Genomic DNA, 72,089 nt, shown 5'->3' on the forward strand with positions numbered 1-72,089 from the left:
ATTTCCCCTTTAATCACGGATCTATCTCCAAGCAGGCTACTCAGCCTCTGGGGTTGTAGAGAAACTGACCTAATACACACAGTCCTTCTATCCCATCCTGTTTTCTAGAGTGGTAGTAAAGAGAGAGCCAGCAGGTTGGAGGTAGAAGATTTAAAAATAAAAAATTAAAAAAAAAATAAGACTTGGAGAAGCTTTCTTTAACTTCCCAGCAGCATCTCCAAAGAGTGGTACCCTTCTGTGGTCCTGTGCTCAGTGGAAGCAGTGTCTGTCTTTAGACCTGGTTGGTTGACTTTCATGAGTTCACAGAACTGGAAGTGCCCAGCACACAATGCTGAAAAATTTTTATGAAGCTCTCAGCTGCTATAGTGTAGCCCTTGATGGAAATGGGGTTTTGTTGGGTATATGGAAAACTCATCAGTCTTACCATCCCAGCACTGCCAGTTCTTACCGTCTAACATATGTGAAGGAGAAGGAAAATGGTACTTCTCAAAACAACTAAAATTATAGGGGGAAATTAAGCACTGTGTTTAAAAGGCCATGAGATTTCATTTCCAGGGAAAAGGAGTAACTCTGCCTTTTCTGTCTCCTGAGGCTTTTCTGTTTTCATAGTTTCTCCTAGTTTTTTTACACGTATTGTCCCCTCAGGGTTATCAGATAGTGCTTCTAAAACCTGACCTATCCTATGATCAGCGTCCTTCAGTTTCCAGCAAAGTGGTGATGGTTAAGACAGGTACACAGGGCAGATCACTAGGGTACAGGTTAGAGGGAAATGACCTTGGAGACTGCATTCCACATTATTTTGGCACTACTGGCCATAGTTCTGTACTTGTCCACTAAAAAGTACTCAAAATTCAAGTCTTATTTCCTCCCTGAGAGACGATGTTGATTGAAATACTAAGTGAATAAATGAGCAAATGGAAGGAAGATGTTAGCTAAAGCTGCAGTGAAGAGAAAGGTAGGATATGAGCCTGACTTTGGAAGGGGGAGAGTCTTCATTCAGTGGCCATTTGTATGTTGGCCTTGCACTGCACTGTCAGGCCAACACCCTGAAGACCTATTCCAAACGTTCCACCTTCCTGCAAATGTTAACTATGGTCATTTCTGTCCACTACCTAATAAATGAGTAACAAGAATTCTTCTGCCCCATCTCACAATACCAAATAATAATGTTTACTAAAATAATAACAATTTGGCCTAATAAAAGAGCCTCCAACAAAGCCACTTGGTGATCACTCTGTCACCCAAGTTTCTGCCCTGGCATTCTGACAATAGTAGGGATGATAATACACTTAGTCAAAACATATATGGAGCCGGGCACAGTGGCTCACGCCTGTAATCCCAGCACTTTGGGAGGCTGAGGTGGGTGGATCACTTGAGGTCAGGAGTTCGAGACCAGCCTGGCAAACATAGTGAAACTCCAGCTCTACTAAAAATACAAAAAGCCAGGTGTGGTGGTGCATGCCTGTAATCCCAACTACTCTGGAGGCTAAGGCAGGAGAATTGCTTGAACCCAGGGATGGAGGCTGCAGTGAGCCAAGATCGTGCCACTCAGACTGGGTGAGAGAGCTAGACTCTGTCTAAAAAAAAAAAAAAAAAAAAAAAAACACCATACATGGACACTCATTAGGATGGCTATAATAATGTTGACAAGGACATGGGGAAATTGGAACACTTGTGCATTGCTGGTAGGTGTGTAAAATGATAGGGAATCCATATGGCAGTTCTTTAAAATTAAACAGAATTACCATATGATCTAGCAATTCCCTTTCTAGGTATATATCCAGAAAGGAAAGCAGGTACTCAAACATACTTGTACCCCACTTGCCCAGCAGCATCATTCACAATAGCCACAAGGTGGAAGCAACCCAAGTGTCCACTGATGGATGAATGGATAACCAAAATGTGGTATATACATACAATGGAATATTATTTGATCTTTAAGAGAAAGGAAATTTTGACGCTTGCTACAACATGGATAAACCTGGATGCCATTATGCTAAGTGAAATACGCCAATCACAATAGGACCAATACTGTATGATTACACAAACATGAGATTCCTAGAGCAGTCAGGTTCATACACACAGAAAGTAAAATGGTGGCTGCCAGGGGTTGTGGGGAAGGGGGAAAGTGGGGATTTAGTGTTTAATGAGTACAGAATTTCAGTCTGGGAAAAATGAGAAAGTTCTGGTGTTGAATCGTGGTGATGGTTGCATAACAATGTGAATGTACTGAATGCCACTTAACTGTACACTTAGAGACAGTTAAAATGGCATATTTATGTTATGTATTATGGTTTTTTTTTTTAACCACAATTTTTAAAAAAATGTGGGGGACAGGTGCGGTGGCTCACGCCTGTAAATCCCAGCACTTTGGGAGGCCGAGGCAGGCAGATCACTTGAGGGCAAGAGTTCGAGACCAGCCTGGCCAACATGGTGAAATCCTGTCTTCACAAAAAAATACAAAAATTAGCCGGACATCGTGGCACACACCTGTAATTGCAGCTACTTGGGAGGCTGCGGCAGGAGAATCGCTTGAACCCGGGAGGTGGAAGTTTCAGTGCGCAGAGATTGTGCCACTGCACTCCAGCCTGGGCAGCACAGTGAGTGACACTCCATCTCAAAAAAATAAAAATTAAAAATATGGGTGACAGAGGGTGGAATGACATGGAAGAGACAAAAGATATTAACTTGTTTAATACTTCACTGGTGGACTGTGCTATTCTCTTCTTTTTGAGAAGCCAGATTTTACAAAGGGAGACTTTCAGGAGGCAGATGTGGTGTGTTTTTTTTGCTGTTTGGTAAGTGTATCTTCAGTTGGTTATTAACTGACTGCTCATTGGAGACTTCTGCCAGATGCGCCCAGATCATTAGTCCGTTTGAATCATCACGTCTTCCAGGCCCCGCCCTGCTCTCTGATAGGCTCCACCTTAACCGTGGGATCCTGTTAGTCAAGATGCTCTAAGAGCTCATGGTCACAAAACAAAAATGGTAGGTTTGACTGTGGCAGGGATTGACGTCTATTTTCGATGGCAGACTCAGTCTTAGCCATTCATATAGGAATCCTGAGCTCTGCCTTTGAGAGTGTTAGGCATCCAACAAATGCTTACGGATTTAAGTGAAATGATGTGCATTACTTTCAGTTATATGACTTCAAAGAGTCTTTGTTTTGTTTTGCCTTTCAAAGTACAAGGGTAAATCAATAGAACTGAAAGGGTCTTGAGCCAGCTCCACCCATCTCTACCCAGGGATGGAATCATCTTTTAAAACTTGAATTTAACAGTTACATAGCACTTACTGTGAGCCAGAGACTATCCTAAAGGCTTTTGATAGATATGTCAACGCATTTAATACTAATAAGCCTATGCGGTTAGGTACCCTTGTTTCCCATTTTACAGATGAGGAAACTGAGGCACAGAGAAGGAAAGTTATACCACTATTAAGTAATGGACCTGGGATTCCAACTGAAATACCTTGTAGCCCCTGAGCTCATGCTTTTAGTTATTGTACACCTGACTCTTAAAATAGTAATGTACCAGACTGGGACTTTAATGACCCTGAAGTGGATCTCAAGGTCCAGAATGGAGAATGGAAATTGGGGGTGAAGATATTCATTTTTTATGATCCTGCCTCTTTACTCCAGCAGCCTGATTAGGTCCCTGAGGGCTAATGCTGAAGCCAGGGTAAGGGGCTTGCAGGTTTAAGGTCAAATTTTTTGAACCTAAGGAATTTCCCTCCAATTCTGTAGCAGCCCCTTAGTGACGAATCTGCTACCTACCCCACAGGTTTTGCTATTAGAGGATTTTCTAGGTTATCAAGGCGGACGAGATGAAACACCATCAAACTAACACTGAGCAACGCTGAACTCTATACAAATCTTTTTTTCTAGTCTTTCTAAGATACGACCCCAGACGAATCTGCAACTCTGGAGTGGAAGCCAGGGGGCGGGCTAAGCAGCGACCATTTTTGTTTTGCGGCCCTGCGCTCTCAGAGCATCTTGACTAACAGGACCCCACGGTGAAGGTGGAGCCTGTCAGAGAGTAGGGCGGGGCCTGGAAGACGTGATGATTCAAACGGACTAATGATCTGGGCGCATCTGGCAGAAGTCTCCAATGAGCAGGCGTGTTGGGGAGGAGCGCACAAACCCTAGTGGGTTTGGTTGCACGGCGGCTTTGGCGCATTTTCGGCTGGTTTGATTCATCCATTTTGAAGAGACGGGGGAGCGGGGGGCTCGTCTGTTCCAGGAGCCCTGAACCAAAAAGCAGCGGAGTTTGAGGAGCTAGCAGCTCGGGGTTCGGCAGCAGCGGTCCCATCGGCTGAAGTTCGGGGGGGGTGGGGCGCCGAGCGCGCGGGGTGGGGGGGGGTCCTGGTCTTTGGCTTCTCGACTCGGTCCTGTTTCGACAGCGAACATGTCGCGGCCTGTCAGGTCAGTGCGGAGTCTGAGGCCTGGAGCGGGTTGGAGGGGGCTGGGGGTGAGTGGTGAAAAGAGTGGGGGACAGAAGGCTAGAGTCGGTCATCCCGGGTGCCACGCGCGGCCTCCTCCCTTTCGGGGCCCGCGCGCACCCTTGCGCGTGGGGGGCCCTGCTGGCGCGCGGGGGTGGCGGCTGCGCGCCCGTGCGCGCGCCCCTCCCCGCCCCGCGCCGCTGCAGGGCTCTGGTCTGCTCAGCTGCCTCCCCCACCCACCGCACTGGAGCGGGCGGGGTGTCCCTGAACCGCCAGCGGCCGCAGGGGGAGGGGTGTGAAGTCAGCGCCCCCAAGAGGCCCCACCTCCTCGGGGCCGTCCCCTTGGAGCCAGTGCTGGGAGGCGGGCGGACTCGAGCTCCACTCCCCACCTTCAGCGAGGAGGGGCGGAGGCACCCGTATTGCCCCTTCCCCCCCGCGACTGGCGCGGGGGTGGGGGCCCTGAGCCCTTTTTCTCTAGCGGACGGGGGTGTTCCAGGCAAAGGGGGAGGGGCAGCACACCCAACCGGCCCCGCGTCTGTCCTTCGGGGTCGCTGCAGGCCCCGCCTCCCGGATCGGGCCGAGCGTGGGCGGGACCCGTTTTTTTCCCCACGGGCAGAAGTGAGAGTTCGGGACTGGATCCTGGAAAATAATGGGCTGCTGCCTCTCTCCCCACCTCGGAGTTTTGAGAGAGTTAACCCTAAAGTTCGCTCGCTCTCTCCGACTAGAAATGTCCTTCCTCGGGGAAATGTCCGTACTCAGGGAGGTGCGGGTTAACAGCACAGCCCAAATCCCGTGTGGTTCTCGTTCCACTCTCACCCGCGTACGCGTCTCGGGATATTTTTGTAACCCTCTTGTCCCCGAGTGACTTTAGTAATAAAAGGGCTAGGTTCGGGTAACCATCAGACTCCATTCTCGGAATTTCAACAAGTTTGCTATTCCCCCAGCGGTCGGTGGAATCGTCCTATGCCATCCTCCAGGCTATTGTATGGAATGTGCCATTTATGGAGGGGTGTGGTTTAGTCCAATCTGTTGAGGCCTTGAAAAGGAGAGCTGTTGCAAATAAATATTTTTAATGTAAGGAATTGGCTTCTTTGCATAGTGTGTTTTCTAAATAAATAGATAAAGGCTTAGTTTTTTAATGTTTTTAACAGTTGTTGCTTCCTCTTCATTCCAAGTTGTGTGAGAAACGGAAGTATCTTTAATTAGAGTTCTAAAGAGAGGTTTGGGACCGTGGAAAGGGTTTTGTTCTACACCGTTCTGTCTCCAGACTAGATCATCCTCCAACTGGTGGTGGCATGGGACTGCATACTCCTACACACGGGGTGGGAATGAGGAGAAAGAGCTGCTGTTAGCTCTGTTTCAGTCAGCATCTGTGGTAACTCACGGTCTCTACTCTGAAAGTTATGCTGGCCTTTTGGTAAGGAGTCTAGATAGCTCTTTCAGAGTTATAGTATGCATAATTTTTTGGCATAAAACTTGATCGATGTATCTCATCAACTCACGTAGAATATTTTCTTTAGGATCAGGTAAAATATACAATACAATAAAGATTTATTTTACCTGGATTGGATCTTTTGTCTTCTGGAAGTAATTACTGTGTGGTCAAATTAGGTTATTTTTCTCTACCTTTTAAACTTTAATCCACTAAGTTTTGATGACTTTATTTTATTGTGGTGACATTCTTATCTCATCTGCCTGAATTTGTTTTCCCAGATTTAGGTATTGGAACATGAACAGAACATTTTTACTGGAAAACTTGGATTTTTTATGTTACCATGTGGGGATATATATATTAAGCACATTCTATCAGTTTTTTGGGGGACTTCACAACTTTTTTCTTACTCAGTATGTTGTTTAAACTAATTTTGACCTTGTTTATTGCCCCTAATTGAAGAGTGAAGTTAATATGTGTGGGCTGTTACTTTTTTTTTTTTTTTTTTGCCATTTTCAAATTATTAATTTCAGAGCACGTTGGTTACCAAGTATATTTTAGTCATAAATTCTCTTTGTAATTATTTTTTAAAAGAAGTCTTTATTCATGACCAATAATAAAGCAGAAATAATTAAACTTGAGTTTGGTGGTTTGTTAAATTTTGCAATAAAAAAGTCCTGACTTAGGGAAATGCTGTTGTTTCAAAGTATAATTGAAGAATCTGTGTTAGTGCATTTAACATCAACAAAAAAAAGTGATAGACTTGACCTGATTTCAGAATCATCAGCTTTGTTTTAAAAACAAAAAAGCAAAAGTTGGAAAATATTGTCACTGTGTAGTCTTTTGGGGTATTTTTGCCCTTAGGCCTGTGTATAATTTTGGAGCTTTTCTGGTTCTCATTTTACAATTAATATCCATTTTTATTTTAATATGAACCTAAACATTTTAAGAGCATTCGGAAGTGTACCAGTGGCACCTTAACATCAGTTTCCAAATGAAGGGTGGTATGGTGGACCTTTTGGCTACTGCATGGCTTAGCATAGACCTCTGTCTAGCACGTTATGTTTAACTTTGTTCATACAAGATTGCTGTCTTTACCCTTTGCAGTGGCTGACTTCTAAATGAGAGCTCAAATATTTTAGACCTTGGATTCAAATTAATACCTTAAAATTAGTCTTGGAGCTAGGAAGAGGTTTAGGCAAACTCACTTTATTAAACCTAGTTTAATGGGGACCTGAATAAGTGAGGTGCCTTGCATCACGAACTAGTAGGTGCAAATGTTGGGCCGAGAACCTAGATTTCCCAACTCCCAGTTCTGCTGCTCCCCACCCGCATGATCACCGTACCTTCTGCCCGATCAATATTAATGTTATTAGTGCTGATTAAAGAACATAGTGTATAACATTTTTAACTTTAAAGTACTTTCATGAGTCAGCTTTGTGAGGAAGGAAGGAAAATGTCGTTACTTCTAAGGGGTGAGAAAGAAAGATTTACTGACTTGCCCAAACTAGAAACCAGATTTCTTGAAATTCAGCTTTGTTACATTCTCCAGAGATCCTCCTCCCTTACTGAAAGTGATCCAGGTTGCTCAAATCAATCTTTTTGCTTCTCCTTAAGTGTGCTTGATACCTTGTCTTTTAACACTTGAGATTGTAAGGAACCTTACCATTGAAAATTTAGATGTGAAAACATAAGCTCTTACAAGTTGTTATAAAATTTATTTTATTGTTTGTCATGTTTACAAGTAATGTTGAGAATTAACTGCTTTGCCAGGATTCCAGTTTGCTTTCTATTCAGAGAGAATTGTTTGGGCCATGCCTGGATTCTAAAAATTAATATTCTCTTCCCTAAAACAGTTAGTTTCGCCGGGCGCGGTGGCTCAAGCCTGTAATCCCAGCACTTTGGGAGGCCGAGACGGGCGGATCACGAGGTCAGAAGATCGAGACCATCCTGGCTAACACGGTGAAACCCCGTCTCTACTAAAACTACAAAAAAAAACTAGCCGGGCGAGGTGGCGGGCGCCTGTAGTCCCAGCTACTCGGGAGGCTGAGGCAGGAGAATGGCATGAACCCGGGAGGCGGAGCTTGCAGTGAGCTGAGATCCGGCCACTGCACTCCAGCCCCAGCGACAGAGCGAGACTCTGTCTCAAAAAAAAAAAAAAAAAAAAAAAAAAAACAGTTAGTTTCAAGAAGTCCTCAGCTAAAGAGAAAAACTAGAAACTTGAAAATTCAAGGTAATTCAAAATTTGTTATCAAATGTGCACACGAAGACACAAGTTTAATATGGTTGTAGATGAGACTGGCTCATTCTCTTCTGTAGTTTGTGTGTGTGTGAAGTGTGAGTTTTTTTTTTTTTTTTTTTTGAGACGGAGTCTCGCTCTGCCACCCAGACTGGAGTGCAGTGGCCGGATCTCAGCTCACTGCAAGCTCCGCCTCCCGGGTTCACGCCATTCTCCTGCCTCAGCCTCCCGAGTAGCTGGGACTACAGGCGCCCGCCACCTCGCCCGGCTAGTTTTTTCATATATTTTAGTAGAGACGGGGTTTCACCGTGTCAGCCAGGATGGTCTCGATCTCCTGACCTCGTGATCCGCCCATCTCGGCCTCCCAAAGTGCTGGGATTACAGGCTTGAGCCACCGCGCCCGGCCGTCAGTGTGAGTTTATTAACCTTGGACCTATACTTCTTAAAATTACATGTCACTTTCCTCTAAAAAGACATAATTCCTTCAAAGATACGCCATCAAAGATACCTTACATAATTTACAACACCTGAATAATGGAGGAGTTATTTATTTATTTGAGATAGGATTTCCCTCTTGTTGCCCAGGCTGGACTGTAATGGTGCTATCTCGGCTCCCTGGAACCTCTGCCTCCCAGATTCAAGTGATTCTCCTGCCTCAGCCTACAGAGTAGCTGGGATTACAGGCACCCACTACCACATTCAGCTAATTTTTGTTATTTTTAGGAGAGACAGGGTTTCACCATGTTGGTCAGGCTGGTCTCGAACTCCTGACCTCAAGTGATCCACCCACCTCAGCCTCCCAAAGTGCTGGGATTATAGATATGAGCTACAGCACCGGCCCAGCTGGGAAGTTAATTTTATAAGAAAAGTATTCACTTTTGCTCAACATACATGTAATTAATTATCTGAAAATTACAATGTTTAAAATGTTTTCAGTGTAATTAAACATTGAGAAAAAGTGCAGAGTCAGGAACTGTGCTAGAGGTTTTCACTTTGTTTTATCCTTACTACAACCCTGTAACAAGTATTTTTCTTTATCACCATGTAACGTGACAAAACAAGCTTAAAGAATATGTTACAGAGCTATAATAGCAGAGCTAAGGTTTGAGCCCAGATCCGAATACAAAACTAGCATTTTTTTCCATGGTACTAATCTTTCTTGCCTAGTATTCAGTGTGAAGATGGTCAAGTTTTTTTATTTAGTATCTCCTCAATGGTGAATACATTCTATATACATTGATTTTTAGCTCTCTGTATAAAACATTTTAGGAAAAACAGCCAAAATGTGTTAACATGAGCATTTTTGCTCAACTCAATATTTAAAATAATTTTCAGAGGTACTTTTTGTTTTGTTTTGATTTTTGGTTTTTTTTGAGACAGGGTCTCACTGTCGCCCAGGCAGTAGTGCTGTGGTGTGATGACAGACTCACTGCATCCTCCCACCTCAGACTTTCCGGTAGCTGGGACTATAGGTGTGGCCCACCATGCCTGGCTAGTTTTTTGTAGACAGGGTTTCACCATGTTGTCCAGGCTGAGAGAGAGAATTAAAAGTACTAAATTTAAAAAATAAATAAGCTAGAAAGAACTTAAGTCCAGTTCCTTCAGTTTACTAGTGATGACTTTGAACCCAAGGAGTTAGTGTAGAGATAATAGGCCAGATTTAGATGGCATAAATATCCTTTTTACTCTTTGTATTTACAGTATTTGATTCTACAGAGAATGTTTCGAAGTCCACATTCCTGGTTTGAAACCATTGGGGCCATATGTGGTTTTAAATTATTGAAAAATTTGGAATTCCCAAAAGGTAATAGGATGCGTGTACTGTATAGTAATGTACCATCACTAGTTTAGAATAGTACTCCTATAAACAATCACATTAGTATCTCTAGTGAGGGCCGGGCGCGGTGGCTCACGCCTGTAATCCTAGAACTTTGGGAGGCTGAGGCGGGTGGATCACATGAGGAGTTTGAGACCAGCCTGGCCAACATGGAGAAACCCTGTCTCTACTAAAAATACAAAATGAGTCGGGCGTGGTGGCAGGCGCCTGTAATCCCAGCTACTTGGGAGGCTGAGGCAGGAAAATTGCTTGAACCCGGGAGGCAGAGGTTGCAGTGAGCTTGCACCATTGCACTCGAGCCTAGGCCACAAGAGCTCCATCTCAAAAAACAAAACAAAACAAAAAAATCTCTAGTGAATTTAAGAATTTTCACACAGATATGAAAGGCCTCACATTTAGGTCGTCATGTTTTGCCACCATGTAAGTTATGAAAATACTTAATTTTCAGAACTTTTTGGATTTCGAAATTGTGGGTTGGTGATTGAGGACATTTAACAGCATGAGCTGAAAAAAAATCACTTCTTCGCTTAATAGAATTATCAATTACTGAGCAACTCTTAGGTGCCAAATAATTCCACCAGATACTTTATACATATTTCAAAATCATGCACAACTCTTCAAGGCATATGTTATCCTCATTTCGTATGTTAGGCCTGAGGCTAGGATAAATAAAGTAACTGACACAGTTCACCTAACTATTAAGAGATGAAGCAGGAATTTGAATCCTACTGTGAACAACCCAAAGCCAGTTCGTGATCTTTTCAATGTGACATTGTCACAGGGTACACTTTGTCACGGTGTTAGCACATTTTGTCGTCTTTGGAGCAAGTTACAGTTCATAATAGAACTTTTGTGGAGAGGCCTAATTTTCTGGGGAGGAAGAGAAGAAAATGTGAAGAGATTAACGGGAGATACACCTGACAGGAGGAAAAACCTGTGAGCCTTTGCCTAGAAAAAGGTGGCATTGTTTTAAGTTTATACATTTCAAAATATGAGGGCATTTCCCCTTGACTAGGTGATTCCAAAGCCACCTAAAGGACAAAAAGGAAATGAGGGACTCATTTTACATAAAAATATGGATGCAAAAAATGCTAAACAGACTATAAGCTAACTGAAACCAATGCGTACAATAACTCACTGTCATCAGTAGGCTCTTGGAAACTTCTAACTTTAAGCAAAAGGATATACAGTAGGCAGGTTCTTGAATAATGTTTTGTTACAAGGTTGATGAGAAAGAACGGTCTTGTGCAACATTTCGCTTAAGGCCTGGGTTTCCAAGAGCCTGTCGGTGACATTAAGTGAGAACTTAACTGTATTAAAAATATATGTGATCAAGTAGGGTTTGTCCCAAGAACAAAACAATCTGTTTCTGTGAGTCAACATATTGAAAGACTAAAGGAAAAACCATTGCATTTGAAAAAGGTGTAATGCCTATTGTAAAACTTAATGCAAATGGAGATGTTGAACTCCATTGGAGTAATAGTATTTTGCAGTTATAAAGCATTTTACAATTTTCAAAGCTTTTTCTCACTGGTTTCTTCTAGCCCAAAAAACACCATTAGTTAAATAAAGCTAATTTTGAATAAAGGTTTTTGCTTTTTGGGGTTTTTTGGCCTATTTTCCCCAAAAATGTAATAGTCACCATACTGTGTAACTCTAGGATACTGCACGTGTTATAATCTACATGAATGTCGTCTCTCTAGAGTTGTATGATTTACAATCTGCATAGCCAAATGCTTTACTTTGGAAACTTTGAACTTAAAAAGTATTGAGCATGCTGAAAAGTGTTTAATTTGCATTTTTAAAACAATTCCTAGCTGTAAAAGGAGAGTGACCGTATTACTCTAAATTCAGAAGTAGCTATTTGAATTGTTGAGACTGGAGACTGCATCTAGGAGACTCGCATGTTGTGGACAATAGGAGGAAAGCTTGATTTATTTGTTTGTTTATTTTTTATTTTATTTTATTTTTTGAGACAGAGTCTCGCCCTGTCGCCCAGGCTGGAGTGCAGTGGTGCGATCTCAGCTCACTGCAAGCTCCGCCTCCCGGGTTCACGCCATTCTCCGGCCTCAGCCTCCTGAGTAGCTGGAACTACAGGCGCCCACCACCACGCCCAGCTAATTTTTTTGTATTTTTAGTAGAGACGGGGTTTCACCGTGTTAACCAGGATGGTCTCGATCTCCTAACCTCGTGATCTGCCCACCTCGGCCTCCCAAAGTGCTGGAATTACAGGCTGAGCCACCACGCCCGGCCCCAGGAGGAAACCTTTTATTTTTTAGCACAAGACCACTTTGGTCAAACTGGGCATCCCTTTGTTTTGTTGGGAAAAAATTATTGCTGTCTAGATTCTAGGAAGTGAAACTAATCGTTACACAGTTATACTGCCATGTTGTAAAATAACTAAATGGTCTTAATTATAAGTCTTTGAAACACTTTAGATGAAGAGGCCACAGGCTGCTTAAGAGTGTTTCAACTAGGTATTGCAGTTTTCAGGAGCTTCTTAGGTATTATCTATTATTTGAATTGTGTATCTGTTCAGTTCTGTGCTAAGCAAGGTGATCTTCAGGGAGATTTCCTTTCCAGCTACCTTTGGTTGGAGTGTTCCAGGTCACAATAAAATAACTTAGGAAATGAACTGCTGAAGAAACTAAATATTAGCTCCACTGAAAGAGTAAAAGTCAGTCCTGCTATCTCACGCTGGGATAACATACAGCTGCTTATCTTCCAAGGACTTGCTGCAGCTCTAGAGATTCATAACAACCCCTCTTCCTTGAGTGACTACTGCTTTCTTACAGAGAAACTTGGTTCTGTAAAATCAGAGACTATCAGAAACTTTACTGTTTGGAATTCTATCAGTAAAAATGAAACATCACACTTTGTCAGGAAGATCTAAGTCATTTTAACACAGAGAACTACCTTTGATTTACAACTTCAGAGCTTTGGATAAAATTCTGCATCTACCCTAACTTCTTTCCCAGGAAATAGGACCCTAGTTCCACTCTGCAGTTCAGACCTGATATTGATCCCTTTAACACAGTTCTGTGCTTGTAGCCTATCAAGATACTGCTTCATTTATCTTAGTTCTACACTTCTCCAAACTTCTGTAACTTTTTCTGTTATGTGAGATGCTCCACACTTCTCTGATGTGCTTGTCCTTCATTGTATTCAGTTAATAAACCTAACTTTGTCAGGCTACAGGTTTGTCCCTAGCGTTTGAGTTAGACAGTTTCGAAGATACCACCGAGGTTTCCAAGATGATGGGACTCTACTCAGTAATTGCGCATCTGAGACCCCTTCAGTCTCACACATTGGAGGTTTCTCTGTCTCCAGTTGGATAGGTTTTACACTAAGCTTCCATTAGGAAAAATCTAACCTAGCTGACTTCATTTATCAAATACTTTATCTTATGCTCATTGAAATTTGTGTGTGACTTTTTTTTTTTTTTTTTTTTTGAGACGAGTCTTGCTCTGTCGCCCAGGCTGAAGTGCAGTGGCGCGATCTTGGCTCACTGCAAGCTCACTTCCCAGGTTCACGCCATTCTCCTGCCTCAGCCTGCCAAGTAGCTGGGACTACAGGTGCCCGCCACCATGCCCGGCTAATTTTTTGTATTTTTAGTAGAGACAGGGTTTCACCGTGTTAGCCAGGATGGTCTCGATCTCCTGACCTCAAGTGATCTGCCCGCCTCGGCCTCCGAAGGCAGGATTACAGGCGTGAGCCACCACGCCCAGCAATGTGTGACTTTAAAAGAAAACATTTTCCTATACGGTGAAACTGAACCTGGTAAGTTGTGAAATAAAGTAACTTGAGTCTTGGGAATAAGGAGTGCCTTATAAGAGTTAATACTTATTCATAGGGCTAACCCATTAACAAGTTGGTAAAATATATATATATATATATACTTAGTAGGAAATTGTGATCTAGTAAATGTGTCTGGCTTAGTCATTCAGAACACCTTTACCCACCTCCGTTTTCTGCAGAAATTAGAAACATCCGATTTGAAAAAATTAGGAACTCTTTTTCTATAATACTATTGGGGATTTTGTTTTTATTTTTGCTTTCTCTTGTGGCTTTGTTGTGAATTTTGTATTTGTTTTATTTTTTTGAGACAGGGTCTCAATCTGTCACTCAGACTGGAATGCAGTGGCCTGATCTCATTGCAACATCAGCTTCCTGGGCTCAAGCGATCCTCCCACCTCAGTCTCCCAAGTAGCTGGGACTACAGGCGCGTGCCATCACGACTGGCTGAATTTTTTTTTGTTTTTTTTTAGAAAAGACAGGGTATTGCCGTGTGGTTCAGGCTGGTCTCGAACTCCTGGTACTTGAGCAATCCTGCCGTGTCCGCCTCCCAGAGTGCTGCGATTACAGGTGTGAGCTACCACAACCGGAGGGAATTTGATATTTTAAATTGTGAATAGGATGGGCCGGGTGTGGTGGTTTACGCCTATAATCCCAGCACTTTGGGAGGCCGAGGTGGGTGGATTGCTTGAGTCCTGGAGTTTGAGGGCAGCCTGGCCAACATGGTGAAACCCCGTCTCTACTAAACATTTAAAAAAAAAAAAAAAAAAAAACCGTCTGTGGTGGTGCACAACTGTAATCCCAGCTACTGGGGAGGCAGAGGTTGCATTGAGCCATCATCATGCCACTGCACTGCATCCAGCCTGGACAACAGAGGGAGACACTCTCTCAAAAAAAAAAAACCTAAAGTAAATAATTGGATGATGTAAAATACAGTCAAAACAATGTATTTTAGGCCAAAAGGAACTTAAAGGTCAAGATAAGTGAAGCTATTGTAAGAAATTACCTGGAGGTGGCCAGTGCAGTGGCTCACACCTATAATCCCAACACTTTGGGAGGCTGAGGAGGGCATATCACTTGAGTCAAGGAATTCGAGACCAACCTGAGCAATAGGGAGACCTCATCTCTACAAAAAAAATAAACAAAATCAGCCAGACATGGCGTTGCACAACTATAGTCCCAGCTACTTAAGATGCTGAGGCAGGAGGATTGCTTGAGCTCAGGAGTTTGAGACTAACCTGGGCAATATGCCGAAACTCCATCTCTACAAAAAAATTTAGCCAGTGTTGTAGTCCCAGCTACTGGAGTAGGGGGTGAGGTGGGAAGATCGCTTGAGCCCAGGAGGTCCAGGCTGCTGTTAGCTGTCATTGCAGAGTGAGACCTTGTCTCAAAAAAAAAAAAAAAAAAAATTTGAGTTGTGTTCAGGCATTCTGCCCTCAAATGTTTTTACATGCTGAGAAAATCTTGCATGTGAGATTTCTTAATCTTTGAGGTGGGAAGAGTGGAAAGAGGTAAATGTTCCAAATTTTAAAGGGAAGGCAGCAGTACTTCGTGTGCAGCAACTTTAATTGCATCAGTTATTTGGAAGAGTTAGATTTGTAAAGACTTAGGAAAGGAAGGCTTGAGAAGCTGCATCAATAGTGGCATGTGTGGATTATAGGTTTGGAAGGACTTGGGTTGGAAAATTGCTTTTACCACTTAATGGCTTGCAGTAAAGTTACTTGGCCTTTTGAGCATTAGTTTCCTCAGTTAATTAGCTCCTCTTGTGACATTAGGGTGAGAATTAAATGAGAATTTAGACAAAGTAACTAGTATATTTCAAATATCTGAAGTAACTGCTGTTATAATTATTACTAAAAGTCACCGTGGATTCACACACAAAAAGAATATCTTATAGATCAGTAGTCTTCATAATGTTTGCTTTTGGAGGTAACAAACATTTGATTCAAATTTTATGTAGTTGTTTATTTGAGACAGGTTCTCTGTCACCCAGGCCAGAGTGCAGTGTGGTGATCTCGGCTCACACTGCAACCTACAGCCTCCCGGGCTCAAGCTGTTCTCCCACCTCAGCCCCTGGAATGGCTGGGACTTCACAGGTGCGTGCCACCACACCCAGCTAATTTATTTGTATTTATTTTTATAGAGATGAAGTTTCTTCATGATACCTAGGCTGATCTCTGATCTCGAATTTATGGGCTGAAGCAATCCGCCCACCTTGGCCTCCCACAGTGCTGGGATTACAGGTACGGGCTGTGGACCACCACACCTGGCTCAAATTTTAGTATATGTGCTACCGAAGTGAGCACGCCTGGCTCAAATTTTAAGTATAATTTTGGGCCAGGCGTAGTGGTTCCCGCCTGTAATCTCAGCATGGTGGGAGGATTGCATAAGCCCAGGAGTTGGAGACCAGCCTGGGCAACCTGTCGCTACAAAAAAAAAAAAAAAAAAAAAAAATTAGCTGGGCATGGTAGTGTCCACCTGTAGTCCTAGGTACTCTGGAGGCTACAGTGAGCCACAACAGTCCAGCCTGGGTGACAGTAAAAGCCTGTCTTTTAAAAATAAATAGGCTGGGCATGGTGGCTCATGCTTGTAATCCTAGCACTTTGGGAGGCCGAGGCGGGCAGATCACTTCAGGTCAGGAGTTTGAAACCAGCCTGGCTAACATGAGGGAACCCTGTCTCTACTAAAAATACAAAAAAGTTAGCCGGGCATGATGGCGGGCGCCAGTAATCTCAGCTACTGGGGAGGCTGAGGCAGGAGAATTGCTTGAACCTGGGAGGCGGAGGTTGCAGTGAGCTGAGATCACTGCATCTCAAAAAAAAAAAAAAAAAATAGATAAATACAATTTTGGAAGTAAAGTTTAGCAGTTTTCTTTAATGTGGAACTTTCAAAGTTTTTCACATTAAAATTCATTTTGAATGTTTATTGGGGAGGTAATATTGATAAAATCCAATTGATAATTACCAGTAAATTCTTAGAAAACCTATTTTGGCAGAACACAGGTTGGGCAATTCTGTAATAATTTTTAAAATATGATACTATAAGATAAATGTATACTTTTAAAATACTTTTGATTAGCTGTGTTCGATTTTATGATTCCTGGGAAGATTTTGTTCGAACAGAAGGTGTTTACTGCTCAAAAGTTTAACTGTCACTGATTTAAATGAACTAATTTCCTTTTTAAAAAATTTATTAGAGCAAAAGAATTCTGTGAAAATACCGTGGTTTTATTTCAACAAGGATTTTGACAGCTTCACGTAAGGTCCTTGTAAGATGGAGAAATATAGGCAGAATGATAGTTCAGTGTGAGGGACTTTGCCTGAGCAGCCTTACCCAGAGAGGGCTGGCAAATAAATAGATTGTTACCCTGGAAGACTTTCCACTGATGCCTGAAAGGGTTCTGTTCTTGGCATATCTTATAATTAATGATATGGATGAGGACACTGATGGTGTGCTGATTAAATTTGCAGTTGATAAGAAGTTGGGGAAGATAAATAATATGCTGAAATAGCAGGATCAGGATATCAAATGGTCTTAGATTATGGAAAAGGAGGTTTTAGTCATTGGAATTACAATATGTAGTCCACTGAATGATGGAACAGTCCAAAAGGGAACTGAAATCTTGGATTGCATTTAAGTATAGAGTAGAATAGGAAGAGGAGGGTCATAATCCTGATCTGCTCCGCTCCCCATTCCCCATCTTTTTATAACCATATTATGTTTCATCCTGGGTGCTGCTTTAATATTTACTAAATCCAAGGTGGTATGGAAGAAAGCAGCTAGAGCATGAAGAGAGTACTTGAAATATGAGGAAGTGTTAAAAAGGAACCCTAGTATTTAGCTTCAAAGAAAAAGTGGGAATAGTCATATAAATTTAAGGAATGCTCTGAAGAGGAGGGGTTAGATTTAGACCATGCTAATCCCAGGAGGTGGAACTAGATAGAACCAGTGAGTGGACATTAGAGGCAGATTCATCTCATTGTAAAGAACTATTTAATTATTGGAATTTTCTTTCTTTTTTTTGAGACAGAATTTTGCTCTGTCGCCCAGACTGGAGTGCAGTGGTGCAATCTCGGCTCGCTGCAACCTCTGTCCCTGGATTCAAGCTATTCTCCTGCCTCAGTCTCCCAGCTACCTGGGATTACAGGTGCCCACAAACACGCCTGGCTAATTTTTTAACTTTTTTTTTTTAGTAGAGATGGGGTTTCATCATGTTGGCCAGGCTGGTCTTGAACTCCTGACCTCAGGTGCTCCACACACCTCGACCTCCCAAAGTGCTGGGATTACAGGGGTGAGCCACTACACCTGGCAATTACTGAAATTTTCTTAGCAGAGGCTGCCTTGGAGATCACGAGAGGTTCTCAGTCATTCCCTTCTAGGGATATTTGTTAACAGGATACAAGCTAAAGGTTGAATTAGATTGTCCAGGAGCTCTACTACATATAATACTCTCGGCACCACCATATCTCCCACCCCATTACCATCAAGCTTTGATAGGCTTTATGAATGCTTTAAACTTAAAAAATGGTTTAAAAATTTTTAGTCTAAATGGTAACCTGAACTTTGCCATGAAGTCAGAAATAAAAATAGAGAAGGCTGGATGTGGTGGCTCATGCTTGTAATCCTAGCACTTTGAGAGGCCAAGGAGGGAGGATCACTTGAGGCCAGGAGTTCAAGACCACCAGCCTGGGAAACAGCAAAACTTGATCTCTACAAAAAAAATTTTTTAATTAACTGGCCATTGTGACACACACCTGTAATCTCAACTCCCCAGGAGGCTGATTTGGGAGAATTGCTTGAGTCCAGGAGTTTGAGGCTGTCGTGAGCTATGATCACACCACTGCACTTCATGCACTCCAGCCTGGATGACAGAGCAGACCCTGTCTCCAAAAAAAAAAAAAAAAAAAGGATATTTTGGTATTACATTTTAGTGAAATGAACAGGAAAACAAAGACAATCTTTCTGAATGATACTAGAACCGATACTTTTAAAACTTACATATTTTTCAACAAAGTGATTCATCATCATATCTAAATAAGAGTTAGTTATGTGTTCAAAATTACAGTGGTATTCTGGGTAGAATGAGTTAATACTTATAAGTAATAATAGCTATTTTTGATATTTATATACCTTGCATAAATGTTCTGAAATGTTCTCAACACTCTTGTTATTCCTATAACAGGTATTGTTATTCCTGTTTTACAGATGAGGAGACTGAAGTTCAGTGAGGGGAAGTAACTTGCTTGAGGATATACAACTAGTAAGAGTCAGGACGTAAATTCAAGAATCTGTGTTTTTAACCTCTATGCTATATTGAAATTTAATGCTATCCTCCAGTTCTAGTTATTGATACTCATTTTACATTGAAGAGTTAGTTTAGCTTGACATTTAACTTAATACATTTAACTTAATACAATCATGTGTCATATAGTGCCAGGGATACATTCTGAGGACTGCATTTTTAGGCGATTTGCATGTATTTCCACAAAACCAAATGGTATAGTCTCCTGCACACCTAGGCTGTATGGTATAGCCTATTGCTCCTAGACTATAAACGTGTCTAGCATGTTACTGTACTGAATACTGTAGGTAATTGTAACACAGTGGTAGGTATTTATATATGTAAACAGAAAAAGTACAGTAAAAATATGGAATAATAATCTTATGAGACCATTGTCATGTATGCAGTTCACCATAATGTCATGCAGCACATGATTGTATTGAAGAAATTAGAATGTTTGTTTTCACCTAGAAATAGAACCTCTCATGCCCTGGGACTTACGAAATTCTTAAGTGCTGGATTTCTGTCCTATCCTCTCATTAGGAACAAATTCATCAAAAATACATTTCAACCCTAGACAAAGCAAGCCTCTAAATGGTGGAAATAATGTTATTTATATTATTTTGAATAAACATCTTTAGAAGACAGGACATTGTTTGGGAAATGAAACTTTTTGTTGTTGTTTTTTGTTTTTGAGATGGAGTCTCACTCTATCACCCAGGCTGGAGTGCAGTGGCACAATCTTGGCGCACTGTAACCTCTGCCTCCCAGGGTCAAGCGATTCTCATGCCTCAGCTTCCCAAGTAGCTGAGATTACAGGCGACCGCCACCACACCTGGTTAATTTTTTGTATTTTTAGTAGAGATGGGGTTTCTCCATGTTAGTGAGGCTGGTCTTGAACTCCTGACCTCAGGTGATCCACCCGCCTCGGCCTCCCAAAGTGCTGGGATTACAGGTGTGAGCCACTGAGCCCGGCCTGAACCAAATTATTATGAGTCATTATGAGTCATCATGAATGGCCCTTGTTATCACAGATCTTTTATTTATTTAAGTTATTTTATCTTTTCCCTCTTTAGCATTTATGGATGACTATATTTGTTTCTGACTGGTTGTCCTTAATAAGGCAGAATTGCTTCTATATTCATAATTTGCTTTACACTGATTTTATGGTTTTTGTGATAAATGGCATTGTATGAGACAATTCTGGCTGTTTTCAGATCATTGAAAGTTAAAATATTTTGTATTTCAATGGAAGGGGGATAGTCTTTCAATTTAATTTTGAAATTTAATTTTTTATATAATGTCACTATAGTCTACATGGCATTTCTGTAGTTCTGTTTGTTGAAAAGTAGGATAGAAAAAAATGTACTAAATAAAAAGTATCCTTTTTAATGTCTTAGGTTTAAAGTAACAAGTTACAGGCCAGGCCTCACAGCTGTAATCCCAGCATTTTGGGAGATTAAGGCGAGATGATTGCTTGAGGCCAGGAGTTGGAGACCAGCCTGGGAAACATAGAAAGGCCCCATCTCTACAAAAAAAAATTGTTTTTAAATTAGCCAGGCATGGTGTCTGTGTGCTTTTCTGTAGTTCCAGAAGCTGAGGTGGGAGGATCACTTGAGCTCAGGAGTTGGAGGCTACAGTGAGCTATGACTGTGCCACTGCACTCCAGCCTGGGTGACAGAACAAGACCCTGTCTCAATGGATGGATGGATGGATGGATGGATGGATGGATGGATGGAAGGAAGGAAGATAGGTAGGTAGGTCTGTCTAGATAGATAGATAGATAAGGAGGAGATTAAGTTTTCTGTTGTGAAGGGCAGTTAATTTTTAATGACAGATACTATGAAAAACAGTATTGTGATCATAATGCAGTATGATCATTTGCAATGACCATTTTCTGTATTATATTTTAATATAATGCCAACTGTTACATTTATTAATTTAATATTTATTATTTAATTTATTATTTAAACATTTAATTGTGTAGAATATCTTTTAAATTTGTCAAGCAACTTAGGTTATCAGTTCCAACAGAGGAAGAACTAAGTAAGGCCCAGAGGAATTACATGATGTTCTTGACATTCTAGAACCAGAACCCAGGATTCCTAGTACAAAGATTCTGTACTAATACCTTTCTTGAGTGTTTCTAGTGATAGAGTAAGGAAGTAGCCATTGTTAGCAAACAGTTAAAGCTCTTTATGTCGAACCTGCACTTAATGTGGATTGCTGAAGCTCAGCTGTACCTCTACTACTACTTTCACATAAAAGCCCTAAAGTAGCTAACATGTTTTCCCATTTTACAAGTTAAATATTCTCAATTTATTCATTTGTACTTCATATATCATTTACCATTCTGATTGTCCATTCTTATATAGTTTATAGGATATATCCATTGCTACGTCGTACCCAGAAACTGGGTAATAATGTTAGTTGCCAACCCACAAGCATGGGATAAGCTAGAATTATACCTACAAGTTCAGAACCTGTATTTTAATTATTAGAGGATAAGATGTAAGAGTTCCTCTTCTAGATACCTTCCTTCCGCTATTTCCATGACCCTCTTTTTTTTTAATCCTAAATAATACAGAAAATGCATTATCATCATCATGCTATTTTTCATGGCATTTGTCATTAAAAATCACTGTTTTGCCAGAACATGGCAGGCATTTCCATATTAGACCAAAAATACTAGATTTTTTCATAGTCATATTTTTAAGAAAGAAAATATATTTTTATTGTAATAAAATATGCTTAGCAGAAAACTTACCATCCTAACCTTTTTTTTTTTTTTTTTTTTTTTTTTTTTTTTTTTTTGGAGACAGAGTCTCGCTCTGTTGCCAGACTGGAGTGCAGTGGCGCGATCCCTGCTCACTGCAACCTCTGCCTCCCGGGTTCAAGCAATTCTCCTGCGTCATGCTCCCGAGTAGATGGCACTACAGGCACGCACCACCACACCCAGCTAATTTTTGTATTTTTAGTAGAGACGGATTTTCACCATGTTGGCCAGGATGGCCTCGATCTTTTGACCTTGTAATCCGCCTACCTTGGCCTCCCAAAGTGCTGGGATTACAGGCACGAGCCACCACGCCTGGCCCATCTTAACCATTTTTAAGTATATAGTTCGGTACTGTTAAGTATTTGACATTGTTGTAAAGAACTCTTAATCTTGCAAAACTGAAACTAAACCCACTAAACAATAGCTCCTCATCCCCACTCTTCTAGTCTCTGGCAACCACCACTCTACTTTGTGTCTCTAGAATTCATCTACTCTAGGTCCCTCATGTATATGGAATTAATGGTCATATTTAAAGTTAACTTCCCTAATAATACGGTATCTTTGGTAATATAAACTCAGCTTCTTACAATAAAATATATAGTTGGAGTATATTTAATGGTTGTGATAAATTAAAGAAAAACAGAAGGTGGAACTCCGTTAAGAGCCTTGTTTTTTTCTCTTTCTAATGCTGAGTACGTAACTATATCTTCCTCTACATATAAGCCCAAGCCATTTTTTCCATAATTCACCTCCATCCATATCATCTCCACCTACTATACTAGAAGGTGGACCAGTGTTTGCATTCTGACCATCCTGTCTTTGAATTTAAGTGATGTCTTAATCTATACAACCAAGAATATCCCTCTGCTCAGGTTTAAGTATAGGTGGTAGCATATATTTCTCTTAATTTTTTAAATTCACTTGATTGATTTAGGCCTACAGTAAAAGTGCATTTTTTTATCTAAGGCTCTTTTGCCAGGTAGGCTGTTTGGGTACTAACATGGAAGCATATATATCTCTCTCTCTAGAGAAGGAGTATTAAACTTTTAGATTTAGAATGCAAAGTACAAAAATAGAAATGAAGCTTTGTTTGAGATGTTAAAGGTACCTTACTTGCTAGGGAGTACTTAAAATCATTTAGAGTCAAATAGATTGTGCAAATATTCTCACTGTTTTGATTTTATAATAGGACAGGCTAACCATTCACTTTATTAAGATCATGCATATATCCCCAGAACTAGTTCTTTCCCTAGGTCTAGTTTTATAAAATGCTGCTGATAAACCGGGTCTGTAAAATTGGAAAAGGAAAAAAAAGTTTAGAAACAAAAGAATAAAGTCAAATACATAGACATACATAAATTTGTGAGGCTTTCATAGTTTTTTAAATAAAGCATCTTTTGACTGGACCAATTAATTTGTTTCCTTCCCCTTCTGTATAAGGCTTAACATTACCATAATTTTTGTGCATTATAATATAACTGTACTATACCTAAAAATTGCCTTTGCCTTGAAAAGCTTAGTAATAACCTTGTTTATCAAGTACACATATATATGTGTGTAGCAGTAAGAGTAAGATATCATTTACAATGTTAGCTTATAAATATGGTATCTTTGTATATAATAAATATATAGGTACATGGTGATTTGATTCATTTTGCTGTTTTATATATATTTGTTTGGAGAGACGGGAGATTGTTTTGTAGAAAAGAATGGTATTTGAGGCCAGGCGCGATGGCTCATGCCTGTAATCCCAGCACTTTGGGAGGCCAACGCGGGCAGATCACGAGATCAGGGGTTCAAGACCAGCCTGGCCAACGTGGTGAAACCCTGTCTCTACTAAAGATACAAAAAATTAGCCGGGCGTGGTGGCGGTTACCTGTAATCTCAGCTACTCGGGAGACTGAGACAGGAGAATCACTTGAATTTGGGAGGCGGAGGTTGCCGTGAGCTGAGATCTTGCCATTGCACTCCAGCCTGGGCGACAGGGCAAGACTTCATCTCAAAAAAAAGAAAAAAAAAAGAGAAGAAAAGAATGGTATTGGAATTATCACTGAGATGAGCAGTATGAGAATTGTAGCTTGACACACTTGTGGTTTACACTATGCTTTCTTGTAACAGAAAGTTAAGTATTTTGGCTTGAGAAGTGGGGGCCCTTAAAAAATACTTTTTGGCTGGGTGCAGTGGCTCGTGCCTGTAATCCCAACACTTTGGGAGCTGTGGCAGGATGACTGCCTGAGCTTAGGAGTTTGAGACCAGCCTGGGCAATGCAGGGAGACCCTGTCTACAAAAAATGAAAAAAATTAGACAGCACGCGTCTGTAGTCCCAGCTACTCAGGAGGCTGAGGCAGGCGGATTACTTGGGCCCAGTAGGTCAAGGCTGCCGTGAGCCATGATTGTGCCACTGCTCTCCACCCTAGGCGACAGAGTGACACCCTGTCTCAAAAAATTAATTAAATAATTTTCTTTTTCTTTTTTTTGAGACGGAGTTTCACTCTTGTTGCCCAGGCTGGAGTGCAGTGGAACTATCTCAGCTCACCACAACCTCCGCCCCCTGGGTTCAAGCGATTCTCCTGCCTCAGCCTCCCAAGTAGCTGGCATTACAGGCATGTGCCACCACGCTTGGCTAATTTTGTGTTTTTAGTAGAGATGAGGTTTCTCTATGTTGGTCAGGCTCATCTCGAACTCCCGACCTCAGATGATCCGCCCGCCTTGGCCTCCCAAAGTGCTAGGATTACAGGTATGAGCCACCATGCCCGGCAATTAAATAGTTTTCAAAGAGCTACTTCAGTTCTGTTTATGAAAGAGAAATGTGTGTTCTGATGTCTTAGAAAAATCCTACAGTTTTATGATTTTAATTGGAGTCTCTTCTTTCTACAGAAATAGGAAGGTTGTTGATTACTCACAATTTCAGGAATCTGATGATGCAGGTAAGTTTTATGGTTTCAACAAATTGTAAGTTGAACCAGTGGAGGTTACCAGCTTATATACTTTTATTATGCTTTCGGAATAAGTTTTACTTTTTTATTTTAGAGTATTTACCAAAACTATGTCATGATCTGTGTCAACCAAAGTAAAAGTTGAACTTACGTGGATTTTAACTTTTCCATGGTAAATCATTTATAATAAACATTAAACCACTTTTTTCTTACTTGGTTTTGGAGTCCAAAGTTTAAATGTCCAGTAATTCTGATATAGTGTTCATTACTTAAAGTATCTCCTGCTGTCAGCCAGGCGCCATGGCTCACGCCTGTAATCCCAGCACTTTGGGAGGCCAAGGTGGGCGGACCAGTTGAGGTCAGGAGTTCCAGACCATCCTGGCCAACATAGTGAAACCCCATCTCTGCTAAAAATATAGAAATTAGCCGGAAGTGGTGGCATGCGCCTGTAATCCCAGCTACTCCGGAGGCTGAGGCAGGAGAATCGCTTGAACTCAGGAGGCGGAGGTTGCAGTGAGACGAGATGGCACCACTGCACTCAAGCCTGGGCAACAGAGAGACCCTGTCTGAAAAAAAAAAAAAAAACATCATTCTACAAGCCAGGCATAGTGATTCACGCCTATAATCCCAGCACTTTGCAGGGGGAAAAAAAGCTCCTGCTGTTATTACAATAAAACTTGTGCCTTGTATTATGTTTTTACATAATAAAGCAACTAAGATGAGAATCTGTTTTGTGAAACAGCTTTGATTTGTGAACTAATTCATCACAGAATGAGTGTTGTAGCTAAGTCTTAGTCGTAAGAGGTTTTTTCAGAGTTGTCTCCTTAATCTCACTACTTTCCAGATATGTTTACTTTTCTTTTTTCTTCTTATTCTAACTTTTATTTATAAAGATAATATGTGCCCTTTGGGAAGACTTAGAAAATACTGAAAGATACAAAGAAGAGTAAAAAAAGTAATGTGTAGCACTAATATTTATTAAATGCTTGCTACATGTCAGGAATTGTTTCAAATGTTTATATTTCATATTTACTTAGAATAATCCTGTTAATATGTGATATACTGTTATTTTTATTTTGAGTATTTTATGTTATTAAAAGGTATTTGGAAAATTCCTATCAATGGTTATATAATATCCCATAATGGAATTTATAATGTTTCTGACCACTTAATAATTGCTGATGCTCTGGACTGCTTCCAGCATCTCGCCATCGTGTGTGTGTGAGTGTGAATGGTGCAGTAAACAGTTTTGGAAATAATTTCCTTTTAAGGTAGAGTCATTTTCGTTAGTTTTATAGGGCTTTTGAAATTGGAAATATTTTCTTCAAATGCAAGATTATGTTGTATTTAATACTTTAGTTTAAAAGTAATTTGCTTAGTAATAGTAATTGTGTTTACTTCCTGAAATGTTGGTAATATAACCATATTACGATAATTTTCAAATAAGTGTGAAGGTGTTGAAATCAGAAGGGGAGGGTATAAAATTATAAGAGAGGCTTAGCTAAAAATAGATGAAATATATATCATAAGGACTAGAGGGTAATATGCAAAAATGAAGTTAAGGTGATAGGACTTGGTTTGGAAATAATTTAGTTTTCTAAAACTGAAAGAAACTATTTGGGAAATCCTGCTCCTCTCACCATTTAAACAGCATGAGAGATAATTATGTCAGTAAATATAGTGGTGATTTTAACATGCAAAAATCCTAGTTAATTAAGTTTGAAAAACACTGTTTAGATGAAGATTATGGAAGAGATTCGGGCCCTCCCACTAAGAAAATTCGATCATCTCCCCGAGAAGCTAAAAATAAGAGGCGATCTGGAAAGAATTCACAGGAAGATAGGTAAGAGGCATTGTTTTTCTGTTCCCGCTTACATTGTCACCACTCTGAGATGAGAGTAGTCTGATCTCTAAATTGTTGGAATCTCATACTTTTGAAAAGTACTTACTGTCCACTTAATATTTTGCATATTTCATATTATCTCAGGCTGTGCTTGAGTATGTAACTTGTTATCTAAGGTTAATATTGACACTTTCATTGTAGTGGTAACAAAAAATAAGTGATATATCCCATTCAGTCACAAATCACTGGCACAATTATAACTAAAGCTTGTAGAATCTTAAGTTGTATAGCCTGCTGCATTTTGCTGTCTCATAATCAATTCTCCTTTGTTTAAATAATTTAACCATTTTGGAGAGTTTCTTTTCCCTTCATTTTACAAATGAGTTGTGATTTTAACTATAATTTTGCCTCATAAGACCAGGATATTAGGAGGACACGGTGGCTTATGCTTGTAATCCCATGACTTTGGAAGTCCTAGGTAGCAGGATCACTTGAGGCCGGGAGTTTGAGACTAGCCTGGGCAATATAAGGAGACCACGTCTCTACACAAAAATATAAAATTTGGCCGGGAATGGTGGCACTTGCCTGTAGTCCCAGCTACTCAGGAGTCCGAGGCAGGAGGATCCTTTGAGCCCAGGAGCACTGCACTCCAGCCCAGGTGACAGAGCCAAGACTGTCTCGGGGGGAAAAAGAAAAAAACAGGATATTGTAATTTCTGTCCGCTTAGTAAAGGTGTACACACTCTCACACTCGGTATAATGTAACTTTAAGACCTTGGTGATAATGGTGATTATAGTGATGATGATGGCTACTGTTTATGATTATTATGTGACAATCTCTATTATGTGTTTTACATACACTATCATTTAATTCTCACAACATCTCTATTTGGGTAAATATTAACTTAGAGGGGTTCTGTGATTTAACCAAAGTTATCCAGCAAATGGACAAACAGGTTTTGAAACCATGTCTGTTGGACTCCAAAGTACATTTTTTAACCATTAGAGTTCTATACCACTTCCAAATAATACTATTACAAATGAGCAGTTCAAATAAATGAAATATTTCTCACTAGTTCTCCTAAGAATCTTGGAGCACCAAAATCATTATTAAATTCATATATTTACCTAGTAGTTTTATTTATGTTGACAACCTCTAATACTTTTTTTTGCTGGAGCATTTCAGAAATGTGCTTTCAAGGAAAAATAATACAGAATTATACTGTTGGGAAACAAGCCATCTAGAGCTTCTTGGTATATGTCTAACATAGTTGTTGTTTGTTTTTAATAGAGATGGGCTCTGGCCATGTTGCCCAGGCTGGTCTCAAACTCCTGGGCTCAAGCGATGCTCCCATCTCAGCGTCCCAAAGTGCAGGGATTACAAGTGTGAGCCACCATGCCTAGCCTAAAATAGTTTTTTGTTTGTTTTTTGAGACAGTCTCACTCTGTCACCCAAGCTGGAGTGCGATGGTATGGTCTCGGCTCACTGCAACCTCCGCCTCCCGGGTTCAAGTGATTCTCTTGCCTCAGCCTCCCGAGTAGCTGGGATTACAGGCGCCCGCCACCACACCCAGCTAATTTTTGTATTTTTAGTAGAGATGAGGTTTCACAGTGTTGGCCAGGCTGGTCTTGAACTCCTGACCTCATGATCCACCCACCTCAGCCTCCCAAAGTGCTGGATTCCAGGCATGAGCCACCTCACCCGGCCAAACAGTTTTATATGGCAGCCCAACTCAGAACTATTTTTCATTATGTTCATTATCTTATTTCTCCTAGGAAAGACCTGGTTTGTGGCATGTTATAATGTCTCATTTACATAATTAACTTCTAGCTTACAGTTTTTCTTGTTGCAGTCATTTGATTTTATTATTCTAAGTGCTGGAAGGATTGAAATAAATATAGGTTTTATTCCTATCTGTATGCCTTGTGTATTTACTCAGACCAGTGCTCTGTTGATTTTTCTGTTTTCAAAGTTCAGCCTTCACTTAATTTTGCTGTAGTGGTGCTCAAAGATTAATGTAGTCTATAAACTCAATCAAAGAGGTAGAAAAAATAATATAATTCATCATTGTGTTAGAATTATGAATTTGGTGCTTATTTTGCATAAAAAACATTTATACAGAACAGTCACAGATTTCAGAATTATAAAGTGTGTTGGATTCAAGTTGCTTAGTAAAGGAATATGTTTGATCATTCTCTTTGCTTAGGAATCATGGATTCAGTATTTTCTCATTTGAGTGTGGTCTAGATTATGGGGCATACCAAAAGTGATTTATAAGACCTGCTATTTGAGAAAGGAAAACTTTGAAGGCAGTTTTTATGTGCGAGTTTTTGGTTTTTGTTCTTCAGAATTTTGCATGGAATCATAAAATTGTAGCACTGAAGAATACCAAGGGATTTGCCTAAGATCATACAACTAACTAATGACAAAGAGATAGACTACTAGGGGCTGGGTATGGTGGCTCACACTTATAATCCCAGCACTTTGGGAGGGCAGGACAGGTGGATCACTTGAGCTCAGGAGTTTGACACCAGCCTGGGCAACATGGTGAAACCCCATCTCTATTTTTAAAAATACGTAAATTAACAAAGAGAGATAGGATACTAGAATCCAGATTCTGGAGTTAAGACTTATGAAGACATAATGTGTTAGGTTGTGACTAAAAATTGTTTTTAAAAACTTCCCATTGAGCTTTGAAGCTCCTTAACATCTTATTTTACTTTGCAGAGTGATTTTGAGCTCACTTTTATTTTCTTCATGGTACCACCAGGCAGGACTATATGTTGATGTTTCTGATGCAAAGAAATGTTGGAAGGAAATATTAATAGGGGATAATTCAATCAATTTATTTTCCATTTTGTTTTAGGTACATTTTTAGGCATATTGTAAGTTAGTAACTGAACTACAATTCCTGTTTCTGGTTGGTTTTTTTTTTTTTTTTGAGATGGAGTCTCGCTCTGTTGCCCAGGTTGGAGTGCAATGGTGTGATCTCAGCTCACTGCAACCTCCACCTTCCGAGTTCAAGTGATTCTCCTGCCTCAGCCTCCTGAGTAGCTGAGATTACAACCATGTACCACCACACCCAGCTAATATTTGTATTTTTAGTAGAGGCAGAGTTTCACCATGTTGCCCAGGCTGGTCTTGAACTCCTGGCCTCAAGTGATCTGCCTACCTCAGGCACCCAAACTGCTGAGATTACAGGCATGAGCCACCATGCCAGGACTACAATTCCTTTTAATAATTTTAGATATTTTAGCAGTTTTTCACGTGTATATTTAGTGATCTTTTAGTATTTTACTATTTTATACTCTGCCTCTATTCAAGAAATATTTTTCTTATTAAATATTCTTGTGAACCAAGCTTTGTCCGTAGGTGAAAAAATTCCAGCCTGTGTTGAGACACCTTCTTTTTTTCCTTTGAGTCTTTGGAAGCAGTATTTTGTAACGTAGATAAAATTGTGCTTATTCACCAGCATCCCTGTAAAGTAAGGAAATAAAGTATTCCTTAGCATTTGTTTGAACATTTTATATAGAAGAGGTATTTTTCACTTCTTCTCAAGTCAGAAATCAGAGATCTGTGTTCACTTAAATTTTGAGCTAAGACTTACATGCATTTGCTTTTTTGCCTCCCTTTATAGTGAGGACTCAGAAGACAAAGATGTGAAGACCAAGAAGGATGATTCTCACTCAGCAGGTAGTAAACTATTTTAAATGTTAAGAGGTATAATTGTATTTATATATTATTTTATTAGATGTTTTAATAAGCGATTTGTATGCCAGGTGCTGTTGCAAATCTGGGATTACAAAGACGTTTCCATCTTCAAAGAGCTCCTAATGATTCTCAGTCCTGGTGGCTTATTACAGTCATCTATGAATCTTTTTAAAAATGCATATTCTGGGTCCTGTCCCAAAATTTCTGATTAAATAGATCTCAGTGGGATGTTGGGGCTTGGTTTTCTTTAAGTATCTATGCATTATTATGCATGGTCAATATTAGAAATCATTTACATAAACAAAAGACATCAGACTAAATAGAATAATATATAAATATAAAACTTAGTAAAATAGAGGCATTAAAAAGTGGGAGTGGTGGACTCTGGGTGGAAAAGCAAATGAAAGTTTCATTCCCACTGTTTTTAGTGGAGACATAGTCTTTTGAAACAGTAGCCATAGAGAAAGCTTTTTTTGTAAAAATTTTAACTTAAAAGAATTAATATGAATTAATGCGGAGTTTCCATGGCCAAATAAAATGTTCAGTCCTGATGATTCTACTTGCTGTTGGTATTTATTTTTAAATTTAATCTTGTAAGAATTGAGATTTTTAATCCATATTACTTCCAGCCATGTTAGTTTTCACTTACATTCCCTTGCTGTTGTCTCCCTGGATCTCCCTTTAAATGAGACTGCCGTTTAGCTAATACAAAGGGGAGAGACAAAGTTCGGCTAAATTCACTCTGCTTGGCTGTTTTGCTTTCCCGTCTGTTCAAGTATAGTATCTGGCTACCTAAGTTGAAAAGAAACTATATTAATCAATTTTGCACTATCTGGTGATCCTGTGATAATATAGTACGTGCTTTCACTCATCTGCCTTGTAAATCCTAATTTGAATCTCTTACGCTTGCTAGTTTATTGAGTACTTCTGGATAAATAACTCTGTACTAGTATTAAGCTAAGCTTCTACCAAGTGAGTTTGGTTTTGGGTCTGCCATGTCAGCTTTATTCTGTTTGTCTCTAGATGAGATTTTTAAAAGTGAAAGAGATGACTTGAACACTGACCATGGCAAGGCTCATAGGACTAGAAGTGTTTTCAGAAGAGTGACCACTTAACCTTGACAGAATAAGGGAGCCTAAAACTTCAGGAGAAGGGCTGTAGGTAGAGACTAATGCAAATATGGTTTACTCCAGAGGCAATATGCTGGCAGCCTATCCTTTAACCAAATTTATTCACAAACACAACTGTGTGTTAAAAACGTTTTCTTTAGGCTGAGCATGGTGACTCATGCCCGCCATTCCAGCACTTTGGGAGGCCAAGGTGGGTGGATCACCTGGGGTCAAGGGTTCAAGACCAGCCTGGCAAACATGGCAAAACCCTGTCTCTATCAAAAATACAAAAATATGGCTGAGCCCAGTGGCTCATGTCTGTAATTCCAGCACTTTGGGAGGCCAAGGCCGGTAGATTACCTGAGGTCAGGAGTTCAAGACCAACCTGGCCAACATGGCAAAACTCCTTCTATACTAAAAATTTTAAAAATTAGCCAGGCGTGGTGGCGGCTGCCTGTAATCCCAGTTACTCAGGAGACTGAGGCAGGAGAATCACTTGAACCTGGAAGGCAGAGGTTACAGTGAGCCAAGATCCCGCCATTGCACTCCAGCCTAAGCAAGAAGAGCGAAACTCCATCTTAAAAAACAAACAACAACAACAGCAAGAAATTAGCCGGGCATGGCAGCACGTGCCTGTAGTCCCAGCTACTCAGGAGGCTGAGGCAGGAGAATAGCTTGAACCCAGGAGGCACAGGCTGCAGTGAGCCAAGATTGTGCCACTGCACTCCAATCTGGGCAACAGAGTGAGACTCCAAATTAAAAAAAAAAAAAAATTATTTTTAATTAATAGACTCTAAGAATATGTGAAAGTAAATTTTTTATAGGCTTCTCCAAACATCTTTCACTAGTTGATCTAAATATGTATTTTAAAGATTTTCCAGCCGGGCACAGTAGCTCACGCCTGTAATCCTAGCTCTTTGGGAGGCCAAGGAGCGTGGATTACCTAAGGTCAGGAGTTTGAGACCAGCCTGACCAACATGGTGAAACCCCGTCTCTACTAAAAATACAAAATCAGCCGGGCATGGTGGCATGCACCTGTAATCCCAGTTACTCGGGAAGCTGAGGCAGGAGAATCGCTTGAACCCGGGAGGTGGAGGTTGCAGTGAGGTGAGATTGCGCCATTGCACTCCAGCCTGGGCAACAAGAGCAAAACTCTGTCTCAAAAAAAAAAAAAAATATATTTTCCTCAATCCCCTCTAAATTGAAATGGTCACAAGCCATTCATTATAAAGGATAACAGTTTGACATTATTTTAGGGTTTTCATGTTTTATGTCTTAGAATAAAGATTATTGGAAGACATTCTTTCCCTCTCATACTATGTTAAGATATTTTTCTAACTAACTTTTAAAAACAGTGAACATAGATTTGAATGTAATTGAGAATTTTAGAGCAAAGCAGTGATGTAACTTTAAAATATAGGAGTTATGTGTTCACGCTTTAATTCAGCTTAGCTACTGCTTAAAATTACATGTCTTTGTTGCTTTATATGTATTAGTGGGTACATAGTCTTGTCCAAGCTCATTCTTTATGAATTTAGGTCCTCCTTTATACATTTTGTAGAATTTTTTTTTAATTTTTATTTTATGTTCTGGGATACATGTGCAGGATGTGCAGGTTTGTTACATAGGTAAACGTGTGCCATGGTGATTTGCTGCACCCATCAACCCATCACCTAGGTATTAAGCCCAGCATGCAGTAGCTATTTTTTAGTGCTCTCCCTCTCCATCCCCCTACCCTGCCCCCTCCCTCGCCACAGGCTCCAGTGTGTGTTGTTCCCTCCCTGTGTCCATGTGTTCTCATTGTTCAGCTCTCACTTATAAGTGAGAACATGCAGTGTTTGGTCTTTTGTGCCTGCATTAGTTTGCTGAGGATGATGGCCTCCAGCTCCATCCATGTCCCTGCAAAGGACATGATCTCCTTCCCTTTTTATGACTGCATAGTATTCCATGGTGTGTATGTACCACATTTTATTTATCCAGTCTATCATTGATGGGCATTTGAGTTGATTCCATCATTTTGCAGAAATGAAGGATAGAATTTGCCCTTTTACAATGAAATAAAGCTGCAGATTATATCCTATATTGGCCACTATGTTGGCTTTTTCAGTCAGTTACATTTTCAGTCAATTATTAATCTTTTGCACTATCTTGTCAAATACAAAATTCTTTAATCATTATGTCATGGTAATTCTGATATTGCAGAGGATAGTGAAGATGAAAAAGAAGATCATAAAAACGTGCGCCAGCAACGGCAGGCAGCGTCTAAAGCAGCTTCTAAACAGAGGGAGATGCTCATGGAAGATGTGGGCAGTGAGGAAGAACAAGAAGAGGAGGATGAGGCACCGTTCCAAGAGAGTATGTGAAGTTGTTTTGTGTACTTTGGTCGTTTGGTCATAATTGTAGTTTGTGACCTTGGTTACTTTGGCATTTTCTAGGATGCTAAATGTTATAACCAGTCCCTTAAATTGGATAGATACTCCCTGTTAAAAGAGATGACTGTGTTGGTTCCTGTTAATATTTTAAAGGTTCAGAGATTCTCACGATTGCCCACCATTTGTAATGGTTGCACTCTTTATTTAATGATGTTTGTGTTCAAACACTGAATGAACAGTTGCTTAAGTAACAGTCACATTAGGCACTGTGATAGAGATTTGTATTTTGCCCTGGTGGAGGAGGTTGTAGACCTCTTTTTACAGAAAAAAAAATGTTCATAACAAAAGTTAGGTGTTTCACAGGTTAGTCATATTAGTTCATTCTTTTTTTTTTTTTTCTTTTGAGACAGTCTCGCTCTGTCGCCCAGGCTGGAGTTCAGTGGTGCTATCTTGGCTCACTGCAAGCTCCGCCTCCCAGGTTCACGCCATTCTCCTGCCTCAGCCTCCTGAGTAGCTGGGACTACAGGTGCCCGCCACCACGCCTGGCTAATTTTTTTGTATTTTTAGTAGAGAGGGGTTTCATTGTGGTCTCAATCTCCTGACCTCGTGATCCACCCGCCTCGGCCTCCCAAAGTGCTGGGATTACGGACGTGAGCCACGGCACCCGGCCCAGATTAGTTAATTCTGTGTATTTTTGTTTCATGTTTGGTTTTCTTGTTTCACTTATTCATAATTGGACCAAAAAGGCCCTGTCGGTTCAGTTTTGTTTCTCTGGTCTCAACCAGTGCTACATGGAAATGATGGAACTACCAAAAGTTATTTGATAGTTTCAGTTTTGATTCAGATTAGCTCTTACTCTTCCTGTTTTCAGTCTACTTTTCAAACACATCACTCATGTAACTCTCTCATGTAAAGTGCATGCAAAATCCATTTGACAACTGAGGCTGGTGATTACTCCAGTCAAATTGGTGCTACAGCTCCAAATAGAATCCAAGGGTGTTTGACTCCCATCCCATCCTCTAGTCATTCTTAGTACTCTCTTCCTTTTTCACTTGGAAGGATACGTACATTAAGTTAGACGTTGAAATTCTTCTTTCTTCTCAGAAGATTCCGGCAGCGATGAAGATTTCCTAATGGAAGATGATGATGATAGTGACTATGGCAGTTCAAAAAAGAAAAACAAAAAGATGGTTAAGAAGTCCAAACCTGAAAGAAAAGAAAAGAAAATGCCCAAACCCAGGCTAAAGGCTACAGGTAAGTTCTGCAGAAGTGAAATTAAATGTACTGCTTTAAAAATTTTGAGAAACATTATTTTCAATACAGAAATTCTTCATTAGGATTTGGCATTGACCTGATGTTTGGCAGGAATACAAGAAATCTAAAAGGGTCTTGTATTCTGCAACTGGAAGTATCTCTTATTAATAAAGACACTAGCCTGTTTAAGAGTCTAGTGGGCTTAGCCATGTTCTTCAACTATTGCCAGTACTTGAGCAAGATTTCAGAGAATGATCTATTTGTTTCAGACAGTGGTAGAAATGCTGTATCATCATAGCTGTTACTGCTCTTTTTTCCTCACTGGTATCACAGTCTCAGCAGCCAGCAAAGACTTAATTGTGAAAATGCACAAACCTAGAGTAATACATTTAAGTTCCATGTTCTGAACTCTACCCCATCCTCTGTGCTATCAGAATAAAACCACACTTGATGACATGAGTTAATTTTTTTCTGCGCCCTAATGAGTTCTCCTAGTTGGAACTAATTTGTTAACTAAATCAGAAATCAATTTGCTTTTTGTGTAGGTGGTTTTATTCTGTTAGGTAGAACTAGTCATTGTTAAACTTCTGTTTATCACTTCCTACTGTTAGGAATGATGGAACTATCAAATGTTGTTTGATAGCTTTAGTTTCTGAATCAGATTAATTCTTTTCCTTCCCTCTTTTTGACCTGCTTTTTATAAACAACTTTTAGCATAAACAACTGTTAGTTTACCAAGCAATTAAGGATGTTGTGCACGTGCTTCTTCATTACAAGTATTACTGTTAACATCATAGAGTGTTGGTAAAAACTGATGGGAAATACTGCAACATAGTATAGTAACTTATGAACAGTTTAGAAATTGAGATAGATTTACTTAGGGATATATGCGCTCCCTTGTGCCTACCTTGATTTTTAGTAAGTTGCGTATTGTCTTTATAGATTTTATTCTTACAGATTGTTTTATTTTGTAGCTGACTTGTATTAAAGACATTTTTTTCTCTTCCCTTCCCCAAATTATTTTTCTATTTTCAGTGACGCCAAGTCCAGTGAAAGGCAAAGGGAAAGTGGGTCGCCCCACAGCTTCAAAGGCATCAAAGGAAAAGACTCCTTCTCCCAAAGAAGAAGATGAGGAACCAGAAAGCCCGCCAGAAAAGAAAACATCTACAAGCCCCCCACCCGAGAAATCTGGGGATGAAGGGTCTGAAGATGAAGCCCCGTCTGGGGAGGATTAGAAGTGATGATGGTCTGGGGAGAGATTTTATTAAAAAAAAGAAAAAAAAAAAAAAGAAAAAAGAGGGAGGAAAAAAAAAAACCTACTTAAGATAGAACATGGTTTTGGCTATGGCTTGACTCATGGGCTTTCAGTGCTTTTTTCCATTTGTTGAAAGTAACATTTCTCTCTCTCTTTTTTTTTTTTTTTTTAAAGCAAACCATTGTATGTTTAAGTGTTCAAGTCACCTTTTTGTCTGTTGGTCTCTTTGCCAGTCCTCCCCTTTCCCAATGAAAGCCATGTCAAATTAATCACTGGATTGACTGCTTCATCTTTTTGTTTTTAATGAAAGGTGTACCACAGTTGTAAAGCAATAAGATTTGAGATGAACATTATTGAAACTTTGCTTTTTGCTAAAAAATAGCAAGTTGAATAGTAATCAAAAAACATAGATTTTAGTTCAAAATGATTGCTCCTTTCTCTACCTGGACTTTTAAAAAATCAGTTGTCATCTAATAGAGTTTATTTGTCTATAGACACAAGTATCAATATCTAAAAAAAATCATGACCTTAAACTTCCACTGATGAGGCAGGTAGGAGATAAAGATGAATTCTGAACTGTTACTAAAAGTACTCATTTTTTTACCTTGTGGGGAGGGTGGGCAATGGGATTACCTGACTTTATTTGAGGGTGTGGGCTTTCTTTTTTATTTCATCACTTGTTATCTCAAAGAGACTCGGAGCCAGTGATCCTTTTATCCTGCTACAGTCTTTAGGGAGCTAAATAAATAAATAAGCAAGGGCCGCCAAAACTGAAATCACTCTTGATTTCATATTTCCTTCTCTAAATATATATGTATCCTGTTTTTTGGATAAAATTTTACCAAGAATCAAAAAAAAAAAAATTACTCTAGAATTTAATCGACAAGATCATTCTACACGTCACAGTGGATTTCTTTTCAAACTGACAATGGGTTTTAAGCAAATAAAGTTCCAGTTAATGTGAAACTCAGTCACAAAGAGTTGAGATTTTTCCTTTATGAGATAGAATTGACATTCTTTTATGCTATAAATGTGCATTCAGGTCCCATTAACCATGTTCTGCTTTTATTTGGGGCTAGAACATTTTCTTTTTCATATCCCGATCTTCCCATTTCTTCATAGAAATGTGATAAGAAGTACATCCTTGTGATCCTGCTGCTTCGTAGGGCACCGCTGCACACTCTGCCCTGAGTGCCGACCACCTTTGCTATAGGACACTATTTTCCTGGCCCTATTCTTCACTTATTTCCCATCCTGTCCTTGACTAGGAACATGTTAAATGCTGCTCCCATACAATTCAAGTTAGCTCTTGTCTTTTTAGTTGGTCCAACCCCTGCTTTACTGCTTATGCTGCTTAAAGCAGGAGGGACTAGAGAAACCAGGCATTTTAGCAGGCCTGTGTGCAGTTGATAACAGACTTTTTGCATGCCTTATAAAAGCAGTCAGGAGATAGATCCATAGGTTTGATCCTTCACATCTGATACCAGGCGCTAATGGGAACAAGGTTTAAAGGGTCCTGGTATGCTAATAAATTGAAAAATTAGTGAAATTTAACTTCTGCCTTTTTTTTTCCTGCCTTTTAATCTAGATTTGCTTCCTCAGTATCCTACTTTGTGGTTTACTAGGAACATGCTTACTCTGATTTTTTTTAAAAAACACACAGTGGCAGAGTCATTTCACTATTGCACTGTGTGTTAAAGAATGAATAAGGAGTTTTCAGTACATGGCCAAAAATACAGGACTTGAACATAAATAGCAGTTGGATCATTCTCTTTCATGATGGTTAAATTCAGAGTTGTGAACTTTGTAATGAGGGTGTTAAAGATTAATCTATTTGCCTAAATGGGTTTGTTCAGGTATCCATTTTTAACAAAGAGGTTTGTGTTCATATAGTAAAAGACCGATCAGTGTTTCCACCATGCACTTCTATTTTTTAGGAGTTTATAATTTTAAGTCTTACATTCCTAGTAACATGTGGGCTTTTCTTAGGTTATGTTTCGTGAAGATTCGGGGGGAGGGCGCTTTTAAAACTTCAGCCTCAATTGTTTGTGTAACAGTCTGTTTAATATATTAATCTGCACTAACATCTCTGTGATATACGCACATATTTTAGAGGTAATCATGTCTTCTAGGTTACTTGTGTGCATTTGATTGGGCTTCTTGTTTAGAGTCCCTTTTAAAATTAATTCATTAGATTGAAAAATGTACTCTATATTTCTGATAGACTGGACAGAAGGATCTGTGTCCCCAAGTGAGACAGGCTCTGATAACCTTTGTTTTCTCCACTTTTTATTGATGATTTAAAACACTTTAAAAGTCTTCCCCTCAAATCATGCATGCAAATAGGAGGACAGTGGTGGTGACTCAACTGGATACAGGTGCTCAATAGTCAGGCTTGATAGTGATGTCAGAATGCATTACAAGCTGTAAGCCGATACTGACTGGCCATTGGCACCACCCTTGACTAACCTTCCTCTTTTTCTCTAGTGTGCCTATGGTGAAATGGCAATAGCATTCACTGTCGTATTTTGCAGTGCTCAGGAAGTGGGACGTTAACTTTGAAGGTGCTTGTTTGTATTAGCTCTGCTAGGTTTACCTCTACAACGTAGATTTCGGCAGCTATGCTGACTGACACTACATTCTAGTTCTTAAGATTTTTTTTCCAGATCCCCCCTTCCCCAGCTAGACATACGTAGCATACTTACACCTTATTCAATCTATCTGTAACCTGCTGCTGCTTTTAGTCCTCCTCACCTCAGATCGGAATCAATGGAGTGGGCCCAGAGGATACATTTTAATTCCAGTAATGGTAGGTAGATTTGTCTTGCTTTCTAAAACATCTCCCCATTTCATATTTCCACTCCATATTGATTCCATAAGGGAAAATTAAAGGGTGTTTCCTCCTGTAGGGAGGTAATGTAATGAGTGTGGACATCTTTTAATCTTGAGGAATAGTAGTTGATTTCCCTTGAAGGAGCTTACATACTGACTGTTTCCACAATAACCTGTTTGCCCCAGTTCAATCCTCAGTTTAATACTTAATTTGGTACTGGCTCAAATAGCATTTTCTTATAGATAACAAATCAAGAGTGAAATTTGAGGTTATACACCAGTAAAGTTTTTAACACTTGTGAATATGGTCAGCTAGACTAAACTTGATTTTTTTTTTTTTAATGATTTTTTTATCTGTGAACATTCAGATAAGTGGATTTTCAAGTACTGGTTGGGGAAGGGAATCGTGCTTTTCTTTAATTACTTTTACGAGATGCTTTGAGTGTAAGGCGAAAGCAGAAATAAATATCAGGAGCAACGGGGAAAGCTTTATAAAAGATCATGGTGGCCATTGTTGCAGCTTTGTAGAATGAGTGCTGGTTTGAACAGATCTTTGCCTGCATCATTGGTAGCTGCACTGAAAAGAAAAAACTTTCACCTTAAGAATTTGAAAGGGAAGAAACCTGGGCTCTGGTCTTCATGGCATTTAGACTGAGATACTTAAACAGAACAGAAGTAATATGCATTTCCTGCCACAGGATAGGGAAAATGTAACAAGCTGGTTGCTCTTGAGGTTAGAAAATTGTCTGTTTCTCTGTGGATGAAGCTGGATATTTACTTGAAAATGGAGAGTTGGTTTATTGTTTGAATATTGGGACATCAAGCTATAGCCAAGTTTCAGTTGCAACCAGTTTTCCCTTTGTCTGGGATAAATTCGATACAAATTATTCTTTTTGAATCCTGAATCCGTAAATTATACTTTTTTTTTTTTTTTTTTCAAATTCATAGAATTCACAGTGGTGCTGACTGTGTAATAACCACTATTGGGAAAAATCCCGTAAACCTGCCTGTTGCCATGCCAATGGAGTGACTGAACTGGTGACATCTGTTTGAGCATGCTTTGTGTGGCTGGTAGAATGCCACCGTTGTGCATACACTTTGTACATCAGGGGTGAAGGGAGGGTTTTCTAGATTACTGGGGGAGGGTAAAATTGGGATTTTTTGTTGTTCCTTTTTTGATGGGGTGTGGGGGTATAGTACTCAGCTTATGCCCTAAAATAACATGTATAAAAACCCCTGAAGTATTGTGTGGGTGTGTGTGTGTGAGTGTGTGTTTGTATACGTCTGGCAATTAAAGCTTTGTCTTCTGGAACTTAGTGAATTCTTTTCTCTTTTTCCTCCAGAAGTATTTGTTACAAGATTTGTAAATAAGAGCTCTACTTAGTTTGTTTACCATGAACATGTTGCAGCAAACCTTATGCATCTAATTCCTACAAGGTTAAAGAAAGACTTTTAGACTTGCCAGGTTAAGCAACAGCCAAGTTCTCAGTAATTGTTTGCCTTGATTTATCTTTTAGACTTCATTTTGCCAGCTCTAAAACTCCCAGTTGCTTGATTTTAGTCCTTAATCTTTTATGTTCTGAGCAGGAAGGGTAAAAGACAGGAACCTGCTTTACTGTATTAACTAGTCCATGGGCTAAGACCGGGGCATCTCTTTTCTTCATACTGCAGTGTTGCTGGATACATGATCAGACACCAGAGGGTTGGGCGTTCTTGCAATACCTTAACAGTGCTGAAATCTGCAGCATGGTACTAAGGAAGTTAAAGTTTGAATGTAACCACTTTATTTAAAGGGTTTTTTTCTTTAATTTAAATGAAATGAGGTTGAAGTGAACATGATTTTGTTGACCATGTTCGTGAATTATAGATGCAACATGCATTGGTAGAATCGTGTGATGGTCTTTTGTGATCCTTAATTTTTACATATCCCAGTCTCTGTATGTATCTGCATAGACAAAGAAAAAACAAACTCCTGCTTTGCTTTTATTGAAGGGTTTCCAGGACTGCGTGTCTGCTCCTGAGCTCTGTTTTAAGTATGTGTATCCTTTGCTTGTATTTTGTATTAAAAAAATAAGAAAAAGAACCCTTTATTGTTGAGCATGTTGGCATAGTCCCCTTTATTTTTTTCTCTTTTTGGGACATATGAAGCAAGTTATTCTTTTTCTGTATCTTTTTTCTTTTGTAAACTTTTTTTTTGTTTTGTTTAAAAATGGCTTTATAAAAGGGCTTTTATAACCCAGATGTGTGCTCTGTGTACTTCTTGTAATACTTTAAAGCAAACACACTAACTTACACAGCTTTGATAATCAGCTCTCAGTCCAGCCTGACTTTGGGGGAACTTATTTCCCTAATAAATTATTTAGAAACTTTGTGACCATCCCTGTTATTGGTAAAAGATAAGCATGTCTTGGTTCAAAAGTCAATAGCTCAGAATGGAATCAAGAAGCAGTGGATTTACCAGTTTCTGATTGATTAAGGGAGCACTGGACTGAGTGCATAAGGATTCTTAATTAGCGTTTTTTCTCATGTTTACATCCAAGGTTATGAAGTGTTGTGGAAAGCAAAGTTTAACAATCATATATAATAAAAGATAACGTTTATACTCAAAAACACACTTGGATTCAATACCAAATACCCATAAGAACTACACTGAATTTTGAATTAAAGATTACTCATTAGGTGGAGAATGTGGTACAAGATCCCTCTTTAGAACAGGGCTGATATTGTAGCTATTAGGGCTTTTTTCTTTTCAACTTTTCCTCTTGTTTACATACTTGCCTTGTCAGCTAAATACTATAATTTAAATGCAAATTTGGCTTTGAAATTAAATGCTTCTAGCTAACTTTACTTTTTTTTTTTTTTTTTTTGAGACGGAGTCTTGCTTTTGTAGCCCAGGCTGGAGTGCAATGGCATGTTCTCGGCTCACTGCAACCTCCGCCTCCCGGGTTCAAGCGATTCTTCTGCCTCAGCCTCCCGAGTATCTGGGATTACAGGCCCCCGCCACCACACCCGGCTAATTCTTGTATTTTTAGTAGAGATGGGGTTTCACCATGTTGGCCAGGCTGGTCTCTAACTCCTGGCCTCCCAAAGTGCTGGGATTACAGACGTGAGCCACTGCACCTGGCCTTATTTTTCATTTTTTATATTTTTTTGAAATGGAGTCTCACTCTGTCACCCAGGCTAGAGTGCAGTGGCGCAGTCTCAGCTCACTGCAAACTCCACCTCCCAGGTTCAAGCAATTTTCCTGCCTCAGCCTCCCAAGTAGCTGGGATTACAGGCATATGCCACCACACCTGGCTAATTTTTGTACTTTTAGTAGAGACGGGGTTTCACTATGTTGGCCAGGCTGCTCTCGAACTCCTGACCTCAAGTGATCTGCCCACCTCGGCCTCCCAAAGTTCTAGGATTATAGGCATTAGCCACCCCTCCCAGCCATTTTTTTCTTTTATAGAGATACGAGAGTCTTGCTATGTTGTCTGGGCTGGTCTCAAATTCCTGGGCTCAAGGTATCCTCCTGCTTCAGCTTCCCCAGTAGCTCAGATTATGAGTAGCTGAGATTACAGGTGCAAGCACCCTACCCACATACATTTATTTCTTATATAATGAGTTGTCTCAGGTTAACGTTGACTTTGGATGAACATTAACCATCTACTTTTCCTCATAATCCTTAGGTATTTTATGGATGACATAGACAATTTTGTGTTTCAGGACAGTGCTGAAGAAAAATGCAGTCTGATTTAAAGGATTTCAAAAACCAACAAGTGGATAAACAGATAAAGAGAGGTAAAACACAACTTGGAGCTACCTAGACTCCTATCCATGAACATTGGTATGGAGTACTACACTAGTTGTGCAACACATACTACATTTAATTTTTCCAACAGTGTGAGTTCAGCAAGTGTTTGTTCTTCCAATATTGTAAAAAATAATCTGGTTCAGTTTGAGGTTTGATGTGGCACCTGATGTAGCTAGTATGTAGTACAACAAGGGTTTGAATCAGTTCTGTGTGCTTTAAGTTATCACAGTTGTTCGTTCTAAAGCCAGCTCCATTTGGTATAAATGGATCCGTTAAACCTTCTTCCTGGTATTGAGCTTTTGAGCATTTTGCTGTTCTCTCACGTCTCCCAGTAACAGTGATACTTGAACCAGTCCAATGAGTTACATCAAAGATTTAATGGGAAAAATCGGAAACCATTGAGTAAGGAGATTTCTCATTGAATATTTCAGTTTGCTTGAAAATCCTGGTAACCCCTAGTTACAAAACCTCAAATTATTTAAAAGCTTTTGTTTTCTGATTATGTCTCATGATAGTGACTGTTGAGGAAAATGTTCATCATATTGACTATATAGCCGTTACAGTCTGCCAGTAGAGGGCGGTGTTTGTCCTCCATAGATAGTGGAGTGCTTGCTCTTCCCATCTCATTTTTAGATACTATGGGCTAGGCTCAGGACATTTTTAGATACTGTCAGCTAGGCTCAGTTGATACTCTGCAAGTGTATCAACACCTTGCCACTTACTTGGGTTATCGAAGCTCTGTGATCAGTGTACCCAGTTAACAACCTAGGGTATGTAGCAACAATCTTTTCTGAATTTTAAATAGGAAATAGAATTTCTTGATTCATGCACATCTGTCCTCTTGTGGTGTTCCGTCTTTACATCTCCTAAGCCTATGTGGATAACATCCAGAAATAAAAGTGCACACTGAAATTTCAAAATGCAGCTGTGAACTCTTTGCCCTATTTTGAAACAGGTGTTGTCTTTTGAAATTGCCTTCCAGCTCAAAAGCCTTGTTTCTTGCACAAGCAGCACTGATATGTGTTCACACACAACAAATACTCAGATTTGTTTTCAAGGTAATGTGGTAGTTTGTGTTCCTTTATCTTGATGGCATGCTTCTCTTTTCCTCCATTATCTTAATAGAATAGATAGGTACTCATTTTGACATGCTCCGGCTGGGTCACCACCAAGAGAAATCAATGTTACTCATGGGTGTGTCCCCTGGTTCAATAAAGGCCTGCACAAATATTGTGAAATAAATGCTGTGTTAAATCTGGGGCCAGGGAGTGAGAGGGTACAGCCAGAGTTCCCATCCTAATAAAGCAAATAATTACTTTAAAATATGATAACAAAATGTTGGAAATAATTGTTTGCCTTGATTTAGCAGTAAGCTGGCACCCAGAAGGGATTTGTTTAAAAATCTAACGTTAAGGAATAGGTTGATCAAGGAAGAGTACACATATATATTATTATTGGTAATGTTTTAGCTATTAAGTTGAATACACAAACCCTTTTATTAGAATGTGTAAGACCACCTCTTTGGCTGATGTGCAATGCAATGTGTCTAATAGTTACACTTTTTCCATCTTGGGTAGAAACAGAAATACATAGTCTATATGTAGTCAGAGGTCTCCTGATTATAAGAGATTGGGTAGATGGGTAAAGTAAGGCTCTGAAGGAGATAGAAAGTCATTGATCCAAGAAAAATGATGGCCTAAATTTTAGGATATGATAACTACCAATTTGGTAACCCTACCTGATTGGATATCCGGTAAGAAGTATCCATAATGAACTGAACATGTGTAGTAATATAATTAACAAAAAATAAGGTGCAATGGCTCACACCTGTAATCCCAACATTTTCAGAAGCTGAGGCAGGAGGATCGCTTAAGGCCAGGAGTTCAGACCAGCCTGGAAAACAGTGAGATCCCATCTCTACAAAAACAAAATAAACAAATTAGCTGGGTATGGTGGCATGCACCTGTAATCCCAGCTACTGGGGAGGCTTAGGAGGAAGAATCACCTGAACCCAGGAGCTCAAGGCTGCAGTGAGCTATAATCGCACCACTGCACTCCAGCCTGGGTGACAGAATGAGACCCTGTCTCTTAAAAGATTAACAAAATAATAATTAACAAAAAATAGATTGTGAAACACTGGTGTTTACTAAAAAGTGTGTAGACGGTGACCCACACTAGATCCTCATTTTGTGGCTATAAATTGGGTCTCTTGTAGTTTACTAATTCAGCCTAGAGGTATACAAATACTGAACACTTTAAAAATATCGTTTTACTTCTGAGGTAGTTAGGAATAATGATATAGCAAAGCTCTTTTATAAGGCATTAAATGTCTTTAGGAATCAAAGACTCAATGGACGTCCTGTTTAGACCTTGGAACATAACCTGGGGCTTCAGTAACCTGACTTCAAATCTAATGCATGTCACGTCTCAGTTACAAACCCCAGGCTCCCCCTGTTTTGTCTTTTCCTCCTACCTCTGACCTAATTTGCCCCATCTTTCTTTTCCTTCTTGTGTGTGTGTATGTGTGCATGAGTGCGTGCGCGTGTGCGCGCGTGTGTGTAGATGAACAATTAGTTTCCATGGGGTTAGTGTTTTTGATGCAAAAATACTATTTATACATGAACTAGGTAGCCCTAGAGGTGGATGGGGAACCAGCTGTTCATTAGAGAGCCACACAGTTGGCCTGAGTACAAGATAAATAGCATTCCTAAGCTCTATTGTGGGGAATGCTGGTATGACTTGAAGTACACAGGATATACACAGTATCTAATTCAAAAGAGTGGTTTTTGTGCTAGACTTTATAAAATGGACCAGTGCTGGGCCATTGGCAAAGCAAGTCAGTCCTTTTATCACCTTGCTTTCCCTCTTTCTCTTGCCATGCACTTAAGGGAAGCAGTAAGACCTCTAATATTTGGCTCTTGGGCTACTCTTCTCTAGAAGTCAACACCATTGCGCAGTCATTGAGAAGCAGATGGCTCTCTCTCTGGAAGAGCTAAGTCTAAGTAAGGACACACTAATAATGCCAGACAGTGGAAACAGGAGTTCTTAGAGCACGTGTTGCTTCCACAGGTCACCTCTGAATTAGCCAGCAGTATTTATTGACAATGAAAATTACGGTGACTATATTCCAACCAAAAACTGGGACCTGTGCTACAGTGAAGAGTTCTTTCATACTCCTCAATAGGAAAAACAGTTTAAGATATAGTTTGGTCTCATAATATTGGCATGTCTGGATATTTCTAAGGTTTAAGGAACTGAAGCAGGCAATGTTGAAAACTGGAGTATTCCAGGTAATGCATGTGAATAGTATGAAAAGTACAACAGGTGTTCCACAGCAGAGTTCAGAACAGCACGTAGTGCTAACTATAGCATGAGTAGTCATTTGTTTTATTTGAATCCCCAATCACTTTTCCTTGTCCGATGACCTGCTTTGGAGAAGCTATGTGGCTGGTTGCAGATGAAGTCAGTTCAATCGACAGGGTGATCTTGGGCAAGTCAACTTATCCGCCTACCTCCCACTCTGCTCGCTTCTTCTTTTTATATAATGAGGATTATGAGGGACTGATTCTCCTCTGCTTCAAAGGGACATTATGGGGCCGGGCACTGTGGCTCATGCCTGTAATCGCAGCACTTTGGGAGACTAAGGCGGGCAGACCGCCTGAGATCAGGAGTTCGAGACCAGCCTGGCCAAGATGGTGAAACCCTGTCTCTACTAAAAATATAAAAAAGCTGGGCATGGTGGAAGGCGCCTGTAATCCCAACTACTTGGGAGGCTGAGGCATGAGAATTGCTTGAACCTAGGAGGTGGAAGTGGCAGTGAGCCAAGATTGCGCCATTGCACTCCAGCCTGAGTGACAGAGCAAGACTCCGTCTAAAAAAAAAAAAAAAAAAAAACAAAGGGACATTATGAGAATGAGTGAAGCCATAGGTACTCAATGTCTGGAACACAGGCTGTCTATGCACATGTGTTGCTGTTGGCATTGTAGACCAACTAGCCTCAAACAAAAGCAGCGATGTACCTCCAGGCAAGGTTTATGGGGGCTGAAAACCTCATTCCTGCAGAACTGAAATCCTTTTAGTTTTGTCTGTGAAGTATAAATGAGTTATTTATTAGTAAGAACACTCTTGCAGAAAGGTAAACTTTAACCAACTCACAGTATAGGATGGTTTTAGAGGGGAGGGAAGAGTGACAGGAACTTCCAAGTCACCTGCACTAGTAAAAGTTTTGTTTTGTTTTGTTTCTTCCCAGTGTGCATACACAGAATTATTGATTGGATCTTGCATGCTTCTTAGCTTCTCATAGGAAAAAAAGAATTTTATCCAATGGTTTCAAACTGTATTTCTAGTTATGGGATATATATTACAAGTGAGAGAACATTCATTTTGGACTGGAAACCTGATTAGAAATACTTGTCAATAGCATATTTTCAGTCTACGAAATCATCCTATTTTTGTGTCCTTGATCTTTCAAGTTCAATACCAGAAAGGAAGCCACAAAACTTACAGGAGCCATGATTGGGGACAGAACCCTGGGGCTCAGCTGGGCTGTTTTACTGATGAAATGTGACATCCTGTGTTCTTGCAATACTGAAGCCTCACTAGAATGTTTTTTGTGGATGGCCCCTATCATGACGCCCTTACATAGACTGATAACATTTTGGCAATGGAACCCCAGGGACAAGCTATAAGATAGACACCGCCCTCATCCCCTGCAAATTCTCTTCAATCTTTGGGGAAGACCCAATTTCAACACAGTGAAGAGGCCTTTTTTAAATGTTTGATTTATGTAAGTTGAGTAAGAGACTGTATAAATACTGAAATTTTGGTCAGGAGCCTGTTATCTTGTAATACCCACTTCCTCCAGATTGCTAAGATCATCATGTGTGCTTCTTGGATAGATAAGATAACTCTCAGAAGTCTGAAGTTCCTCTTGTCATGTTATCTTGCTGAAGGAGATAGAACTAGTCGTTTGGCTTTGGTCAAATTTTCACTTGTCTCAACACAATTTCTATCACTGAGTTCTGTTAATGTGCGTGACGCATACTTCCCCCTCATTAGGCCTTTTGGACAAGTGTCAGCATTTAAGGTCGTGAGAACTGGATTTTGTTCCCTCTTAAGAGTATGGTATTAAGAAAACTTCACTGAAAACTGGGATAGCATTTTTTCCTGAGGCTTCGCTTTCACAACATTCTTGTGGAGTCAGAATACTAACTTAGTTGGAGATAAACATACGCAAGGCCAGTTCTCAGTCTGAAGACGCTCAGTGGTGAAGGAGTAGAGTGAGAAATAAGCAACTCGGCTTCTGGAGCCCCTGTTGTCTACCTACTTGACAAGCCAAGTTAGTTCTTGTTATGTCAATCAGACTTGCAAAGGAAGTTTCTCGTTTTGGGTTTTTTGCTCTTGATTTTTCCTGTTTTACCGTAAGATTCTTAATTGAGAACACACATATTCATTTTCAAATCATTGTGAATGAAGAGAGGAGAGAGGCTAATAAGTAAATGCAACTGTTATACATATTGAGTATCAAGGTATTAAGAATTCTACAATTTGAGGCTGGGCGCAGTGGCTCACGTCTGTAATCCCAGCACTTTGGGAGGCTGAGGTGGGCGGATCATGAGGTCAGGAGATCGAGACCATCCTGGCTAACACGGTGAAACCCCATCTCTACTAAAAACACAAAAACAAAATTAGCCAGGCGTGGTGGCCGGCGCCTGTAGTCCAAGTTACTCGGGAGGCTGAGGTGGGAAAATGGCGTGAACCCGGGAGGCGGAGCTAGCACACAGCCAAGATCGCACCACTGCACTCCAGCCTGGGTGACAGAGCCAGACTCCGTCTCAAAAAAAAAAAAAAAAAAAAAAAAAAAGAATTCTGCGATTTGATATTCATTGATTGCCCATAGAAACGTGCTTTAAATCAGTGGTTCTCCAAATGTGGTCCCTGGATGGACCAGCAGTCTCCACATTAGCTGGTAGCTTGTTCAAAATGCAAAATTCTGGGTCCCACCTCCAATCCATTAAATCAGAAACTCGGGATGAGACTTCGCAGTTTGGATTTAACAAGCCCTCCAGATGATTCTGAGGCACACTAAGGTTTGACAATGACTGCTGGTTTAAATCATGCCGAAAGATCAGCTGGACTAAATCCTTATTCTTTCCTTCTTGGAAAAAGCAACTTGGCCGGAGTGATGTTATTGAGACAGACCCATTATTGCACCCTCTGGGTTTGGTTTAACAACAATAACTAAATTCTATGGTTCCATCCTCATTTGCCATTCCTGGAAATAATTTTCTTCATTCTTGGATCGTTTCATCCCTCTGTTAGAGTCAGCAGAGATAGAGCTGACCTTTTCCTCTTCGATGAATTCCACTGTCAGATGCCTCTTCAAGCATCTCCACTTTTTATCTTGTGACTTAAGAATCCTGGGTGCATTTGGACCTCCTATAGATTCAGGCCTTGGGGTTTTTTTCCTTCCTCTTTTTGAAAAGAAAACTGGATCCTGAAAATGTCTTTGAGAAACCACAGATGTTCATGTTCAACAGAGGAGCTAAGAGAACATATACAGTATCAGCCTTTAATAATCTACGTCTTACCCTGGAGAAACTGTGGCTCTTGTACTTTCTCCAACACTGTCTTAGTAATAACCGCAGCTCCCCTTTATTGAGGGCTTACTATGTTCAAGGCATCATCTTGAGCACTTATCCTGCCTTTTATCATTGAATCTTCACCACTGACCCATGAGTTACAGGTAATATTACTGTCCTCAAACTACAGAGGAAGAAACAGAGGTCTAGAGATGGTTAAGCAGCAAAGCCTGACAACCACAACTCTCTGTAAGCTTTTTGTTGACTAAGGTCAGCACCGATCAGCTGTATTTTGCTTCCCTTCACTTGCTTCCCAGAATATCGAGCCTCCAGCAGAAGCATCAGGGAGCAGTGAATTGACCAAAAATAGATGAAAAGAGAGATAGAGTGGGAAAAACTCTAGACAGAAAGTTAGGGACCTAGGTCTAAGTTCTGGCTCCCCACTAACCAGCTAGGTCTTTGGGAACACAATCTCTCTGAGTCTCAGTTTCTGAGACTGTTAACCAGGTCAGTAACATCTACTTTTCAGGGTTGTCATAAGGATCAAACATGAAACTGCCCGACAAAAGACCTTGCAGTAATATCTTCACCCTGGGAGATAAGAAGTTAAATGGACATCAGTAGCAGAAACAAGGAGCAGTCTTGGTTGCTGAGCCACAGTACCTTTCATTCTTGCTGCCGAGGGAAGTTCCCTTTCTCCATGTTTTCTCTCAAGGGTGGGATGATGGCGCAAACTGGGTAAATAAGGGGAAGGGAGGGCGGGTTGGAATCCTACGGTCCACCATGTCTCAGCGCTCCTGACTCCCTCTGTGCCTCCCTGGCTGCCTTGCTGCAGACGCTATCTGTTTATTTATACTTGTTCTGTGAACTATCTGGCAAACAACACGCTTCTTATGTACATTCTGATACTTGTGGATGGAGCCAGACAGAGGTCTCTGTTGGAATGCCCTAACTTTCAGAAGGGCACCAACCAGGCTGGCCTCATAACATTCTCTTGGCTGGTCAGATCTCCCTGATTAGGTGATGGGTGGAAGGCATGATGGAAATGATATGTAACTGGTACCCCCTGTGAGACACTGAATGTGGAAGCTCTACCCTAGGAAATGGGACCATAATAATAAGAGCTGGGCAGTGGGGTGGGTTGGGAGTACTGTGAGCTCGCTCTTACGCCTCTCTCTCTAATGCTGCAGTGGATTCCTAAAAAGGAGGGAGGGGCCGGTGGTGGGCTGTTGAGATGCAGAATAACCCCACACAGCTCTCTTGTTCCTTTTCCCTTGCTCCCTTGGTGCACATGACTTGAGTTTATTTGAGCCTTGGAGAGGAAGACAGGCCACACTGGGTATTTCCCATCAGTCAGCTTTTGGCTCGCCTCTGCCTCCCTACAGGGGCTTAGCAGAGTCAGAGTGTGGTGGAGAGGCGGAGAATTCACATCCACACATAGGTGGATAGACTCTCATTGTCAGCTTTGTAGAACTACGGGCTCTCGGTCTTGCTGGGAGGTAGAGAACAGCTGATGGTGAATAGAAGGTGAACAAGAAGCGTGAAGCATGAAGAAGAGGACCACCTCCCTCTAGGAACTCAAGTTGCTCACGGCTGGGGGTGGTCCTGCACCCACCATTCTGAAGGGAAACGGTGGAGGCTGTGATCTGAAAGAGGGTTTTGCGCCTTCGTGGCCTAGATACCTCTTCCCTCCAACCTAGCTGTCAGGCTCACTATTTGCTTAGTGTAGGCTTTCAGAATAAACAGTGGCAACTAGGTAAACAAGGCTGTACTCTTTACTTACAGAGATATTGTTTTATTATTTGGCTGTGTTTCTCCTTTTTTTATATATATAAATGTGCCACTGTGGAAGGGGATGAAAGCTGATCTGCCAGCTAAATGGAGGACAAATTTTTTGTTAGTGGGGAGCTTTGCTTTCATTTTTTTTTTTTTTTCTTGAGAGAAGAAAAATCGACCTGAAGTGATCAGGAAGTGATACCTTGTTAAGTGGACAGTTTTGTGGGGTTTTTTTTTTTCCTGTGGGATGGGGAGGAAGGAGAAATTTTTATCCTAAGGAGTCAGAGAAATGTCGGATTATCTAAATCGGGATTTCCTTGTTTTTTTGTTTTGTTTTGTTTTGTTTTTTGAGACGGAATTTCACTCTTGTCACCAAGGCTGGAGTGCAATGGAGTGAGCCACCACCCCTAGCCTAAATCAGGATTTCGTAACCTTAGCACAAATTGACAGATAAGTCTTTGTTTTGGGGAGCTGTCCTGTGCATTGTAGGATGTTTAGCAGCAACCCTGGCCTCTACCTGTCAGATGCCAATAGCATTCTCTTCCCTAGTCATTTTTTTGTTTGTTTGTTTGTTTGTTTGTTTTTTGAGATGGAGTCTCACTCTTTTGCCCAGGCTGGAGTGCAGTGGCATGATCTTGGCTCACTGCAACCTCTGCCTTCTGGTTTCAAGCAATTCTCCTGCCTCAGCCTCTGGAGTAGCTGAGATTACAGGCGCACGCCACCACACCCCACTAATTTTTGTAATTTTAGTAGAGATGGGGTTTCACCATGTTGGCCAGGCTCGTCTCGAACTCCTGACCTCGTGATCTGCCTGCCTTGGCCTCCCAAAGTGCTGGGATTACAGCCATGAGCCATCGCACCCGGCCTCCCTAGTCGTTATTAAAAAAAGAAAAAGAAAATTGTTCAGACACTGCCACGTGTCCGCTGGGGAACAAAATTGCCTCCAACTGAGAACTACTGATCTAAATGTTTCCTACATTTTTTTTCCTAGTGATTTGGTCTTGAGTTTTTCATTCTATAGGTCTTATCAAAGAGCAAGGGACAAAGCTGGCTTCAGGGGAAGAAGCCCAACCCTTGGCCCCACTTGCCCTGCCTGGCTTAGGGAGCCCCAAGAAAGCTCTGCTTTTTCACCTTGACCACTGCAATCCATCTGGCAACCCAGACCTGGACTAGAAGCAGAGACAAAAGGATCACAAGGAGGCACAGCACCTCTAGGAACATACAACTAGGACTTATAGCTGGGGCCGGGCTTGCATCTGCCTGCCTCCTGCGCACAGTGCTCCTAATGCAGCAAGATTTTAAGGGGCTTCTATGCACCCTAGGGCACACTTAGTGTTTCTTGTTTGTGTTTAGCCTGTTCATGTGTATGGTAGAGAAATAGAGGGGCAGAGTGTGGAATTTTTGTGTGTTTGGGAGGGTGGGGGGCTGGAACAGGGGCTTCTCATCTCTCTGGAGCCCCTGTCTTGTCAATGCAGCAAAGGATGTGTTCACTCTCCAGGGTCCTCCCATTTCCCTGGGCTAATTACATGCCTCTTTAATGAAAGGAAATAGTTTCTCAGCTGAGCTGGGAAACCCAAGTCCCTGGTGCCCCCTCGTCATGGGTATCTGGGAAGGACAAGAAAGAAAGCAGCTGCTCCTACTCCTTGCCTTCCCCACCCTCTCGAGGGGTGCCCAGCTCCACCTGGAGACAGGAACCATTTCCTTCTGCCAGCAGGAGCCTCCAGACCTGCCACTGAGCATGACCAGGACATGGATACATTGAGAAAACCCAAGCAAAGGATGGGATTCGATGGTGGATACAGGCTGGATGTCAACCAGACCCCTGAGGAAGTCAAGTTTTTTATTCATTATTCACAGCCCCTTAGCTGCAGCCTGGGAGTGAGGGAGTGTGACTGTACCCCACCCCTGCTGTGTACAGCTGCTGGGGACAGAGCCGGCTGCTCCAAGCTTGGCTGGGGTTGGGGGCAGGGACACAGTGGGGAGGCAGGGGAGATTGGCTGAAGTCCCAGGACAAGGCTGCAAGATCTTCCTCTCCCTCCAGAGCCTCCCTCAGTCAGCACAGTCTCTGGGAGGTGGTTTCAGAAAACAGTCAGCTGGGGACTATAGGTGAGGAGGGCTGGGGAGAGAAGTTACCAGTCCAGGAAACAGCTGGGCTGCTGTTTCCCTAGAGAGGTTACTCATGGAGCAGATTCCAGGATGTGAGGGTTCTGGGCACCTTTCCTCTTTCCGCTACTGGAGAGAAAGAGAGAGACAGAGACCCACAGCGGTTCCATGGTCTCTTCAATACCTACAGTGAGATGGAAGCTGGTCAGCTGGGAGCCTGGCAATGTGGGATTACACAAGAGAAAATCTCTGGCCTCTTCTCTTTCAGCCCCCAACCCTCCCAAATACACAAACATTTCATACTTTGCCTCTATTTCTCTATCATACACATGAACAGGCCAAACACAAACAAGAAACACAGGGCTATCCTGAAGTTTCTAAGAGCTTCCCACCTCCCAATTCTCCTTTAAAAACATAAAATGTCAAAGTTGAAGAGACTGGGATTGCGGAAATTGGGAAGAGGAGTAACCTGAATATATGGTCCTTCACCGATCATTTAGCAATGTCTTCCCGGAAGAAAATCAGGACAGTCACTTGTGCACTGATGGCATTCAGCTAGATAAGAGAAACAGGCAGAGGAAAGAAACCAGGAACACAGTTGAGAGTACAAGCCCTTTGAGGGCAGGAGACCTTTCAAGTCTTTTATGTTTGGTTGTGTTTTGTTTTGTTTTGTTTTGTTTTTGAGATGGAGCCTTGCTCTGTCGCCCAGGCTGGAGTGCCGTGGCGTGATCTCTGCTCACTGCAACCTCTGCCTCCCAGGTTCAAGCAATTCTGCCTCAGCCTCCTCAGTAGCTGGGATTACAAGTGTGCACCACCACACCAGACTAATTTTTGTATTTTTAGTAGAGAGAGGGTTTCACCATGTTGGCCAGGCTGATCTCAAACTCTTGACTTTAAGTGATCCGTCCACCTCGGCCTCTCAAGGATTACAGACATGAGCCACCGCGCCTGGCCTCAAGTCTTTTTTTGAAGTAAACATTTTATTGGGATCATTGTAGATTCACATGCACTTATAAGAAATAATACTGAGATATTTCTTGTATACTTGCCCAGTTTCCCCCATTGATGATACTTTGCAAAACTATGGTAAAATATCACAACCAGGATATTGACACTGATACAATCCAACAACCTTATTCAGATTTCCTGTATTATTTGTACCTGTGTGTGTGTGTGTGTCTGTGTTGAGTTTTATACAATTTCATCACCCACACGTGAGTATCCACCACCTCAGTCTAGATTCTGAACAGTTACTACACGAAGGGGTCCCTCATGTTGCCCTCTTATAACCACACTTCCTCCCTTCCCATTCTCCTTTCTGTAGCTAATTCCTGGCAACTACTATTCTGTCCTCCATTTCTAAATTTTCTTTTGAAAACGTTCTATAAAGGGAATCATATGGCATGTGACTTTTAGGGATTGGTTTTTCTCTTGGCATAATTCCCTACAGATCCATCCAAGTCATTGCATACATCAAAAGTTTAGTCCTGGCTGGGCACGGTGGTTCACTCCTGTAATCCCAGCACTTTGGGAGTCCAGGTGGGCAGATTGCTTGAGCTCAGGGGTTCAAGACCAGCCTGGGCAACATGGCAAAACCTCATCTCTACAAAATATACAAAAATTAGCCGGGCGTGGTGGTGTATGCCTGTAGTCCCAGCCACTCGGGAGGCTGAGGCATGAGAATTGCTTAAACCCAGAAGGCAAAGGTTGCAGTGAGCCGAGATCGCACCACTGCACTCCAGCCTAGGAGACAGAGCGAGACTCTGTCCCAAAAAAAAAAAAAAAGAGATAGTTCATTCCTTTTTATTGCTTAGCAGTAATCTGTGGTATGTTAGTACCAGAGTTTGTTTGAACATTCACCTGTCGAAGGACATTTGAGTTGTTTTCCATTTGGGGCTATACAAATAAGGCTGCTATGGACATTCATGTGACAGTTCATTTTTATGTGAACATCAAGTTTTTAGGTGTTTGTCTATCCAGTGACAGTATCATGCCGGGCACACATCGGATCTTCAGTCAGCGTTCCTTGGAAATGACTCAGGACAATCTGCTCTAGCACTGCAGTCCAGGTGGGAGTAGGGAAGAAAGCAAGAATGATGGTGGGGGGTGGTCGTTTCCACGAACAATGAGCCAAAAATCAAGGCTCAGTCTGAGGAAAGGATTGATCAAAGGATGTGTGGTCATCATTAGTATTAAGCAGTTGGGACTACAGGAGGCCAAATTACATATAGGGAACAAATGGTGATATATGGGTGAGAGTGACAGTGGACATGGCATGGGACAGTGAGTGAAATGATATACATGCAGGTCACAGGAATCCTGAAGTAGCTCTAACAGTGATGACAGCAGGGGCTTTGGGAGCACCTTATTCAAACCCTGCGTCCACCACTTTTTAGGTGTGTGTTCTGGGCAAGGTACTTAATCTCTCTGAGACTACATTTTCTATTCTGTAAAATGAAGATATAATAGTATTTTTCTCATAAGAGTCCTGAGGAATTAGTAAAATAGGATACATAAAGTTCTTGACTCACAGTAGTCCCTGAATGAATATTAGTTTCCTTTCTGCCTCCCCTCCCTAACGGGAAGTAAAGAAGTAACAGATATTAGGGGTGCAGTGACTCATGCCTGTAGTCCCAGCAGTTTAGGAGGCTGAGGCAGGAGGATCACTTGAGCCTGAGAGTTCAAGGCTGCAGTGAGTTGATTGTGCCACTGCACTCCAGCCTGGGTGACAGAGCAAGACGCTGTCTCAAACAAACAAACAAAAAAAAATAAGGCTTGATGTCTCACACCTGTAATCCTAGCACTTTGGGAGGCTGAGGTGGGCGGATCATCTGAGGTCAGGAGTTCGAGACCAGCCTGGCCAACATGGCGAAACCCTGTTTCTACTAAAAATACAAAAATTAGCCAGATGCGGTGGCAGGCGCCTGTAGTCCAGCTACTGGGGAGGCTGAGGCAGGAGAATCACTTGAACCTAGGAGGCAGAGGTTGCAGTGAGCCAAGACTGTGCCACTGCACTCCTGCCTGGGCAACAGAGCAAGACTCCATCTCAAAAAAAAAAAAGAAAAAAAAGAAAAAGATATTGGGGCTGGCTAGTCAGGAAAGACCTCTGAAAAGGACTTTGGTTTAAAGAAAGCTTGTAGGGGACATATGAGTAAGACAGAGGACAGATTGAACTCAGGTAGGGAGACTGGACTCAGCAGTGGACTGAATTAGATACAGGCCCCCTCTGGAGCATAGGGTTTGCCTCAAAGCAGAGCAGGAATTCGCAAATAGGGTTTGGCCCAAGGAGTCACTAGCTCAGTTACTGCTTGGCTGGGTACTCCACACTCTGTTTTTTCTGCTTTCAAGGTGAGCTTCTCCTTGCTTTATTAAAGGCCTGACACAGACAGTGGGCATCCCTCTTTGGAGCAGCTACTAGGGTGTGTTGGACAAGATGCTCACCTGCCGCTCTCCTCCAGCCTGGCACATGCAAACCATCCACTCAACCACCCCTTCTTCAGATTCCAAACCCCAAGCAGCCAAAGTCCTTGGTCCCTCCAGCGCCTTCCAGAAAGTGCCTGGCCCTGCCAGCCCTCCTCCCATGGCTACCTTTGATCTCATGAAGACACTTGACCTTTTGATCCCATCGTGGGCCACTGGAATGAGGAGGAAATAGAACCCTCCTTTCCTTGTTCCCACTCTTGTTTCTTTGGAACATGGGTTACCTCCCTTCGGGTCTTTTGGAAGAGAAGGGGATCACAGGCTCTCGAGTCTCTGTTTCCTGCTCTCATCTACTCTTCCTGCCTCTGGCACCTCCCAGCTCCTGACTCCTCCTGCTTCCCCCTGGAGCCAGAGATGTGGGTGGGAAGAGCCCCTGGCCTTTGAAGCCAATGGTGGTGGTGACCAGGGACAACAGGCCACTGCACTCCTGAATGCATGGTCTGCCAATTCTCTCTCCCATCATCCTTTGGGCCTCTGGTCTTGCCTCCTCCAGACTGGGCATGGGGTAGGGGAGATAGAAGGAGGAGGATAGAGACAGAGTTTGCTTTGTATATGGCCAGTTTAAAAGAGCCCTCCCACCTCATTCAAGACCCTCCCCGCCACTCTAGTGGTCACAGCACATTTTCTGTTCTATCCCAAACTTCTTTGTGGCAATCATTACTTTTTTCACTGGTTTTATTGATCCCTGCCAAATTCATACCTCCCAAAATGACCTTTAAAAATGTACATTATGGGGCTGGGCATGGTGGCTCATGCCTGTAATCCTTGCACTTTGGGAGGCCAAGGCGGGCAGATCCCCCTGAGGTCAGGAGTTCGAGACCAGCCTGGCCAAGAGGACAAAACTCCGTCTCAACAACAAAATACAACAACAAAATATTAGCTGGGTATGGTGATGCATGCCTGTAATCCCAGCTGCTTGAGAGGCTGAGGCAGGATAATCTCTTGAACCCAGGAGGCAGAGGTTGCAGTGAGCCTAGATCGTGTCACTGCACCCCAGCATGGGCAATGGGCAACAAAGCGAGACTCCCTCTCAAAAAAAAAAAAAAAAGTACATTATGGGTATACTGGGCACGGTGGCTCATGCCTGTAATCCCAGCACTTTGGGAGGCTGAGGCAGGCAGGTCATGAGGTCAGGAGTTCGAGACCAGCCTGGCCAGCATGGTGAAACCCTGTCTCTACTAAAAATACAAAAGATTAGCCGGGCATGTTGGCATGCGTCTGTAGTCCCAGCTACTCGGGAGGCTGAGGCAGGAGAATTGCTTGAACCCAGGAGGCAGAGGTTGCAGTAAGCCAAGATCATACCCCTGCACTCCAGCCTGGGCAACAGAGAGAGACTCTGTCCCAAAAAAATAAATAAATAAAACATAAAAATAAAAATGTACATTATGGCCAGGTGCAGTGGCTCCCACCTATAAGTCCCAGCACTTAGGGAGGCTAAGGCAGGAGACTTACTTGAGCCAGGAGGTTGAGGCTGCAGTGAGCCATGATGACACCAGCCTAGACAACAGAGCAAGCCACTGTCTCAAAAAACAAAAATTTTTAAGTCAATTACATCATGTCACTCCTCTGCTTGACTCCTTTTAATGTCTTCCTGTTGCGTGAGAATGAAATTCATGTGGTCTGGTTTCTGCCCACTTATCTCACCCCATTTCTGCCTCTCTTACTCTGGCATTTATTTATTTATTTATTTATTTATTTATTTATTTATTTATTTTGAGACGCAGTCTCACTCTGTCGCCCACGCTGGAGTGCAGTGGTGCAATCTCGGCTCACTGCAATCTCCACCTCCCGGGTTCAAGCAACTCTTCTGCCTCAGCCTCCCGAGTAGCTGAGATTACAGGCGCACACCACCATGCCTGGCTAATTTGTTTTGTATTTTAGTAGAGGCGGGGTTTTTCCATGTTGGTCAGTCTTGTCTTGAACTCCTGACCTTGTGATCTGCCCGCCTCAGCCTCCCAAAGTGCTGGGATTACAGGCGTGAGCCACCGCACCCAGCCAAATACTTTGTTGGGTGATAAATGAATCCCTCTGATGTTGCAGTGAGACTGGAGAAGGCCCATTTGTGGGCAGAACGCTGACCTCAGAGACTAGAAAACCAAGCATAGGAACAAAATAAACCAACAAGTGTAGGTTTGCATCCTAGGTTTGCCATATATTAGCTGTGTAATCCCAGACAAGTTACTTTAGTTCTTTGAATTTAATTTTCCCCATCTGTAAAACAGAAATGCTATCACTTGGCTTCTAAGAGTGCAGTGAGGATGAGAGAATTACATGAAAGTGCAAAATAGATATGGATTAAAAACAATCCACGTGGTTATCCAGAGATAGTAAAATAGAGTCTGGTTGCCGTTACACACTAATCTCACCTCCACTCCTTTAATTAACTGTATCATGCTCTTCATTTAAGGAGGCTGCAATACGAGGCAACCCTGATGGAGGGATAAACAGAATGCCGCCATCCACAGACCAAATCCAGACAACTGCTGGGTTTTGTTTTGTTTGTTTTTTGTTTGTTTTGTTTTGTTTTAGACGGAGTCTTGCTGGAGTGCAGTGGCACGATCTTGGCTCATTGTGACCTCTGCTTCCTGGGTTCCAGCGATTCTCCTGCCTCAGCCTCCTGAGTAGCTGGGACTACAGGCGCATGCCACCATGCCCAGCTAATTTTTTTTTTTTTTGAGACGGAGTCTCACTCTGTTGCCCAGGCTGGAGTGCAGTGGCACAATCTCGGCTCACTGCAAGCTCCGCCTCATGGGTTCACGCCATTCTCCTGCCTCAACCTCCCGAGTAGCCGGGACTATAAGCGCTCACCACCACGCCCAGCTAATTTTTTGTATTTTTAGTAGAGATGGGGTTTCACCGTGTTAGCCAGGATGGTCTCGATCTCCTGACCTCATGATCCGCCTGCCTTGGCCTCCCAAAGTGCCGGGATTACAGGCGTGAGCCACTGCACCCGGCCACACCACCGGGTTTTGTATGATCCCTAAGCGATCAATGGTTTTACATTTTTAAGTGGTTGAAAAAAATCAAAAGAAGAAGAATATTTCATGACACATGAAAATTGTATGAAATTCAAATTTCAGTGTGCATAAATAAAATTTCATTAGAATACAGCAACACCCAGTCATTTCTGTATTATCTATGGCTGCTCCATGCTACAAGCACAGAGGTGAGTAGTTGTGATGGAGACTATATAGCCCCTGCAATATTTCCCGTCTGACTCTTTACGGATTCTAATAAGGAGCTTGTCTAAGAGACTGCGTGGTGACAAGGAGAGGACAGGCCAATCTCAGGGGACTGTTTCTCTTGGGGCTCTCTGCTGCATGCTTCAGAAGATTCTGTTTTACCTCTGGCTGCAGAGGCACTGCCAGCCTCCTGGAGCCCAGAGAGAGCTTGAGGGAGCTGTCCGCCTCCTAAGTGTTTTAGGGAAGGAGCCCCAGAGGGAAGCCCCCCCAGGGAGAACCCCCCATCCCCAAGCCACTTGCCCTGTGGCAGCTCCTCTGACCTTCCTTTTTCCTGGGCTTAGTTTTCTCCAGAAGGTAGGGAGGGTGGCATGGTTAAAGTGGCTGGACTTCCGGACACCAGCTCTCCAAGACAGAGGTGACCCACCCCCAAGTGGGAGCCCTGGGCACCCTCTCTCCTCCCAGAGGCTGTTGCACATCCGCACTGCAGGCCCTATGTAGGCGGGCAGTCTGCGAGAGCCCTGGTAGATTATTCTTAGGAAAAGCAGGAGAGCCAGCCGCTTCAGGGAGGTGGAAACTCTGCTCCTAATGACAGGCCTCTCTCTCTAGGGAGCTTATAATCACCGTGGGAGGCTCCCCCTTCGTGTGGCAGAGACACCAGGGCTGATGGAGCCAACGACGTTGAAGAAGGCTGCTGTGTGACCTTGGGGGTGGGGTATGTGTGCATATTCACAGGGCTGTGCAGAGAAGGGACAGGAATTTAAATGCAAACGCAAAGGCTCTGTCCTTGCAAAGGCCAGGGTACTGGGGATGAACAGGAAGTTGAGAGTAGGAGGAAACAGTGGCTGCCCTCCTGAGTGCAGGGGCGAGGGCACAGTGCAGTGCAGGAGTGTGGCCGTGCAGCCAGCCCACCCCTTGAATGCCTCCTTCTTTCCCCTTGTCCTTCCTCCACCATCTCTGGGAAGTCTGGAGGGCTGGGCCAAGCCCCCACCACTGCCCTGCTCCCTCCGGGGAAGAAAAGTCCTGTTTTACCAGACTTCTCAGGTAACAAATGTAGAACACTGTCCTTTCTCAGCATCCCCAGTTCCAAGCATCCGGCAGCCTCTGCCCCCTTGGGTCACCTTCCTTAGGAGTAGATCTGGATGAAAAAGTAGAAGTTGAGGCCGTGCTCCAACACTGAGTGGCTTCGTGGGCGAGTCACTACTTCTCTAAGTTTACATTTCCCTCATATAATAACACCTGTCTCCCAAGGTCATTGTGAGGACAAAATGACACGCTGCACATGAAACCACTTTGAAAACTATAAAGCCCAGGAAGGAATATTCATGTGAACAAGCTACGATCTATGTGCGCACACCTAAGCATGGTCACCCAGGCTGGAGTGCAGTGGCACGATCATAGATCACTGCAGCCTCTAATTCCTGGGCTCAAGGGATCCTCCGATTTCAGCCTCCCGTGTAGTTGAGACTATAGGCATGCCACCATGCCCGGCTAATTTTCAAAACATGTTTGTAGAGCTGGGGCCTCGCTATGTTATTGCTCAGGCTGATCTCGAACTTCTGGCCTCACAGTGTTGGGATTACAGGCATGAACCACTGTGCCTGGTCACGGGGATGAGGCTTCTATCACCAAGATGTTGTATCCAATCTAGGAGAAGTGAGTGAGAAAAGGAAGGCCCTTCCAACAGCTAGGAGGCCTTGGAGATGCTATCATGCCTGTGGCCTGATCTCAGCATCTCTGACAGGGCTCAGCCTTCCTGTTCGACCCTGGCAGTTGGACCGTGATAGTGGTCTGCTGCCCCGACTCTGGTGCTGCAGCTTCTCCAGGGTCTTGGCCCTCCTCTGCTGCTCAGCTGTTCAAGGCAGGAAGGGTGGAGGTGAGGTTCTGAATGTGGTGGACTTCAGGTGCCACTCCCTTTCTTTTCTTTTATCCTTGGAAGGGGAGCTCAGTGTGAAGGGGAGTGGGCCCCAAGCTCTAGTCCAGGCCTGCCACTCAGTAGCCATGGAGCTCTTGGAAGTCACTTAATCTTCACTGCGTGAACCTCCTCCCATAAACTGCAGAATCGATTCCCTTCCTGTCCACTCTCAGAGTGCCGAGGAGCAAATGTGAGGCGCTTATGGAAGTGCTTTGAAAATGGCTCCATTTCCATGCAAGGGACGGCGATTTTCGTGGAATGGGAAATGGGGAAGCAGACACAGACTGGCGGGATAATGGGGACAGAAACAGGCAGCAGGCCCGAGCCAGGAGCTGGGGGACAGAGGGGGAAAGGTGTGGAGGGCCTGGGGGGCAGGGGGAAATGATTATTTAGTGCTCTATGTCAGACACTAAGCCAAGCATTCTCTGATCCTCTCACAGCACGTGATATGGACACTGTAACACCCATTTTACAGAGAAGCAACCTAGGCTCAGTGAAGTTCAGCAATTTGCCCAAAGTTTATGGCTAGTAAGGGCAGAGTTGACCAGCAAGCCCAAATCTGTCTGACTCCAGAGTCTGTGACCTTTGCACTCCACCAAGTTTCCAGAAAACCTATTCTGGGGGTAGGCATAAGAGTAAAATGGAGATAGGAGGAGAAGAATTCACTGGAATACAAGAAGTGAGAGACAGGAAGTATTTCTACATGCCTGGCACAATACCTGGCCTAAAGAAAGTGCCAGGGCTATGGCTGGTCCATATAGTGCTTTTATGCAACTTAGAACAAGGTAGATACAACCATGAGGCATGCCTATTTGTGCCTGGGAAGTGAATCACATGTACAACTGTACATGGAAGCCCTGGGAGACACACTGAAATTAATTCATTTATTAATTAACTAATTAAAGGAAAAAGAAAAAAGTCTAGGAAAAGAGGGAGTTAAACAATAAAGAATAACTGAGAATGGGAAAGAAGAAGAAAAAAACATGGGAAAGAATATACAAATGGAGGCCGGGCGCGGTGGCTCATGCCTGTAATCCCAGCACTTTGGGAGGCCGAGGCAGGCGGATCACTAGGTCAAGTGTTCGAGACCGGCCTGGCCAACATGGTGAAACCCCATCTACCAAAAATATAAAAATTAGCTGGGCGTGGTGGTGTGTACCTGTAGTCCAGGCTACTCAGGAGGCTGAGGCAGAAGAATTGCTTGAACCCGGGAGGCAGAGGTTGCAGTGAGCAGAGATCGTGCCACTGCGCTCCAGCCTGGGCAACAGAGTGAGGCTCCATCTCAAAAAAAAAAAAAAAAAAAAAAAAAAAAAGGATATATAAATGGGAGGAGTGTCGCCGGGGGAGGAGAGTCACGGGGGGGGAGGAATGTCACAGGGGGTGGGGTGTTGTGAAGAAGGGAGATAGAGGGAGGGCGCTCTTTGCTCCAAATGCAAACCAGGTGCCTTCTGCAGGTCCTCTAGACTCAGTACCCATGGTAAGCACACCTCGGTGTGACTGCTTGCAAGTGCTGCTTCATCTGCGGCACCATCAGCTCTGGACAGCCAGGAAACAAATGGATGATCTAGCATTCTTTTTTTTTTTTTTTTTTTTTTGAGACAGAGTCTCACTCTATCACCCAGGCTGGAGCGCAGTGGCGCAATCTCAGCTCACTGCAACCTCCGCTTCCTGGGTTCAAGCAATTCTCCTGCCTCAGCCTCCCAAGTAGCTTGGATTACAGACATGCGCCACCACGTCTGGCTAATTTTTGTATTTTTATTAATAGTAGAGACACGGTTTCACCATGTTGGCCTGGCTGGTCTCTAACTCCTGACCTCAAGTGATCCACCTGCCTGGCTTCCCAAAGTGCTGTGATTAGAGGCGTGAGCCACCGCGCCCGGCTGAATGTTCTAGCATTCTATCTCTTCACTTCTTACTGAACAAAGGAGGCATTATCTGACCAACATGACTGGATGGTGCTCTGCCACTACTTATGTCTGTTCCTTCTCCCTTTCATAGCCCTGAAGCCCAGCAGAGGGACCCTTCCCACCAATTCCTTCTGTTCTTCTGGAGCTTCTTTTGGAGTCTGGGGCTGGTGTTCCTGCTCAGACACCTGGACTCAGGCCAGTGTCTCTCCTTCCCGCAGGCCTGGGGATGGATTGTGCAAAACGGTACTATGCCTTGGAGCGAGAGGTTAGTTCACAACCTAGTTATTAATTACTCACTTGCTTTTTATCTTGAGCATTGCATCAGGACCGTGAGAATGACTTTATAGCCACTTGAAGTAGGCAGTATCAGCTTCTTGCTCCTCCCTCAACCCTAAAGGTCCAGATACAGTAGTAAATCCTGCCAAAAGTTACTGGAATCCCAGCCATCCCTCACAACTCCTAGCACATTCAGGACATCCCTTCCAGAATGGGAAAAGCTACTCAGCCAGGAGGACCCCCATCATCAGAGCCCTGCAGTGGGGCCTCCATATGCCATCTCACCCATCTATCATATTCAGGCTGTATTGCACTGGATTCAGTTGTGGGGACATTTAGGGAGGAGAAGGTAGAGATTTTACACCTTGCCTCAGATGCCCTGGGAAGTCCCTCCTCTAGTGTGATTCCCATCCGTCTTGCTGCAGTTCTAGTATTTTTCCCCTTGTTTGGCCCTCCTTGTCACTGGTTGAATAAATACTGTGAGCACACTTAATGGCGGGTGTAGCAGACTCCTCCTCCTTTTATTCCTATCTTGAAGTCAGAGAGTCAGCCCTACAGGGGAGAATGGGAATGAGACCTCTCGGCCTCTCCCCTTGCGCCCTCCTGCCCCTTGTTTGACCCTTTTATATTCCCCACTCTGAAGATTGTGGAGTCACAGCCGGCAACCAAATCCCTTTTGAGCTCCTCAGCCTCCTGATCTGGGCTCTGTCTGAGCCTGCTGCTGCTGCCGCCGTAACACACTGCTGAGGTGCAGATCTAATTTAGTGACAGCCAAGCCCTCTCCTCTGCTGCCCGACAGAGAACTCAGGGCTCTCAGAGCACACCCAGCTGATGGGGCCTCAGCTCTCATTCTTCAGAGATGCCACCTTAGGCAAGTCACTTGACCTCAGTTTCCCCATCTGTAAAAGGAGGTGGCACCTGCCCACCTTAGAGGTACTTGTGAGAATCAAACCTGACGATGTTTATTAAAGTGCTTAGTAAAGCCCTTAAGTATAGCACAGAAATAAGTAATTATCTTTCACCATCACCAGCCCACTGGCCTCAAAAACTCAGCTCAGAACTTCCCCCACTCCACCCTGCTTCCTTGGATTTATCCCACTTAACTCGAATCATTTTTACCCTCTGGAGTTGGTTTGCAGCCTTGAGATTTTTGCATTTGCTGCCATGTTGCTGGGTCACGTTTGTGTACAACTTTCTATTTTCCAGAGAAGACTGTCATCTCCACAAGGACAGAAACTGTATCTTACATGATCTTCTCCATTGCCACACAGCATCACATTTAGGATTCTATACAGACAGAAGAATGAACAAACATTCATTGTGACCAAGTAAGGTGGCTCCCATGCCTGTAATCCCAGCACTTTGGGAAGCTGAAGAGGATCGCTTAAGGTCAGGAGTTCAAGACAGCCTGGGAGACATAGTGAGTCCTTGTCTCCACAAAAAAATTTAAAAAATTTGTCAGGCATAGTGGCACACACTTGTGGTCCCAGCTACTTGGGAGCCTGAGGCAGGAGAATCACTTGAGCTGTGATCGCGCCATTGCACTCCAGCCCGGGCAACAGAGCAAGACCCTGTTTCAAAGAAGAAAAAAAGCTTTCTGCATTAAAAAAAAAAAAAAAAAAAAAAAAGAAGCTCAGAGGTTAAATGACTTACTCACAGGTATAAGGTTACCAGATCCTAGTACTGAGTCTGATTTGTAATTGTTATTTCCTTAAATGGTCATCGAATGAGAAATGAATGACTGCATGCATGGTACATGGCACTGGGTCTGTCTGGTTCCAGAGCACACAGTTTCTCCACTGTAGCACACAGCCTCTCAGTGATTTTAGCTGGGGAAAGATCTCTGTGGGAGATGTGGAGCTGGCAGAGCTCTGTCGCCTCTGGCTGTCCCTCCCCAGTCTCAAACTCCACCCTGTAGTTAGCACCTCAGGCATCTGAGCTTGGGAGTAGAATCCCTGGTATTCACAGTGACATAATCACCTCCTCGCTCCAGGCTTTTCAGAAGCCAGTCCAGTTACCTTGGTGTCTTTGCTATTTAGAGATTTATTGGGAGGTTGTCTGGTTCTATCCTGAAACCCTCAGGGGGAAGGAGATAGCATTACCTTTTATGCCTCTGCCTCTCAGCCTTGACTGAGCTCCACCAAGCAGCCTAACCCCAATCCCAATCTGTCCTGTAATTTCCGTTTCTAAAATATGAGCCATCACAGCATTTTGCTGCTGCATCTAAAACATGAGAGGCTAAGAGACCCAGCTACTTGGGTCTTTGAGAGGAGATTGTGACGGGCTTCATTGGATTTCAGAACTGAAAAGGACCATTGTGTTCATTCGGCCTCGCCTCTTACCTGGTGCCTGAAAGTCTCACAATGACCCCATCATGCTTAATCTCTGCTTAAAGCCACTTGGGGCTTGCCCCTTTGGGAAACTCCCTTAGACTTCTTCTTCCCTAACTTGAGCTCTGATCTGGCTTCCGAACGGTCTCCTCTGATGGAGGTTTGCCCTCCGAAGCCATTTCTTTTCAGCGTGGACTTTGCCTGCAGAAGAGCCAATACGTTTCCATGGCAAGAATGGGTTCGGCATTTCCCCACCTCTGCTTTCTGCTCAGCTAAATCTTTCTGCTTTGGAGGCACTTCTGGTCTCTTCTCTGACTTCCCGTAGGTCTGGGTAGGGAAGGGGAAGATGCAGAAGGAGGTTCAAATTGGGAGGAAAGATCCCTTTACAGAAGTGTTTCTGATGTTCATTTGTCAGGGGGATGTTTCCTGAAGAAAGTGCCCTTGAAGGCCATGTTTGTTGTTGTTTCAAAATCTTCCCTGCAGGGGCAACACTCAAACCTGAGCATCACCAGCTGTGTAGTGAGGGGCTCATCTGTCAGCAGCTCCAAGGCTCTGCCAGCTTGTGATGACAGTCAAGGTGGGGCATGGGTGACCTCCAGAACTAGAGGTCACGGTCATTCCTAAGCTTGGGATTTGAGAGGGAAGCAGCAGCTGTCCAACTCTCCTTTCAGTGGTTTTAATTTCGTCCTCCGGTCAGGCGCAGTGGCTCATGCCTGAAATCCCAGCACTTTGGGAGGCAGAGGTGGGAAGATCCCTTGAGTCCCGGAGTTTGAGGCCAGCCTGGGTAACACAGGGAGACCCCATCTCTTTAAAAAAAAAAAAAAAATGTCCTGTCCTCACAAAGTATCTGAAAGCTCAGAGTGCTGGGTGCTGGTTCTTTCTTCACCCTTTCTAAACTCTGTTCCATCTTACTTCTTTTCACCAGACCCTCCTAAGTGTTTCAGTTAAGGAGGCTCCTGGGGCTGGTTCCCCTGTTCAGGTTCCTGATCTCTCCATGACTCCGGTCCTTTGGATGGGAGTGGAGTTTAGCAGTCCATACAGGGGAACACCCGCCATGGTGATCTCTCATTCCTCTTTCTTCCTCCTTCCTTCATGTTATTTTATTCCTGCCCTTTAAAAATATTTTTTATTATTTTATATTTACAAAAGCAATTTTTGATGCACATAGAAGACTTAAAGACTCGAAAAAGTTCTCTTAGCACTCCCTCAAAATTAAAGTCATTCTTCCACTCATAAAAAAACAGTATCCGAGCCGGGCGTGGTAGCTTATGCCGATAATCCCAGCACTTTAGGAGGCCGAGGTGGGTGGATCACAAGGTCAGGAGTTCAAGACCAGCCTGACCAACAAAGTGAAACCCCCATCTCTTACTAAATATACAAAAATTATCTGGGTGTGGTGGCGGGCATCTCTAATCCTAGCTACTCAAGAGGCTGAGGCTGAGGCAGGAGAATCACTTGAACCCGGGAGGAGGAAGTTGCAGTGAGCCGAAATGGCGCCACTGCATTCCAGCCTGACCAACATGGAGAAACCCCATCTCTACTAAAAATACAAAATTAGCCAGGCGTGGTGGTGCATGCACGTAATCCCAGCTGCTCGGGGGCTGATGCTGGAGAATCGCTTGAATACAGGAGGTGGAGGTTGTGGTGAGAGGAGATTGCACTACTGTACTCCAGCCTGGGGAAGAAGAGCAAAAACGCCATCTCATAAAACAAACAAACAAAAAACAGTATCCACATTGTGGTTATGTCTGTCTTTTCTTATAATATCCTCTCTTTAGAGATATACCTGAACAACTTTTTATCTTGGAATCATTTTAGATTTATGGGAAAACTGCACAGATAATACTAAGTTCCCACATGCCCTTCAACCAGTTTCCCCTAATGTTAACATCTTACGATACCATATTACAATGATCAAAACTGCAAAATTGGCCAGCTATGGTGGCTCACGCCTGTAATCCCAGCACTTTGGGAGGCTGAGGCAGGTGGATCGCTTGAGGCCACGAGTTCAAGACCAGCCTGGCCAACGCGGCAAAACCATCTCTACTAAAAATACAAAAATTAGCCAGGCATGGTGGCGCATGTAACCTACTCAGGAGGCTGAGGCACGAGACTTGCTTGAATCTGGAAGGTGGAGGTTGCAGTGATCCAAGAATATGCTACTGTACTACAGCCTAGGTGACGACAGAGTGAGATTCTGTCTCAAAAAACAAACAACAACAACAACAACAAAACCTGAGAAACTGACCAGGCCTGATGGCTCACATCTGTAATCCTGGCATTTTGGGAGGCCAAGGCAAGAGGATCACTTGAGCCCAGGAGTCTGAAACCAGCCCTGGCAACATAATGAGGCTCTGTTTGTACAAAAAATGCACACTTGTAGTCCCAGCTATTCAGGAGACTTGAGGTGGGAGGATCGCTTGAGCCTAGGAGGTTGAGGCTGCAGTGAGCCATGGTTGCGCCACACCACTACACTCCAGCCTGGGTGACAGAGCAAGACCCTGTCTCAAAAACAAAACCAAAAATAATACTGAGAAATTAATACTGGCAGCACTATTTATTAAACTACAGACTTTATTCAGACTCCACCAGGTTTTCCACTAATATCCTTTTTCTGTTCCAAGATCCAATCTTGTTGCATTAGTATATATACAATTTAAAATAAAACGTATATCTCACTGTATACCATTTTGTTGCTGGCTTTTTCCACTTAGTAGTATACCATAAGGCCAGGCGTGTAATCCCAGCACTTTCGGAGGGATGGAATCCCTGTAATCCCAGCACTTTGGGAGGCCGAGGTGGGCAGATCATTTGAGGTCAGGAGTTCAAGACCAGCCTGGCTAACATAGAGAAACTCCATCTCTACTAAAAATACAAAATCTAGGCCAGGCGCGGTGGCTCAAGCCTGTAATCCCAGCACTTTGGGAGGCCGAGGCGGGTGGATCACGAGGTCAGGAGATCGAGACCATCCTGGCTAACCCGGTGAAACCCTGTCTCTACTAAAAAATACAAAAAAACTAGCCAGGCGAGGTGGCAGGCGCCTGTAGTCCCAGCTTCTCAGGAGGCTGAGGCAGGAGAATGGCGTAAACCTGGGAGGCAGAGCTTGCAGTGAGCCAAGATCCGGCCACTGCACTCCAGCCTGGGTGACAGAGCGAGACTCCGCCTCAAAAAAAAAAAAAAAAAATACAAAATCTAGCTGGACATGCTCACTTGAACCCGGGAAGCGGAGGTTGCTGTCAGCCGAGATAGGTCACGATTGTGCCGAGAGTGACACTCTCTCTCAAAACAAAAAAAAACCATAAACATTTCCCCAGGCTGTTAAAATTATTATTATTGGGCCAGGCGTGGTGGCTCACACTTGTAATCCCAGCACTTTGGGAGGCCAGGGCAGGTGGATCATGAGGTCAGGAGATCGAGACCATCCTGCCTAACAGCTGAAACCCCGTTTCTACTAAAAATACAAAAAAAAAGTTAGCTGGGCGTGGTGGCAGGCGCCTGTAGTCCCAGCTACTCAGGAGGCTAAGGCAAGAGAATGGCGTGAACCCGGGAGGCGGAGGTGGCAGTGAGCCGAGATCGTGCCACTGCACTCCAGCCTGGGCGACAGAGCGAGACTCCGTCTCAAAAAAAAAAAAAAAAAAAAAAAAAATTTATTCTTGAGATGGAGTCTCGCTCTCCATCTCAAGAAAAATTGAGTGCAGGCTAGAGTGCAGTGGCACGTTCTTTGCTCACTTCAACCTCCGTCTCCTGGGTTCAAGCAATTCTCTTGCCTCAGCCTCCCAAACAGCTGGGATTACAGGCTCCTGCCACCACACCTGGCTAATTTTTGTATTTTTAGTAGAGGTGGGGTTTTGCCATGTTGGTCAGACTGGTCTCGAACTCCTGACCTCAAATGATCCACCCACCTCTGCCTCCCAAAGTGCTGGGATTATAGGCATGAGCCACCATGCCTAGCCTATTAAAATTATTCTATGCCATCATTTTTAACGGCAGCATACTGTTCCATTGAGTGGATTTGCCATAAGTTGCTTAGCCAATGGCTTATTATTCTACATTTAAATTGTTTCTAATTTTTCACTATTATAGGGAATGATGAGATGAAAAACCCTTACATACTTCTGATATACACATCTCTGATTATTCTGCCACCAGAGAAATTCCAGAAATGGAATTGCTGTGTCCCAGGGGGGCCCATCCCTCCTCCTTCCAAGTCCACAGCCAGGATTTGGCCCTGCTGCTGGCCCTTATGCCTGAAGAGACTGCTCACCCTCATCCTGAGGCAGACAGAGGAAGGAGCACAGAGAGCTCAAAGTGGACCACTGGCCCTGGATGATGGAGATGGCAAGAGACAGGAACAGCAAGGGAACTCCAGGTCCTTCATGACCTCTCAGGCTTCCATGAGGCCAAGCAGATGCAGCTGGGTATCTTGTCTCTATGGAATGAGAAGGATGCTTGCTCTTAGCCCAAGGACAATGAGGAGGGGCTGTGTGTGGGGGTGGGGCAGAGACTGCTAATGCATTTTGCCAGCATCTTTGGTTTCTCCAATATCCAACTAGACTATTAGCAGTTCCCCAAGGATGGCCTTGCTCCTCACGTCATCCCCCATTTCCTATAAATGGGAAGTGGCTGGGGAGTAGTGTGTGTGTGTGTGTGTGTGTGTGTGTGTGGTGGGGGAGGGAAGAGAGAGGAAGGGAAGGGGCCGTGGTGGTTTTCCTCCAGCTGACCTCATGGAGAAGTGAGGCCCAGAGAAGTTGTTATTTGCCCAGAATGCCACAGCATCCTAGAGAGTAATATGGGTTTTCTCTGAGGCTCTGAAGTCACTGGCCAGGCTTGTTGAGGGACTGCTGCCTCTGCCTTGTTTCTGGGGCCCAGAGACTGTTTTTTCTATGTAATCAGGGGCTACCGGGGAAGTAACTGGCCTGAGGAATTGCCTCGTTTTTTTTTAGACGGAGTCTTGCTCTGTCACCCAGGCTGGTGTGCAGTGGCATGATCTCAGCTCACTGCAACCTCTGCCTCCTAAGTTCAAGCCATTCCCCTGCCTCAGCCTCCCCAGTAGATGGTATTGCAGGTGTGCACCACCACACCCACCAAAGTTTGTATTTTTAGTAGAGACAGGGTTTCACCATGTTGGCCAGGCCGGTCTCAAACTCCTGACCTCGTGATCTGCCCACCTTGGACTCCCAAAGTGCTGGGATTACAGCTGTGAGCCACCACACCTGGCTAATTGCCTCCATTTTATCAGAAAATGGTACCCATCTCTTGGGTTATCCTAAGGATTCAATGAGTTAATACGCACAAAGTATTTAGAAACAGTGCCTGGCACAATTAGTAATGGTTAACTATTATTATTATAACATGAGGCTACATCAGCAGAAAGAGGGGGATTTTCAGAGCAGAGAGCCCTACTGTACCCTGTATCGGGTGGGGCCTGGCCAGCGCATCCACCTGGTTTGGTTGCGGGGGTGATTGGGTAGGGCCCAGGATCACCATGGGATCCAGGCTGTGTGCTCACTCCCCTGAGCTCTCCTTCCTCATCCCCTTGTCACAAGGCATAAAGCACAAGGGCCCCTGGAAAGAAGTGGTGGGAGGCAGGAGGAAGAGGGGGGCTGTTACTTGTCTGTGGTGGGACAACTCTCT

The 72,089-nt window shown here is 42.7% G+C and overlaps 1 protein-coding gene and 1 non-coding gene across 3 annotated transcripts; both read left to right on the plus strand.

Annotated features, from left to right (window-relative positions):
• Positions 1-4,171: 4,171 nt before the first annotated feature.
• Positions 4,172-41,351, plus strand: NUCKS1 (nuclear casein kinase and cyclin dependent kinase substrate 1). 2 transcript variants are annotated; one of them, XM_007988717.3, is made up of 7 exons: positions 4,172-4,423; positions 24,678-24,727; positions 26,474-26,579; positions 30,217-30,272; positions 33,602-33,754; positions 34,876-35,025; positions 36,061-41,351. In XM_007988717.3, the coding sequence occupies exons 1-7, from the start codon at positions 4,407-4,409 to the stop codon at positions 36,258-36,260; spliced, it is 732 nt and encodes a 243-aa protein (XP_007986908.1). In that variant the 5' UTR covers positions 4,172-4,406; the 3' UTR covers positions 36,261-41,351. The 2 variants fall into 2 exon arrangements, with proteins under 2 accessions (XP_007986908.1, XP_007986909.1); XM_007988718.3 differs by having other exon boundaries at positions 4,173-4,423; positions 34,879-35,025; positions 36,061-36,549.
• LOC119619844 (small nucleolar RNA SNORA72) lies at positions 22,955-23,083 on the plus strand. The gene has a single exon (XR_005236289.1). It is a non-coding gene; the product is annotated as a small nucleolar RNA SNORA72 (small nucleolar RNA).
• Positions 41,352-72,089: the final 30,738 nt, after the last annotated feature.

This window comes from Chlorocebus sabaeus, chromosome 25 (genome assembly GCF_047675955.1).
Source record: "Chlorocebus sabaeus isolate Y175 chromosome 25, mChlSab1.0.hap1, whole genome shotgun sequence".
In the NCBI taxonomy this organism is placed as follows: domain Eukaryota; kingdom Metazoa; phylum Chordata; class Mammalia; order Primates; family Cercopithecidae; genus Chlorocebus; species Chlorocebus sabaeus.

Bases quoted from the DNA above. Each gene is read 5' to 3' on its own strand.
- NUCKS1 (XM_007988717.3), top strand. The intron at 26,580-30,216 runs GTAAGAGGCATT...CTCCCTTTATAG, and splicing joins AAGAATTCACAGGAAGATAG to TGAGGACTCAGAAGACAAAG. The intron at 33,755-34,875 runs GTATGTGAAGTT...CTTTCTTCTCAG, and splicing joins TGAGGCACCGTTCCAAGAGA to AAGATTCCGGCAGCGATGAA.